We start from the raw sequence: 71,762 nt of genomic DNA on the forward strand, positions 1-71,762 counted from the left end.
AAGAAAAAGCAGGGTGATAATCCCAAACTGTGTTTTCTAATGCAGCGTATCTCCCGTACCTCTCAGTACTTTGCTGTACTGATGCCTGCAAGTGGAGAGTCATGAGTGACCAAAGAACGATGGTTTCTTCTCCCAGCAGGGTCTGGGTTTGGATTTGTCTTTGGGTTACACCTGATGTGGGGCAACCACAGGTGGGCTGCCAAAGGAGGTCCGGCGGTGCGCTCCCACCACCTTTGCTGTTAGCATCATGTAGCTGCCATCTAATTTTTATGGAAATAGTTATTTTTCTTTTGTGGTTTTGTTTTCGATCAGATCAGCTTGTTGATCCAAATTCTCTCCATGGGGGTGCACGAGGAAGCATGTGGAGCAGGTTGGTTGAGGATGCCCTTTTCAATAGGCAACCCCCAGTTCGAGCAGAGCGGGTCAAAGGTGGGACCACAAGTGCAGTAAATTCAGCTCTCAAACTGCCGCATTGTTGCAAAAGAGATAAATCCTGGGAACCACATCTAATGTGCGGCTAGCTGAAGTGCTGTAAATAACACACATAGCTAACTCCAGCTATTTAACACTTCGGGGGGGGGGAGGGAGGGATAAAAAAGACAAAGAAGAAAAAACCACAACCCAAACCAGCTTTGGTTTGAGGTTGCCTGTAGAAGCCTTACAGGGTGATTTAAAGGATAGTTGCATTGGATCTGACCTGTTTGCTACACTAAGAAGGTAAGGTAAACAAAACCAGTTAATTCAACCTATGGCCATCAAACACACTTTGATGCTCTTCAGGCCCGTAGTTCCTTAGGCTGTGCTTTGGCTTGGGCCGGCAGAGCTTTTAAATACCGCCGTGTTGCTGGGGCTGTGATTAAGCAGTGATTGAGTGCGGCTGTTGGAAAGCAAAAATCATGTTCTGACTTCTAATCTGAAAATAACTGTCGCTCAGAAAGTGATTTCGGATTCCTGACACATTCCTGCTTTTCTCTTTTAAGCTTCAGCCACGCATAGCTAAGCTGATGGGTTACTTCCCCCTGCAACACCTATTTTTTAGCGCGTTTTAATTATTTACTTCTCATTTTTATTTAGATTTCATGCAGGTGATGTGCTTTGTCCATGCACAGCCCATTGTCTGTCTCAGGTGTAGGACAGAGCTCTTTCCATTCTGAGTGAGACATCCTAATTTTCTGGGGGTATTTATCCACCTAGTGTCATTCCCAAGGCAGTGGCCCTTTTTATCATTCAAATTGCAGCTGAATAGCTATCTGGCAGAAATTATGATAAAAAGGGCTATTTACTGAAATGAAATACAGTAATAGTAAAACCATTACTTAATGTCTTGGTGTTAAGTAGAGGCTGCATGAATATGCAAAGCCTCTGGAGTTCTGCAGGTAATAATGGACGCTGGAACAGCTCAAATACAATTATCGGGGACCCAGACTCACTTAGGCAGCAGGAAATGATCAAACATAAACGTTTTTTCGTAATCTTTGGATCTTATTAAAGTAATAATAGCCTGGTGCTGTCTGCTGACATTAATATTCTGTCTAGGCTGGTAGACATCCTTCCCCTTTTCAAACGTTTTCCCTCTCAGTTGTTAATATACAGCGTGCTGCCTACCAGCTCCACACCCACAAGGCAAACTGACCTGCAGTCCGCACGCAGAAGGAAAAGCTGACTTACATCTTTGCATATCTCAGAGGAGCATCATATACGGCTGTTCCCCTGCCAAGAAATCTTTTGAAAGTTACATTCAGTTAGTTAAATAATATCTGAGTGTAATGAGGTAGAGTTGAAAAGGTAAATTTAATCACAGGACTCATGAGGAATTCTCTAATATGCCTGAACTCTTTTAAGTGGGGAAACAAGGTTTAGCCCTTCTTTCCATGGACAAGTGAGGGAAAAGAAATGCTGCATTGGGTCCGTCAGGCTGTTCCCCTGCAGCCCATGGAGGTCCACAGTGGAGCAGGTGGATGTGCTCCAAAGGAGGCTGTGACCCCGTGGGAAGCCTGCGCTGGAGCAGGCTCCTGGCAGGATCTGTGGAGAGCCCGTACTGGAGCAGTCAGTTCCTGAAGGACTGCACCCCATGGAAGGGACCCACACTGGGGCAGTTCATGAAAAACTGAAGACCATGGGAAGGACCCACGCTGGAGAAGTTTGTGGAGGACTGTCTCTCATGGGTGGGATGCCATGCTGGAGCAGGGGAAGAGTGTGAGGAGGAAGGATCGGTGGAGACAACATGTGATGAACTGACCAAAACCACCATTCCCCGTCTCCCTGAGCCACTTGCGGGGAGGACATAGAGAAATCAGGAGTGAAGCTGAGCCTGAGGTAGAGGGAGGGATGGGGAGGAAGGTGTTTTAAGATTCGTTCTTATTTCTCATTACCCTACTGTGATGTTAATTGGCAATAAACTAAATTATTTTTCCCCAAGTCAAGTCTGCTTTGCCTGTGACAGTAATTGGTGAGTGATCTCCCTGTCCCTATCTCAACGCATGAGCCTTTCATCATACTTTCTCCCCCTGCCCTGTTGAGGGGGTGAGTGACAGAATGGCTTGGTGGGCACCTGGCAGCCAGCCCAGGTCAACCCACCACAGACACATAGTTGCACCCTTTAACAGCATCTGTTTGGCTGCATGAATTTTTAGAAAGCTTTTACGGTATGATTTTTCAGTCCCTTTAGGTATGGCTGAGTTTTAAAGGTGTAGAAAATGTATTTCATGCATCTTGTATTAGCTTTTGTCCAATTTGCTTAACTATTGGTTTGCCATCCAGACAGCTACAGCTGCAGGAAGATCTTGCTCAGTTAAAATCACTCACTGATTCCTATTTCCCAGGTCTCCTGAATGTCTCTCTGGGCCTGCAGGGAGAAGGTACACACTGCATTAATAAGCCAGTAGTCTCAGCTCGGCTATTTCCAAATCCTCACAGCTGCGCTACAGCAGTCTAAGCAGGCTGTCCCATGTTGGGGCAGGCAAAAGCCATGCAACAGCTCATCAGGAACCCTGCTGTAGCCATTAGACTTTGAGACAGGCTCGATGGCGGTGAGGAGCATGCAACAAATCGCTCTACGGAGAACTGGTTGTAGAACCACTGCAAAAGGGCTCTTGGCTCAGGTGCTGGCTGAAAGAGCTGTGTTTAAAGAAACTGCCTCCGGCTGTTTGATTTATACTGTGCTCAAAGAAGCAGGGCTGTATGTTTTTGTAAATAAACCAAACTGCATCAAAGATGCTTTATTCCTAACTGGAGTAACCTATCGGACTCTGAGCTGGCCAACTGCCCAGAAAGATCTCTTCCTGCAGAAGGGAAATTGGCCAATGGAGCGGAATTAGGAATTTTGACCGTTTTTTGATTTTTGTCAGCTGTGCTGAAGTGACATAGTAGAAAAGACTACTTTGAAGTAGTTTTATCTATCTATGTATTTTCAAATTTCAAAACAATTTCTGTGCTATGGTATCTTTCCAATATGTTCTTGCTAATGGAAAGTGGTAAAAATGGCATCCTCTTTCTCAAACAGTTTTGGTCCTCCTGTATATTCCATCCCATATTTCCTCATGCTAATGGCAAAATTAAGTCCCTGCTACTGTCTGCTTGGAGTACACCTTCATAAAGATTATTTGCTTAAGTTTTCAGTTCTGTTGCAGCAGTATAGCTAAGAGCAGTGCAGCCTTGTGAAATAGTTCCTGTCAGAAAACAGGATCTTAGAAACACTTAGCACCTTGTATTAAGCTTATATTAACAATGGCTAGCAAACATGCATTCAAACATGACATTCATATCTGAGGCCAATTTACAGTCCTGGGGCCCTGCAGATGTAAGTAGCGCTTTGGTTTTGACTACAGGATGTTTATGACGGATGGTGAAGTGCCAAGTTGGTTCTCCAGTTGAGTTTGCAGCTAGGAAAACAGAGCCCATTTGATTTAAAGAAGAGGGAAAGGCCTAAATTTGTTTTTTACAGAGCTGTGTTTCAGAGTGGGACCATGCTTCCAGGACAGGGAGTGCTTTCTTTGCTTTGGCGTAGTGCCTGGTCCTGCTCTCCTACTGTAAGCAGTGAGAGATCACCTTACTGGATTTCAGCCACAGGTGTGTTTTCACGCTTGAGTAAAAATGAGACTAGTTTAAGTTTTGGGGGTTTTTTTAAGGATTTTGTTTTGTTTTGTTTTTTTTTTAATATTCTCTCTGAAGGACTTAACCATGTAGTAACTAGCTGTTAAATCAAATCATTGGTTTATCCTTTGGCAAAGAGAATTAAGCTGGTGCCTCAGTAAACATTAGGAAAAACATTTAGTGAGAAAAGACCATACATACCAAAGTAGGACACCTTGATACAGAGGGCTGACTCATCAGTGTGACATATTCTGTGCTAAATATGGAAAGCTCAGATGTAATTTGTTGTATCTCAGCAAGAGCGGAAAGATATTTATTTTTTCTTCCAAAGATGACTTATAAACCAGACGCGGAGATCTTGACTAACTACTTACACGTGTGAAAATACTGATATGCTCTGCAGCTTCTCTCATTCACCGCTGCAGCCAAGGGCCTCCCGTGCAGATGGATCAGTGTCGTTTGGGGGTTCCTGGACCCCCTTAGGGCCACCTTCTCAGGCTGTGGGAGGTATTTCTGTTACCAGTCATCACCTGGGTTTCTTCACTATCTTAATTTGTGACTGGTGATAATTTTAGCTGCTAATCCTTTTTTTCTCTCCTCCCTGGGGAAGTCATTGGAGTCCTGATGGTCTAATCCTGGCTTCAGAGACACAGCTTATGGCTCTGAGCAGAAGACCGTCTCCGGTAGCTGTGGGAGGCAGGTTTTTGGGAGGCCCAAAAGGTAGGCTATGTTTTGTAGCTAGTCCTGCATCAGCATGGGAAAGCGATCTGACGGTCACTTGCCACACATTGCCGTTACTCTAAGCGTGAGGCTTTGAGGCAGATGGGTACCCATGTCCTGGCTTGAAGTTACGGCTTAATGGTAGATGGATTGAAGAGAAAAGGAAAGCTGCTTCTGCCCTGTTCAAAGCTAACTTTTTCAACAACTTAGTATCTTTAAAAAAAATAAGATGACAATGCAAAAGTGGCCGTCAGCAAGACAGCAGTTCACATAACTGAATAACTGATGCAAGCATTTTTTTACACTTTGTTTAATTTTCCTCCCACGTATAGAAAAGTATTTGGGGGAACCTTCCTCACGCCAAGTTTTTGACGCTATTTTTGTCAGGCTCACTGTCTCTCTCCTAGTGCTGCTGCATGTCTGGGCGTGCAGAGAAATGTACTCAGCTGCTGGTTCACCCTGGAGTCAGTGAGGCACTTCTCTATTAAGTCCCCCTTCCCCATTCCACAATCCCTACAAGAAAGTCAAATAACCTTTCCAGCTACACCACATATTTCTGGTGCTTTTTTAGCTCTTTTGGCTTCAACAGCGAAACCCCAAAAACCCCTCTCTTCCTCCTCAATCTAGTTTTCAGGGTGAAAAAAAATCCACTAAAAGGCAGAAACATGAGCATGCCATAGGTGTACAAGGCTGACTGTAAATTTACTGTCTTACCATGAGTCTTCTGATAGTTCCTGATTACTAGTCAGGTTTCTGCTCTGTTTGAGTCCACTGTGATTGCTACAAATACTAGTATTAAAAAAATGGAGAAACTCTGGAATCACACCCCTCTGTGTCTCATCATTAGTTATTGTACATCATCTTTACTTGGTCATGTGCAGGTAGTCTTGTGTTTGGTGCTACGTAAGTATGTAGTGGGAGTTCTTTTATATTTATAGATCATTAATGAACTTCTCCATGCAATCAGTACTTATGAAAATGTACTTATTCCACTGGACAGAAAAAAGTTTTTAAATAACTGGCTAACCTCAGAGACAATGTTGTGTTTAATGCTCGAATGCTCATCCATCTATACTATGCAGGTAACGTACTAAATGGCCTTTGTCCAAACCATTCAAATTATTACTTTACTTTGAACTAAGAATGTGGTCTGCAGTGTATATTTAAATCAAAAATTCCTTGAAGAGATTTCTGTTTGAATAACAGCTCTTTTACATCAAATGTGTTGAAAAACCTTTGCATGGACTGTAAAGTGTTGGTCAGTGAAATCTCCTTAAATGCCACCACATAGAAATGATCTAGCAATAATATTTTATGATACACTGTTAAAATCCAATGCAGAACTAATCCAAAGAAAATCAATCCACATTTGCCTTGTTTTAACCCTATGAGAAAATGTTCACAGGACAATATTCTCAAGCTTTCTGCCTTGCAGCCAACCGAGGCACCTGGAATACTAGTCAAAACTGAAGAATGGCGGTGCTGGTACAGTGCTCTGCTGCTGAACGAGCAGTGTCACTTCTGAACTCCCCCAGTTGAGAGCAAGTGCGTCCCCTTCAAAAAAACATCTTTTGGAATTTTCTCCCTCTGTCATCATCAAATCCATGTTTGGTGTCTAGCAGGTCGTGATGGCAACAACTGTGCAAAGAAGTTCACAGCGAGATGGTGAGACACAGTGGTCTCTAAGACTTGACTTGCACAGGATTTTATTCTGCGTTTTCAAAGCCAACTTTAAATGTAACAAACTAATTAGACTTGCATGCATCCTGGTTTGACTCTTGAATGAACTGGGGAGAAGCGTTACCCAGAGATGTCTGCATGTTTAATCCACAAATGTTTATCAGTGTTTTTTGCTCCCTGAATAGAAGGTGTTATGGAAGGTATTATCACCTGTGCCAAACTTTAAAATTTTCTGGCCTTCCCTGTGATCACAACCTCCTGGCTGCCACGAGAAGTACAAACTACCCGGCACAAGCAGGATATGCAACTTCTGCCAGGAGTAGAACAGACATTGCAGTGCCCTTGGCTGATTTCTCAGGAACAAGGTAACTTAAAATGCAGCTTTATCTCCATTACAGCAGTCTTTATAGAGGCTCAGAGATGGCTGCTGCCAAATATTTCTAGATCTGTCTTCAGTTTCTCCTGTCCCAGCTGCTCACACACCCTTTGCTAAGTTGACACAACCACTAATTCTGGAATCCTTATTGTTCTCCCTTACTGACCCCATGGCTCTGTTTGCCTCACATTTACTGTTCTAAAATTACCACTCATTATTTGATTCTGTTTGCCTGGGTCTTTGGTCATAACGAGAGGGTGTAAACCTACCAAAAATAATCAAGACTTGTTCTACACACACTTCTGAATGAACACAAGTACTCTCTAATTAGACAACAAGCATACTGTTCTAATCATTATTTATCTTGTAAATTACAGCCCCATGGAAACATTTTCTTTGCGCCATCTGGCTTTATGTATTTTTTAATGAGTTGATGAGTATTTATATACTTTACAAGGAATAGATAGTAAAGCATTTGTTACATTAGGAAGTGAAATAAAGATTTTTCAAAACTGAATTTATATAAATTCATTGCATTAAACATTTTACATTTTGCCAAAATACCAATGACAGTTTTCGGTGGGGGCTGCATGGGACTCATTTTACTCAATGAATGTCTGTTGAGCTGCACATTCTTCCTGGTAAGGCTGGTTGAACTGGACCCCTGCGTAGAAATGGAAGCACATCTTCATTACAAACAGCACCTTGACTGATACTTTTGCCCTTATGATTTCAGTACTATAATTGTAATATTAAAATAACCAGTACAGATTCTCGCTACCAAACAATATCATTTAGATACAAGGAGGAAGATGCTATTACAATATAAAGATTTCAAGAACTAGCAATCATTTGAACTCCGCAGGAGAAGAGAAAATGAGAGGATCTGTAAATACTTGAAATAAAGAAAATCTTTTTGAAATGAGCAAATGTGAGTAACACCTTTGCATGTCTGCCTTTGGTCTTCTAAAATGCCTGTCACTCTGTCTCTAACAAAACACAATTTATTGGTTTTGTATATACACAAATTAAAAGCAGTGCTAAATTTTTAACTCAGAGTTAAATCTTATTACTAACTTAGTGGCTGCATCTGACTTTATATAAGCTAGGTGTTAATAGTTGGCGCTATGCCACTGAAAGCAGTAATTCTTTGTATTTCTGAAAAGCCTAAAACACCAACCTTAAATCATCCCAAGGGAGAAGCTTAAAAAGAGGCTTATTGGAAAAGACATGTTGGCAAATTTTGACTTTGTAAACTCATAATTTAAACAATGTCTAACTATTGGGCATTAAAAACTGTCAAAGCAAGGGTTTGTTGTATGGACTGGAAGAGCCATATCAGTAAGTGTTTTTTACTTAGAAAAATTTGCTGCTAGTGTTGGAAAGTTCATTCCTAAAACCAACAAGAAAATCCCAGTTGGTCTGCAATGGCTAGTGAAGGATTTCTTTAGTAACCGGAACATCAGTACAAGCAAACTAGGTGCAGCTGAAACGGAAAGAGACAATATTACATGACCACTGTGTATTAGATATGATTTCTACGGTCAGTGGATCATTGACTCTAGTCTCTTCCCACTTACAGTCTCACACATTAGTCCACTCAGTTCTCTTGTCCCGTACCTCTGAGCTCCTCCTTCTCTCGCCACTCTGTACATTTCAGCATCTGGAGTCTTACTGGAAGTGAAAATCCTGTTCTTGGAGGTCACTCTGATTATGTTGGATCGAAAAAATCTCAAGATAGTTTGTTTCTTCCAGTTGCTTTCTGGCATTACTGTCTACTCTAGCACTCAAGCAGCATGTTTGTAATCAGCATGGTTTTGAAGTTGGTTTGGCCTTAAGAAATTCCTGTCTCCTTTTGCTCCTGGCCATTGGGTTTCCATATTTTGTACTCCAGCTCAGCGCTTGTTCAGTAATGACACGGTACCTATTAGTGAAGCTGCCCTGTCAATAGATTCCTGATAGGATAAACATGACCTTTTTTTTGAGACTTGTTTTTAAGTTAGATCCTTACAGGGATTCAGGCCACAGCTCCACCTAACACTTGTTTTTAGTCGCATAATTGGGAGTGGCAAACTTTCACTGGGAGGGAATGGAAGACACAGGCAGGAATGTAAACAAGCTTGACTGGTGAAACCACTGGACGGTGAAGCCATACCAGAGTCAGCAGCCTTCTTCCAGAAAAAACTCCTGTATTCTTGCTGTCAACTTCAAAACATGCACATGCTAATAATCTAATCCTCCTTCAAGAAAAAGTCTGCCCAGCAGTACCTTGTTATGATGCTGTAACAGTAACACTAGGATTCGTCCACTACATCTTTAATTTTCAGAGCCTGGCACATCTGTTAGGTTGAGATTTCTACAACTTCTTGCTTTAACCAGCTGTATTGTTAAATGTACTTATGTCATGCTCGTGACGTTCATTTGTCAATAGCATGCGATCTCCTGCTTCAGGTGTTAAATAAATTTACTCTTTGCTTGGCCTGTGGTCCCAACAGACATTTGCACTCGGTTTGTCATTCACTTTTCCTGCTGACAACACTGAGGTAAGCCCCGCTTCACAGTGAAGTAAATCATGGCAACTGCAACTAGCAAAACACAAAATAGAATCATAGAACCATAGAATCATTTAGGTTGGAAATGACCCTTGGGATCATCGAGTCCAACCATCAACTCCACTCTACAAAGTTCTCCCTTACACCATATCCCTTAACACCACATCTAAACCAGTCTTAAACACATCCACGGATGGTGACTCCACCACCTCCCTGGGCAGCCTATTCCAGTGTCTGACCACTCTTTCTGTGAAGAATTTTTTCCTAATGTCCAGCCTAAACCTACCCTGCTGCAGCTTGAACCCATTCCCTCTTGTTCTATCACTAATTACCTGTGAGAAGAGACCAGCACCAACCTCTCTACAATGGCCTTTCAAGTAGTTGTAGAGAGTGATGAGGTCTCCCCTCAGCCTCCTCTTCCTCAAACTAAACAGTCCCAGCTCCTTCAGTCGCTCCTCATCAGATTTATTCTCCAGGCCCTTCACCAGCTTCGTTGCCCTCCTCTGCACTCGCTCCAGCACCTCGATATCTCTCTCTTATGGAGGTGCCCAGAACTGGACACAATACTCAAGGTGTGGCCTCACCAGTGCTGAGTACAGGGGGACAATCACCTCCCTCCTTCTGCTGGTCACACTATCTCTAATACAAGCCAGGATGCCATTGTCTTTCTTGGCCACCTGGGCACACTGCTGGCTCATGTTCAGCCACTTGTCAATTAGAACCCCCAGGTCCTTTTCTGCCAGGCAGCTCTCCAGCCACTCTTCCCCAAGCCTGTAGCGATGCATGGGGTTGTTGTGGCCCAAGTGCAGGACCCGGAACTTGTCCTTGTTGAAGCTCATTCCATTAGTGCTGGCCCATTGATCCAATCTATCCAAGTCTCTCTGTAGAGCCTCCCTATCCTCATGTAGATCAACACTCCCGCTTAGCTTCGTGTCATCTGCAAACTTGCTGATGATACACTCTATGTCCTTATCAAGGTTGCCAATAAAGATGTTAAACAGAAATGGTCCCAACACTGAGCCCTGAGGGACACCACTTGTGACCAGCCACCAGCTGGATTTAACTCCATTGACCACCACTCTTTGGGACCGCCCATCCAGCCAGTGCTTGATCCAGCAGATCGTATGCTCATCCAGGCCATGAGCCGCCAGTTTTACCATGTTCCCCATTCTATGGGGAACAGTGTCAAATGCTTTTCAAAAGTCTAGGTAGACAACGTCCACAGCCTTTCCCTCATCCAATAATCAGGTCATCTTGTCACAGAAGATCAGGTTCGTCTGCCTTTCACAAACCCATGCTGACTAGGCCTGATCCCTTGCTTGTCCGTTATATGACTTGTAATGGCACTCAAGATGATCTGCTCCATGACCTTCCCTGCTACCGAGGTCAGACTGACATAAATAAGTCTAAGATTCATGGCTTTGCTATTTTCCTTTTTATTTCAACTTCCCAGTGAGCTAGCAGCAGTTCAAAAAACCTATCTACTTTTGAAGTCTACTGCATTTAGTAAAGATAACTTGGACTCATCAGCAACTGTTAACAGAAATTGTGACAGATATGGGCTTAACAATAAACAAGGATGCGTTACAAGGTCAATTTACTGCAAGCCAAACAACATTATTTATAGACTACAGCCCATGCTTTTGCATTATTACTTCTTAACAGAATGTTTCAAAGATTCAGGTCCTCAGCTCTCAGGCTCGATGCCACTGACATTGGGATGGGGGGAAGAAGAGGAGTGTGTACCCAGTGAGGTGCCCAGTGACAACCCAAATGACATGAACCACACGTTGTACCAGCGAGTGCCAAACACAGTGTCAGTCATTATGGCCTTCTGAACTCCTGTTAAAGCCATATAAGACTCAGAAATATTTTTCAAATACAGCTTGGTACTGTAAAATAAACTGCAGGAAAGAAGGTCGTGACAGGGTACATTAGGATCTCCTAGGTGGAGGTCCAACAAGACGAGTGGTCCCTGCTGACACACCAGCTCTCAATTGCGTAGAAGAGATCAACACCAATGAAAGCATGTGCTGAAATGTGTCCTGTTTGCTGTCCTTTTAATTCAAATCTTGGTTTTGTCTATCAGCCCTGTGCCGGTGTAAAAAAAAAGTAATTTAATTGGCTCAAAATTCGGTTATACGCATTCTTCATTTGATTCACACTATTAGTTTAGGTTTACTTTTAAGTAGTTTTATATTTAAATTACTACTTTAAAAAGATTTTTGCAGAAAACAGATCTTGTAATGCTATTGTGGTATCTCTTCATTATGCAAATGCTTACTTGATAAAATTGACAGTGGTGTTACATCCTTAAGCTTTGTTTTGGCATCTCACCTGGTACATCAAAACATCTTATTGAAAAAAACTAGAAAGATACAGTAGGCGGACAGTGAATAATTCGCAAGCCTCAAAACACAGAAGAGAAAAAATCAACAAACGCTTGGCGTGAGTGATTCAGACCCTCTGGGGATCAGTTTTGTCCATCTCTTCTTTCTTATCAGTGATCTTGAAGAAGCTATACCGACTTATCAAAGCTATACCGACTTATCACCAAGTCACAACAGCAGATGATGCAAGAATTGGGGGTGTGGGGAACAACGGAGGCTAAAGTCACCTACAAAGTGACTCGGAGCTCTTGGTAAACAGGGTGCACCTGAAAAGCTGCTAAGAAATTGTTCTATGTTTATATACATACTTTATTTATATCTTAGATATATGTTTTATATGTGTTTATATCTGTGTATCTCAATATGGCCAAACACAATAACCTAATTGTGGACTAAAAACTACAGGCCATCCTCGCATCATAAGCACTTTTACTCTGCAATAAAATACCCAGAAACACACACGGGGTTTAGCCATGACAAGTAGTTTTTTGAGTCTTTGGTGCGCCACGTTTGAAAGGCCTCGAGGTTTGACAAAGCCGCTCATTGAGGGGCTCCATCTCCTTGAAGTCAGGACTTCTGGGAGCTCACCTGTGTGCTCATAACTGATGAGTATACGTATCTAGATAGATACAGATATACACACATATATATCTATACAGAGAGGGGGAGAGAGAGAGAAATATAAAGAGAGGGAGAGAGAGAAAGATTCCTGGGGAGCTGCACTAGCAATGGGACAGGGCCTTGTGCCTAAAAATGAAATCAAGCGGATTTAAGGTTGGAAATAAGGCACTTTTTAAACAAAAAAGAACTATCAATTCCGCAGAGTGCAGCACCGGCCGGCCCCTCGCCCGGGGCCTTGCACAAACGGTTCTCCACAGCACCGGCAAACGGTCGCTAACGGTCAGGAACGGCCGCCGGGGCTCGCGCGCGTCGGCCACGCCCCTACCGCCCGCGGCCCCTTCCGGCGCCCCCCCCCCGCTCGGCGCTGCCACATCCTCCGCTGACATCAGCCCGCGCCGCCATATTGGAGGAGAAGCCGCCTCCGCCAGCTCGGCCGTCGCAGGGGGGGACGCTGGCCCCCGCCGCCTCCGCCTCCCCCGCTGCGGTCGAGCCCCGCTCCCCATGACTCCCTCCGGCCGGACGCTTGCTCGGTGCCGATAGGGCGGAGGCGGCTGCCGTTCCCTTCTCCTTGCCTCCTCCCGAGCTGTTGCCAAGCCCCTCTCCCCGCGGCGGGCCTCTGCCCTCCCGCCGCCTCCAGCCATGACTTCCCTGACCCAGCGCAGCTCCGGCCTGGTGCAGCGCCGGACCGAGGCCTCTCGCAGCGCCGCCGCCGACAAGGAGCGGGGAGCGGGGGGAGGCCCGGAGGATGAAAACCGCCGGGACGAGTCCGGCGACGACGAGAAGGGCGACTCCAAGGAAACGCGGCTGACCCTCATGGAGGAGGTGCTGCTGCTGGGCCTCAAGGACCGTGAGGTGCGGCCCGAGCCGGGCAGGGGGAGGTTAAGGGGGCATGGTGGTGCTGGGGGGTGTCTGAGGGGACAGCGGTTATTCGGGGGCTTATGGAACGGGGAGCATTAAGTGTCGGTAGGGTGCAGGTGGGATGGGGACAAGGGCGCTGCTGGGTGAGTGTTTCTGCGGGCTGGGGGCAGAGGCGTTGCTGGCGACGGTGGAGTTGCCGGGGGTAGGGGCACATGCTGGAACAGGCTCGGCTCTTTGGAGGACGTAGGGAAAGTGCTTGGATTTTGGGGAGGGGGAGCCTGGCAGAGTGTTTGGATCGGTCGTTGGGTGTGGGGGTCACAGAGGGGCTGTCATATTTGTGGCATCTCAAGGAAGGTGGTGTACGGCTTGGAACAAGACAGGGACTTGGAGATGAGGGCCACGGCATCTGGTCAGCGTTGATGGTTGATTTGGAGGCCTGGGTAGATCTGTGATATTTATACTCCTTCTTCTACAACTTACCCATGGCTTTAATGTGGAAGACTTGTCTACTCCAGTGTATTTTGTCAGATACAACTCTATGGTACTTAGTGGGGTTCTCAGGTGCTTTAGGATGCTTAGCACTTTCTACTAAGACTTTCCAGACTAATGCATGTGAAAAAGGTTTTAAAATCAGGGGAGATACATATGACAGAAATGGGCCTTCAGTAAGGAGAAGTCTGTGAAAATGAGGAAGTAGCGTTATTGTATAGTTCTGTGTTTTTACTGAATTTATAGCTTAATTGTTTGTCAGGATATAGTGAATAACAGTCATTGAGGAAGGTGTACTTCTGCCAGTGTGTCAGATTTTTGTTTCATTTGAAAGAGATAATCAATATAAAAAGCATGCACGCTGCAGAAAGTCAGTTCTTTTAGGGACACAGTTTAGTTTGATGTGGTGTGTGGTGAAGGATGGTATGCCTTTATTTTAGGTAAGAGTTACAATATGAATTTAGTTAAGCAACCTCCTTTTTTTTTTTAGTGGTAAATGAATTAATGAAGCCAGGTTATTGATTTGGGTGGAAGTCTTTTAAAACCGTGTGTGTTCGTGAGCACAGAATAATAGGGGAGGGATGTTCTCTGACAGTGAGTTGCATCTAAAATAAATTCACTGGTTGATAATGAATAGATTGAAGAGTAGTTTTCCTGGTTAACACTTGTTTTTTAATGTGTGTGGGTATATCTGTATATATGCCTGCTACAATAACGTATTTTATTTATCTTTCCAATTGTGTTATTTTAGGCCATATTCTTGTAATCCCGTTTTTTCAGGTGGACCTTGCCATGGCATCCTGATAAACTCAGTAGTTATTCACAGTGATGTGCTTCCACCTGTTGAATTGAAGACTTGTGCATATGCGCATTTCTCGTTTCTACAACCTGAACAGTTTTGAGAAAGTAAGTTAGGTGTGACAAGACGGATACCTGGCAGGATTGCCTAGGAGGTGTCGCCTTGAGGAAGGTGGGATAAACTGGGTGATCTTTCAGCTCTTTTTTTTTTTCCACAATCGTGTGCTAAATCTGCTGAATTTGTGGGCCTCAGGCTATAAAGATTTCAAGGGAGGGAGCATTCTGTCTGCCTAAAAAGAATATATAGTCCAAGTCTTCCTAGTAATCAAAAGTTAATAGTTAACATTGGGCATGAAAATCCAGCTTTGCACTGGTGTGCATCAAAATTATAAATTGTTTAACTTTGCGAGGTGCAGTAGTGACACACACTGCAGATGATCTAATATTCCTTTGTATGGAAAAAGGAACTGAATGATTACAGTGGCACGAATATTCGTAACTCCCTTGGGATTTTGCAGTTGAGATGTCAGACAAAAAGAATTATAATGTCATCTCTAGGGTAGGGGGCTTATGTGCAGAAGCTGTAGCGTACGCCATTTCTGAGCTTTCTTAGACATGAATCACTAGGGTTTGTATTTTTGTTTTGAGTCTGCATGTAGCCCTCTTTCTTACACTATGTAAACCACTTTGTCTTCACTTTTTTTTCCTTTTAAAACTGGGACTAAAACTATAGATGTATTTTCAAAGATGAATTTTTTTTTGTTCTCTATTGTTCCAGGAATAAGTGAGCAAAACTTATGTATGCATCTGGAAATGTTTTTTACAATATTTTTATTTCCAATAAAATTGATTTCCCATGATGTTTGTGTGAGACTTTCTCATGAAAGCAAGCAGAGAAAAGCAATATAGAGTCCGTAAAGTATAGTTGTGAAACTACACAAAGCCTAAGGGAAAGGCAAAGACAGGTGTGTGAGCTACGAGGTCAATTGAAAGCCAGTAAATTTAATGCTGGTAACATCCTTCCTGTTTATTCCAACAGGATAAAATAATGTAATGTTGAGTTTCAAATAAGTAAAAAATATTAAAAAAGGAGTCTGGATTGGTCAAAGAACATGTTTCCCTGAAGATAGCTTTTCACTCAGAAAAGTCATCGATAAATTAGCTTTCAGGTTTTTGGTTAATGTTTTTTCTAAAGTTAAACACCGTTGAATATGGCTTAACACCATGTAAATAGTGTGCAAAATACCTTGCATGTATGGAGCTACCATTTATAATTTTTAAGTGTAGGTGGCTGAGCCTTTACTCTTAGGAGAGAGTTTTTCAGGAAGATCCAGGCAGTGATGGATTGATGAGTGCAGTGTTTCTAGGAGATTGTTGGCTATTTAGGTGAATCCTACTTTCAGGACAGGGCAGTGATTGTAACAACCACAGCAAAATTTTTGAGTTGTTGCCTGGTTGTCGCTGCAGTATGGGTTCAGTGATGGGAATGTCTGGCTACCTTAAAACAAACACAGCATGCCTCAATCCCATTATTAATGCTCGAACACAATTAAGTGCATTTGCACATGCTTCCTGGACAGGGCCTTTTTTTTTTTTCTTTTTTTGTCATGTTTGGCCCAATTAGATTGTACATGCTGCATGTGTACTGGTTGCCACCACTCTTTTCCACCAATGGTTCCTATTCCATTGTATCTTCTGTGTATACATAATATTCCAAGGTCAAGACAGGTTATAAGCTATATGTGTTGAAATATGTGCTTGCTTAACGTGACAGATATGGTGTCCTTGGAGGAGCAGGTAATATAGTGGTTCAAAATATATTACTCTAATTCTTCAGGGGGGATCACAAGAACACCTGTACTTATTTGGAAACCCTTCAGAAACATAGCTGGGAAATGGAGGTGTGTTCATCCATTTAGAGTAGAGCACTAGCCTGTTGCTATAGGAATAAAAAATACTCACTGAAATAAAATACTTTGCTGTATTAGGTTAAAAATAGTATTGCAGTTAGATAGGTCAAAGCCACAGCAGAAAGGAGGTTATTCTGTAGAACTACTGAAGCGTCTGAGGTCATCGTTCCCAAAAGAAGGGAGTGATAAATATTAAAAGTTAGCTTATTTAAAAACAACAGCTAAGAGATGAGTACAGGCCAGTTTGTTCATTACAGCTTTTCCAGACATCTCGTAACTCAGTCCCATAGAAAACTGAGAGTTTGCTATGTGGCTGTGCTCTACAACTGTTGCACTTAAGTATTTTGTACATGTAGAGTGTTCTTTTGTCTTTTCTTTTTTTTCTTTTCCTTTTTGGAGTTCTCCCTCAGTACATGTTGGGATTCTATTCAAATACAGCAATGCACACAGCTGCTCCTGTCCTCTATACAATGTGCCACAACTAAACAAACTCAAACAGCTATAGAGACATGGCAACTACTAAGATAAAATTTTTATTTGATCTGTAACTAATTCCTAATTTGCTGAAAGAAATCTCATGTAAATATACCGAAATAAGTGTCATGTACTGCATTCTACTGTAATAGTAAATATTTCTGGTTTTATTTACCCTTTCTGTGATGAAGACTAAAATGTCATTTGTGAGAATGAAGTAATGTTAAATCACTTCGTTAGGTACAGAAATTATCTTAGATCTTTGCTACTCGTGTTTGGCCTTCAGAAAGGTCATTTATTGCCGAAGATTTAGTATTGCAGCACAGCTTTTTGTCCAGATAGTTCACGTGAAAGTCTCCAGCTTATGATATTTTTCGTTGTATTGAAATGAGTTATGGGGGAGCTAGTTTGCTTGCTTCAGATGTGCTGGTTTGTGTTGTCTGTATCTTCTTAGTATTTTTTTTTTTTTGTTTTAACTCATTAAAAAAGTTTCAGCAATAGCCAGTATGTCAACTTGAAAGCTCCTGAGTTTTGCTGGAAAATTTCTGAGACAAATGAGTGAAACATGAAGAGGCGTGCGTCTACTGGGAATTCACATTTCAGTTGAAGAGTGATGTATGAATGTGTTGAAACCTTGACAAAGACGTGCTTTTTCTCAAAGTGTTCAGGGCCTAATAACAACAAAGTGTGTAATGTCTATGATGAAAAAGTCTTCCTTCATAGTTGCCTACCTTTTTTGTCCTTTTTCTATTTCATGTCCATACAGAAATTGCAGGCTAGGAGAAGATAGGTGTGGGACGAGGAGTACCCAAATTCTGTGTGCTACAAGATGCAGTAAAGTGCCTCTTTACTGTGCTCCTGAGTAAATCCTGCTTTTGGGCTCTTTGGAGGACACGCTGGTTTGAAAGCAGCATTTTGGATACTAGTTGACTTTGTGTGGCAGTGGTGTTTATATTTCATGATTCTGCATGCAACTAGTTATCCCTGCTCTTATAGCATGGCTATAGTCTGTAATTTGTATTATTTATTCATGAACAGCTTCGAGTGTAGTGTAGTCCCTTCTTTCATGTCAAGCTGTCTAGTGTAGGAGAAAGACAAAAACATTGTCAAAGCCTTTCTAGTGAGGTTTGTCAGTTTTTTGAAGTGTTCTTAAAGAACTAAAGCAATTTTTATTAAAAAATTTGCATGAAATATATATAAGAAAGTATTGCTGCTAATTGCTAGAAGGGAAGTAATCATAGAACTGAAAACTAACATTTTGTATTGAAGAAAAAGTAGTATTATTTCAGGTTTTCTTTGATCCTAAAGTAGTTCAAGTACTGCATCATTTATCTCAATTAGTTAAGCTATATGTAATAGGCCTTCTTTGCAAGGCTAAATTGACCAGGCTGAGTGGTGCCGACAGTATATTCAAGAATTACCTTCTTACTCACAGAGCAATTAATTACTGCAACACATGCTCACTTCTGTGTTGCATTGCTCAGGGAAAGGGAAGGTAGTCTGGAGTAAATGTGTGGCTTGCTTTCCTCCGCATAGACAACATTCTCAGTCTGTTTTCTCATAACCTCTACTAAAGAAAGAAAAAAATAATAGCTTAGCATGTGTCAGTTTAAACTGGGTTTTCCCTGATAATTTATTTACTTTCAGAAATACTTACAAAACTTTACTGAAGAATGATTTCACATACAGTTTTCAGACTTAAAAATTACAAAGTTAGTATAAAATAGTGCACAACTGTTCTCTTCCTCTAAGTGCACTGTATGTAAACCTGGATGAGTATGAGCACACAGGTGTGTGGTACTATGCCTATGCTGTTAATCTGGGTGCAAATCAGTACTATGCATGTCAAGTCTTTCCCACCTCCTCCAGTATATTTTACACGAAACTACTGCGTTGCAACCCCTGTTTTTATTTCTTTTCCCTGTTTGTGATGGACTATTAAGATAATGAAATGTATGCCTTCTAAGATAGATCTTTGTAATTGGAGAAATATTGCATTCATAGCTCTCTTATTATTTGTGGATGTTACAGGATTTATTCATCACACCAGGAAATTAGTGTGTTGGGCTTTTTGCATATCTTTCTGCCACTGATACTCTTTTAAGCACTTATAAGCTGCTTATTGCTATACGCTTCCTAGTCATCTGTCTTTATGGTCTTACTTGATAGCATTATGGTTGTATTACTTAGAGTCCTTAGCTGCCAGGCGAGGTGTGTTTTGTATGTGGGCTGTACCATGAGGTTTCTATTTAGCCCGTCATTCTTGTACACCACAGCACATTGCACTTCCATTTTTTGACTTCAGTAGACACTTGATTTTACTTTGGCACCTCTGCATTCCACAGTTTCTACCAATGTAAGCATTCCTTACATATTACTTTGCCATTTCAGTATGTCTTCTGCATTGCACAGTGGAGAAGGCAGGTATAACATTTATTGGCTACATTGAGATAAATGCCAGATGGATGTTTGATCTATACTAATCACTTAGGAAGCTCTAATTGCAACTGCTTTGCTTGTGCTGGATATTTAAATGGAACTTCTGCTTCAGCAGGATCTGCAGTGTGTGGCTGAGACTTTCAGTTTACAGTTAGTATGTACAGTATAGTACAATTTCCAGTTAGTAAATGGAAGAAGTTGTGCCTTCTAATGTGAGAACAGTCCAATGAGTGGAATTCTGAAAAAGTTGACATGGCATTATTATGAGATATTCTGTTTCTTGAAAATTGTTTCACTTAAAGGTGCAAAAAAGTGAGAGAACAAACTGAAAGGAAACTAGCGTAAGTTTAGACAAAGAGGAGAGGAATTCCTATCCCTTATGCATAGTTGTTTTGTTTTTTTTTTTATTAAACACCCAAAACATGACTCTGGAAATCCATCCACATTAATGACCTAATGCAAATCCCTCAAAATGAAATGTTGTACAGCTCCACAATATGAAATAACGCAGTGCTTTACATAGTGTTTTAAACTGTGGACACTGCAGAGGGAAAGGTAGAAGGGAGGGATAGCTCTTATATTTGGGGGCAGATACAGTATAAGCCTGGAGGAGGGAATTGTAGTTTTAATGGTTGCCTAGCTAGTCAATGTTAATGAAACTTCCACCTGTTATTTAGTCAGCCAATGTTAGACCTCTTTGTCTGTATTAAAAAGTTTTTCTTACTGTTTTTAAGAGAAGTGTTTGGGACCTGTCTGGGATAGAGTTAATTTTCTTCATAGCAGCCAATATGGTGCATTGTTTTTGATTTTTGACCAAATCAGTGTTGATAACACAGAACAGTGTTGATAACACACCCATGTTTATCTGTTGCTGAACAGTGTTTGCCCAGGGTCAAGGCCTCCCCTGTTTCTTGCTCTGCCCACCTCCCAGTGACTAGGTTGGGGTGCTCAAGAGGCTGGGAGCGGGGACAGCCAGGACAGCTGACCCTACTGAAGGGGGGTTGTACCATGCTGTGTAGTGTCACAGTCAGCAATGAAAAGGGAGGGGAGGGCGTGGGTGAGTGGGTATGTGGTCATTGCTCAAGGACTGGCTGGGCAGCAGTCTGCTTGTGGGAGGTGATGACGGAGTGTTTTGCGTCACTCAGTTTTGTTTTTTTCAGTTTTGCTCTTCCTGTTCTCTCTCCCCATCCTGGTGAGCTGAGGTGGGGGGGGGGCGGTTGGGGGAGTGGTTATGTGGGATTTAGGTGCCAGCCAGGGTCAACCCACCACTAGGAGACACTAAATGTGTTTGTGTTGTAAGCTTCTGGTTGTTACATCTAGGCAGGATACAAGCTGTTTTTCTGGTCTTTGCTATATTTGCTTACTGCCGTGGGAAGACTTGTTTTTTTAGTGAAATATCTGATGTGGAGGATTTAACCAACAGTTCTAGTTAAACATTTCTTTCAAATAAATGTCAGATTTTATGCTTGGTGGCAATAGCTGGTAGTGTAGAAATGAATTTGCAGGTTATGGAACAAATTAGTTACATCTTTACTTTGCACAAACTATTGAGAATAGAGATTGGACCCTGATGGACGGTGGCTTTACAAGGGCCGTGCAAATATTTGAAGTCATTATCTGCATGTGTATACACTTAATCACGCTGAAAGTTAGGCTTCTACGTTTGTCTTTTCATTCCTAAATGAACAGTCAGATTGTTAAATGTTGATTTGTTCAGGGGTCCCTTAAGGGTTCAGCAGTGTGCATGTGTTAGTTGTCTCCTCTTCGGCAAAGTTACATTTTTTAATTACTTTCATTTTAGTGAAGAGATGTGTCTATGTAATGTATGCATGTGTAAGTGGTCAATAGCATTTGGCATTAGTGCTTTCAGTAGTCAACAGCAGTTGCTATGTCTTGTTTATTCCTAAATGCGGTGGCAGGTTAATCAAATACCTGACAAGTTTTTTGTCAATGACACAGTGCTTTGTAGAATATGTATGCTGCTTTCCTGAAGTATTTCTAGTGTTGGCTGTCAGAACACTTCAGAGATATTCCTCGCTAACTTATCTTCTATTTATAACTAGGCTACAATTTATGTTCCAGTAAAATGGCTAATGATTTCATTTGCATCAAAAGAGGAAATCAAGAGGGACCGCAGTCAGACATCAGAGTCCTCACATTGTAGTATTCCAGTAATAAACAGTTCTGTGCTCTGGCTTGCGTTTCTTTCTTAAACAGATAATAATTTTCAAAAGTTCTGTAGGTCAGGATGTATCATGAGATGTTCCTGCAACCTTCTGGGTTGAGAAGGTGACGGCTAACTTGAAAAGTACGGTTTGCAGCAAAGAGCTTGCTAGGTATAGGTTGGCATAGACCCTTAATCTAGTGTGAAGAGGATGAAGAGGAATCCAGTTCATTTTAATTGCAAATGACTTGCAGCTGGGAGAAAATCCAGAGTATTCCTTTAGCAGGTGTCTTACTTGAATATTTTGAATATTCACAAGTTCCGGGCATGTTGGTTTTACCTTTTAATTATTGTTTTTGAAGGATGACTGGTAAAAGGAATTAATATCTCCTAAAATTATTTTATCTTCAGGAATGCATTTTTTTTCCAATTACATAGATAGATAAAACTGTATTTATTTTTTTAACTGAGTCTGAAATTCCTTTGTACCTGTTTAAGAGCTACCTGAAAAATTAATCTCTCAGTTTTGGTTATTACATATATTATATGTCTATATAGTATGTACAAAGTAGCCTTCTCTGAATGCATTCCTGTCAGGAGAAGCTGGGTAATGTCTTTAACCACATATGTTTTAAAACAGTTTGTCTAGAGAAGCAGTGACAAAATCCAGCAGACAGTAGATGTGAAAACAATTCTAAAAGAAAAATAGAGGGTTTGTCTTTTCATAATTTTCTAGATAATTATAAATTTTATTGAATCTTATTGCTGTCAAAACCAAAAGTCAGTTTTGCGTTTCAGGGTTGTTTGTTGTCTTAGAACCTAAACACGACAAAAAAATTTTGAACGTCTTCTCAGTTTACTGTCATTCTTCTGTTCCAGAATTGTGGAGACTTTTGTTCTCTCCTGTCTTACAGGCCCGTAGAAGAGGGAAGAGATTGAAACTATTATTGAAGAGTTATTTAAGCAAGACCTTAACCCTGAACAATATATTTTCAGCTGAGTATCAGTAGCCTGGATAAAACCACACGTAGTTCCTGGCCAGAGGAAATTGATATGGGTATTGCCAGTGAATGCTGCCACAGAAGCTGAATTTGGTTTTGTGTTGTAATGTCTGGCGTTATGTAGTACTGCAGTGTCATGGAGTATTAGATTTTCTTAGAGGTAATAATAAATCGACAGCTATTAGATTAAATAAATTAATATATGTGTATTGCATAGATATTAGAAAATAACAGAGAATCTCTAGGTCATTAAAGCATGTTCATAATTTGACCACATCATCTTTTCTTGTTTGAGACTTAGTCAGCTGCAGCTTCTTTGCTGTGATTACACTCATCTTCAGGTAGATTAGATTACAATAACCTGCATTGGAAAGAAAAGAACAGATCTTTTTGATCCGCTGAAGGTGAAAATGGATCAGTTAATGTAATGAGTTACCTGTGGTGAGAGCAGCTTATTTTTGCCTTGAGGGCTGAAATAATTTTTGACATTCCAAGCTGTCTTCGATGAATGTTGCAATGAAGCTTTTCCTTTTTCTCCTCTCCCATCATTGTTTTCTATTGTTTGTTTCCTCCAGCTTCTTACAGGTATGTTTAGTTATGCTGGTAAAAAGACTTTTAATTGGCTCTCGCCTGAGTTTAGGATCCTTTATATGTTTATAGCCTGTCTAAGGTTACTTGAATAGCTGAATCCGAGATTTATAAAAATTCGTATAAGGACCTGGTTGAGAAGGAACAAATCCTGGCTGGCTGGCTGCATGAGGGGATCTAAGGGCTTCTAATTAATAGAATAAATATACAATTAGTTCTCCTAGTATTGACCAGCATTTCTATTTGTCATTGAGAACTTGGAAAAGTTTGTGTGTTTTTCTAATTTTGTGTTAACTTTTACAAGACCTGTTTGCTTATTTTTACGTTGAGAAGGTTCTTGCAACAGTATGCTGGAAAAAACCCACTTAGATAAACTATTTTAAAGCTTACCCTATTTCTAATGTAAGGTATATTATATACCTTATTTTCTAATATTTCCTGCTCTGCAAAAGGATGTGGTTGAAGTTTTTAGGTTTTACTGAAAAAGGCAGTTATCAGATATGTTGGACAAATACTTTTATGCTCAGTATTAAATTCAGCATATGTAGCATCAGTCTTGCTGACTTCCACCTGCTTCAAGAGATTCAGAAATTGTATTAGTTATTCCTTACAGAATAACGAAGTTCCTAAGTAAAATACTAACTTTATGGATTCTTTAGATATAAAAAAGTCTTAAAACATATAACAGTAACTCAGTTATCTCAGTTCTTGATTTTGATCTTCTTATGATTTCTGCTTATAGTTACATAATCACAAAGAAGAGATGTACTTACCTGCAACAACAGCAAGCAATTTTTCTTTCTAATCAGCAATTTTACTTGCAGGTAAAAGGACAGGAACCACAGAATTGTGTAAAGATGTCAGAATCTGGCGTTCACTTATTCTTCTTTGTCCTCTACTGCTGATGTCTCCTGATATCTCTATTTAATTGTATGACTTTACATAAACATCCAAGAGGATGTAGTGTTTCTGTTGTAGAAGAATACTGATGATAAATGCATTTGGAATTCATAAAATGAAGCTTTTGGGTCACCAGAAAGGATTGAAATTCTGTACTAAAACATAATTTATAATAAACCAGGTACTTTCATTATTACTGAACACATACTGCTTATATTTTTGTTTGGATTTGGGAACAGCTTTAAGGAGATGTCTTGTAGGTGTTCTTCAGGTGATTCCAACTGCTTTCAAAAGTAGTATTAGTAACTGTAGAGAGACTAAGTAAAAGAAACAGTGTATTGATGCTTCTCTTCTTTTGGTGGTATATGATAGCCCTGTGCTTTTCAGTGTGCTGGTTCTCTTCATTAAAATCAAAATACTTAAAAACAGTGTTTGTCATCCACAGTCATAGCTGTGAAGCACATTAAAGTTGTAAAGTTGCTTGCAGTAGATTCCTGTGCTGGAGATGGAATGAAAGGGGAAGGGAACAGCCATCCTTGACATGAAAACTATGGCAAATCAGAATTCCTCTTAACTTCTAACCTGCTGCAGTGCACCTGGACAGTATATGCTGTTGCTTCTTTTCCCTCTGCCCTCCCCATCTGTCTTTCTGTAGATTCCAAAATTACTACTTCAGAGAGCAGCCCCTTGACTAAAAAAGTGACAGTTCTGTTGCAGCTGTGATCAAGTCCATTATGAAATACAACTCGCCATAGCCCATATTTTGAGATAAATTGTCTCTGCCTGTCTTTTGCAGTAGGATTCATGTGGGTGACAGAAGATGATTTTGGATTACTACGTCCTGTCTGTGCTTTGTGCTGGTTAATAGTAGGCTAGTAGGCACGTCTGAAAACTTGCTATTGCTTTAGAGAATCAGAAAGGGATGCTATTGCCATCCTGTCAGATTTAAATAATCTTACTTCAAATTCATGATGATCAGGGTTCAAATCAGGAAGCTGAAGGTAGTGGTGAGTATAGTGCATGATACCTTAAGCCTTTTATATTTTCTGAGCAGGTTGTGCTCATGAATGGCTTCAGTATAGGTAGCCCAATAATGTATGGGGTGTTTTTATTTGGGGTTTTGGTTTGGTTTTTTTTTAAGCTCTTTATCCCAACAACTAAGTGAATAGTTCTAGCTGTAATTCTTCAGGTTGCAAAAACTATTCAGGTTTTGAAAGCAGTTTGTCCATTGAAATGTGAATTGTCACTGAAGGGGATGCTCTTGCCTTGTGTTGTCTGTCCCAGCTGTGTTCCTTCTCTGTCTCTGAAATTTGTTCAGCTCCGTGAATTGGATGAGGAGACTGACCATTAGCTTTCAGACAGACTACTTTCTCATCTAGCTGACTACACAAGTGCTACTGTGGTCTCAAGAGAGAACAGTGATGTCCTTCGATGGGGTGAAAAAACAGATACTTTTGTCTTCAACAGCAGTTCGGGCTTTGTTGGACTGCATTCTTGGGTTTAGCCCTCAAATGGCTAAAAATGAAGGCATGGGGGAGGACATACCTTCTCAAGTTACATTGTTTTGTGAAAGGTTGAAATGAGATGCTGTGACATTGATTTGAAAGGCCAGTAAAACTAGAACGACTCTCTCAAAGGAAAAATAATTGAAGTGGTGTGCAGAAAATAGGGGTTTGAAAGAGATGCTTATGCTGGGAAAGTAATTAAACACTGGTATGTCATATTATCCTCAGTTTATTTTCCCACTTTTTTCCTCTGGTGTTTCCCACTGCCACTTTAAGTACCTCTAAGAAAAGATACCTGCATTTATGTAAATACAAAACATGAGTCTCTTTCTCAGAATTGAGATAACTATTCAAAGTGAGCCTGCAGGTATTCTTGCTTCGTGACACATTCTGTGTAAATGTTAGAAGTAGGCTCTTTGCTAATTATGCTACGCAAAGTGAAAATCAGCCTCACACATAAAATTTATACCAGCAGGCTACTCAATTTGCTTTGCCCAATCCTACAAATGACCTGAACTGACTTTCAAAGTTTCTTTTTCCAAGTTCTATATTCTCTTTAATTAGTCCATCTCAGGCTATACATCCGTTGACAACTCTTTCTTCCTGTTCTCATCTGAAAAGTAGAACTGAACCTTGTATGTTTTACAGGTTTCCAAACTGTATTTTTATTATGTTGGCATGTAAATGCGGTGGAGAGACTAATTGGACCTGGAGATTATTACCCTCAGTAACTTCCCATGATGCCAGCAGGCACAGAACGTTTTCCATTATGTTTGTCATCTGTGATTTCTGAGAACATACCATAAAAATAGTCTGCCACATATCGGAAAGAATAGATGGCAAGGAAGAAACCCTTGCTCGGGAAAGCTAGATGCTTGTTTGTGTATAAACAAAACAATAGTTTTATGTCTCCGGGCTTTTATATTGCAAGCACCAAGACAGTATTTGAATGCCATCCATGCAGAAGTAATAAAAGAACAGCAAACTCCAGCAGAGTTTGGGAAGTCTAATTTTTCTATCTTTCAGCATCCAAGTAGAACTGGTTGAAATTTTTCCTCTGAAATATTCTTATAATAGAAAACATGCTACCTGTAAATTCTGAATTTACTGTTTGCTAAAGTGTAAAGCTTGCTTTAACCTAGATTGAGCCTCCTAGCTGAGAAACCCTGAAGTTAGAGGTTTCATGTCTTCTTGACAGACTGCCCGATTTATTGCTTCGGAGTTAGGCCTTCCAAACACCTCAGAAGCTGTAATCGTTGTTTATCTTGTCCTTCTGTTACTTACCCAGTTGGCCAGCTCCCCTTCTGATGGGGCTACCATGGGTAGAAAGGGTTAAAACAAGATTGGATCTCTGCTGTCTCTACATGTAGTTTCAGAAATTGCATTCTTTACTAAATCTTGAAGTCTTTTTGTTTGTGTCTTTCATAAAAGAAGAATTTGGAATTTTCTGAGAACAGAAATTCAGGGTTTGGGTAGTTCTGGTGATGTTTCTACTTCATAAGTTTCCCCTTTAATCGTTTGGTGTATTTCAGTTTGGTTATGATTGCTTTTAAGTAGAGAGTGCTAGGTGAGGACTTAAGGACTACTGTTAAGTGTGAATATGAAATGAAAAGGCTTTTAGTAAGATAAATATAGACTGGGCAGTGTTACATGAATTATCCCAGGACAAGAAGCTCTGCTGTTGGGTTCTTCATAAATTGAGGCCAAAATTTTGGCCTAATATCAACCTCTAATGCTGAATGTGAATCTGTGTGGATCTGAGGATGGTCTTGAGGGGCCCATTGTTGCTAAAATAAAGAAATATTTAATTTTTTGATGTGCAGGCTGTTTTAACCCCCAGTTATCGTCACAGATTATTCCATGGCTTTGTGATGCTTTTTTAAAAGTCTTATAAAGCTGATTTGTATTTGCCATGGCTCTGTGCTCTGCAAAGTAATCTTGAGGCTCACTGGGTTAGTTCAGGGGATGCATTGGCACTTACAGTCTGCATTGCACTGTACGACATTCTGTAAACAGGTGGCTTAACCAAGTAAGTTAAACACAATTTTTTTTTTTTACTGCCATATGTGTATCCTGAAGCCTCAGAGTTGGAACTCTGCCAGCACTTCATTTCTTTTGAATTGGAGAGATCTTTGTGGATTTTTCACTCTTCACCACTCTTTTGTGGTCTGTACCAGATATAGTGGAACTTCTGCTCTTGTGTTCTGAGTTAGCTGAAGAATTCAAAGAGAATAAATGTTTCTGTAGTGGGAAGAGATTTTTAGTAACTGTTATGCATAAAGCAAATACCTGATCTTATGTAAGGTTTTTGTACTCAATTTTATGAAAAAAGTATTTTTTTAAAAACTTCACTTCGTAATCCATTAATTTCTCCATCAATATTTTAAGGTAATGTCTATAAATGTAAAATAGCATCTGCAATTTAATTGTACTTTTTGCACTGCTACTGCCAAGTGACCTTAATTTGCACTTGGGAAACAGAAAATACCGAGGTTTGTTTGGGTGGGGTCTTTTTGTTTGGCTTTTTGTTGTGGTTTTTGTTTGTTTTGGTTTTTTAATAGAAAATTGCCTAGAGGCTGAGTAGAGCAATGTAAGAGGTAACTGAATGACTAATCCATGAAGGTTGGCTGTTTTGCACTTCAGTTAAATGTTTTTGGAGTTTCATGCAAGTTCTTAAAGCAGCATAGATTGTTTAGAAATCGCTAACTTAATTGGCACTGATCTTTGCCAAATACCTTCAGGCAGTCTGGTCACTTTAGAATCTCCTTGTTCTGTTTTTTTACATACTTAGTAAATTATAGTGGTCATTACTGCAGTGCCTTTTTGGATGGGAGATGGAGAATGTGTTGTCTTATCTGTCTTCCTTTAAAAAACATTTTTATTAATAATCTTTGAATTATAAAATCACTCCAGTAATTTATGGATTTTAAATATCCAGAAATTTAAATTTTGATTGTTTTGAAAAATTGGAAATCAATATGTTCTGTGGAAGTGTACTTTAATACTTCTGCACCAGCTCTATAATATTTAGTAGTGAGAGCTTCAATTAAATATTTGAATAGCCATGAAATTCAGAATGCTGTGATGTTGCCAGAGATAATATACAAGTGTTTCCTCTCCCTGTATAGTTTGCCCATCTAGCTGTGGCTTTGTTATACCATAAACAGATGAGCCTGCTAGGTTTCTCACAGCTGGCGTGATAACGTGTGAACTGCTAAACAACATTATTTCTTTGTCTATGCAGGAGTTCTCATAATTTCTAGCAATACATAGAAATACGTTTTTGCAAGTCCTAGGACCCTATTGCATTTGAAGTATAACTTTGTGAAGTTTGAGAGTCTGGGAAGTGAAAAGTAAGCGTGTTACGTGTTACAGGAAGATGAGGTGGAGAAGGGGGCTGCTGTAGGAGAGAGGGTGTCACAGTTTGATAGTGAGAAAGTGCGGCTAAAGAGGCAAAGTAAAAGCAGGGAGTGAAAGATAAGGTAGGCTGGGTAACACCAAGGCACAGGGCCATCGTTAGGAGATGGGCTGTTTAATAAGGGAGAGTTTCAAGTGGTTAATGGCTAACTAAACAGGAAGACCTGTGTGAGCTGGAAGTTGGTCAAGGGGCATGGGAAGAGGAGAAAGCGAAAAAGTGCTGCAGGAGATGGTGGGAGAGAAATGTCCTAATGAACGTGGATTTTGGATAACTTACTCTTTAAGCAGAAAGAGGATCTTAGTCTTAGCTCTGTGCTTTGCCATACCTGACTGGAAAATCTGAGCTTTCAAAGTTAATATGGTAACAAGTTTCTGTTATAAACTTTATTCTTATTTCCCTTTACGTTTGTCTAGCAAAACTAGTTTTTACCTGAACATTTCTAGGTCAGCTGTGACAATAAATGCTTTTGTGTTGTGTTTGTGTAAGTAAACATGACAGTTGTAAACATTCTTTTGATCTTTGAATCAATGTAGATTTGAAATTTTCTCTTGCAAGCTATTCATAGCTTAAAGTGCTATTTTAGTGTAATTGCTGTCAGATAATAATAATTCCTTGCCTTGTAAGACCTTTTTTTCCCCCCTGCTGGTTAGCAGCTTTAATGAAAAAAGTATTTCTTTGAGTTAGGATGTTTATAAAACTGTAAAAAAACTTGTAGGAAGATAAAGTAGAAACATTTGGTGTTGTATTTGTGAGAAACCTAGTGCTGTTTAAGAGCATTAAATAGCGGAATGACTTGCATCTATAAATGGTGACTTTTGATCTTCAGTCTAAGTGTTTTGAGACTGTTAGGTATTTGGAATAACAGTGAGAACAGTGTTAAAGGTCAAACCAAATCCCAGTCTTATTCCATAACCATAACAAGCAACAGCCAGGCCATGTTCAGGGAACAGGAGTGCACAGAATGGTAACTCCTCTCCAGTGTGTGCTGACTTCGGTGTGTACAAGCTCCTGGGTGGGAGCTTCCCAGGCCATGCATGGCTTACAGATCCATTGCTGGCTGTCAAATTTCATTATCGATCTCCTATGAATTTAACTCACCTTTTTTTTTTAAAGGATTCTTTTTAAACCTTTGCCTTCCTCTAAAAACAGTTGAATATAATCATAGAAAACGAGTTGCCTTTTGAGTTTTCAGACCTGTGAGTGAGCTTCGTTTACCATCTTTTAGTCCTTGTCTGTGGAAAAAGAAAAAAAAAAATTGTTTCCTGTGCGAAGGGTACATTATTCTATGTTGCTATTCTCTCCATATACTATTATTTTCGCTACCATTTTCACTCCTTTTTTCTTCACTGTCCGTCTCTAGCCTCTTTAATAGGCAGTAGTTCTGTAATGGTGAGCATTATTGTTTCTCTTTTGTGCACCTTTTTCTAGTTATGTTGTATGCTATTTAAAGTAGATGTCAACATTGCTGTTTGCGATGTTGAAGGTAACTGTCTGCTTCTACTCATTTTTTGGTTATATGAGGAAGTTTGAGTTAATTTAGTTACTGTTGTGTGCTAAACTGACCTTCTGTGAAGGTTTCGACAGTTGTCTAAGGTCTTCGCAGTAAATGCCAAAACCAGTCAGTCCATCTGCCTGGACTATCTTGAAAGATTAGTTTAATGGATCGAAAAATATTCAGGATGACACAGAATGCTCTAAAATGTCTCCTTCCTCACTGTGTTAATAACAGTATAATCTCTGTGTATTGAAATAGGACATTCCTTCTCTAGTGGATCACCTGCAAACTCTGACCCTGGAGGGAGGAGGGAAGAGAAAGAAAAAAAAAAAATAGGTGGCAAGGCACTATATATTCTCATGACTTCAGTGTCATCTAACCCACTAGGGCAAGCAGTGCCATTTATGAAGACCATAATCTTTTTGAGCTGCCTGTCAGAATGACTTGATTAACAACTGTTGAATGGTTGTGCAGTCTCTATCCTTGGAGGTTTTCAAGGTGTGCCTGAATAGAAGAACCCTGAGCAACTTGATCTAACTTTATAGCTGAACCTGCTTTCAGCAGGAGGTTGGACTAGAGATCTGCTGTGGTCCCTTCTAAGCTGAATTACCCTATGATGCTGTATTTCTCTGCAACCGACAGCCTGTGTCCATATATGTTGAATAACCACTGGAGCAGAGGAGTTTACATCTGGTAATTGCTGCCAGGATCAATGTAGTTAATGTCACTTCATTGAAAAATACTCACTTCAAAAATAAATTCAATTTTCATTATTAAACAAAGGGGAAAAAATTAGCACTTTAATTGTTTGCATAAGAATATAACACCTTGTGTGAATAGAAAAAAGTGTATATTTATCGCACACAACTGTAAGTTTAAACACTAGATTTTTGGTTTGCATATGTGTTTGATTTCAAAAATTATTATGTAAAGAGGCCATTTGATTGGAAAATAGTAGAATATAGAGGTCAGCTCTTTTTTCCTTTCTTTTTTTTTTTTGTCTGGTGCCAACCAAAATCTTAATGTACAGAATGGCTGACTTCTGAGAGTAGCTGATATTCACAAAGTTGACGGCTGATTAGGTAACTTCTCAAGTCCCTTTCCAACATTTATATTTATGGCCTTTTAAATAAATATCTGTGACATTCTTCAGTAGTTAATTGCTGGAGATTCAGAGCTTTTGTAGACTTTTCAGAAGTATTGGTCCTCTATATAATACAGCTCTTGAAAATAGTTAAGTGCTAAATGGAAACAAATATTATGTTCCTGGAAATCTATATTTAATGGCATGCATTAGTTAGGAATTGGTTTGTAAGTTTAGTGGACTTCAGATATATGCATCTTGTTATCTCTATACAGTGGCAGCTTTTATTTGTGAATAGAATAATATTGAATTGCTTCCGATTAAAGCTAGTTTTTGTTATTGGTTAAGATAAATCTTGTGAAAGGGAGTGGCCTTTTTTTTTCTTTTTCTTTCTTTTGTTTCCAGCACTCTTTTCTAAAGTATCCCAAAGTGTGTATCACTGGAGGAGTTTTGCAAGGTCTTTCTGGGTCATCCCAAATGTTTCTGCAGTCATTTCTCAAAAGACAAGACATTTCTCAGAATTATTATGTTTTGTCTTAGATACTTAAATATTAAAAAAAATATGCAAGAACTTTGTTAGCTACTATGTAGGTAAAATAACATCCTTTTTATAAGATTTTTTTTTTTGTCATAATTGTTGAGCAATAGAGTACAAAAGTCAGTACAGGTATTTCTAGATACTGAGTTCAGTCTGTTGTGTCAAATACTCTGTTCTGCCATTTAAGCAGACAGCTATCAATGCAGAAATATAGATGAAAAAGTATGGTAGATGTGATGTGGTTCATAGAATAAATTTGGCTTCCAGTTTTGCAGTCCATATAAGAGCAGTATACATCAAGCTTTAAAAATACATGGTTTCAAAGGATTTTAATGACAAAATAGTTGCTATTCCAAGTATTTACTTAAAAAAAATTATCCTTTGGTTTGCTACATGGAAGCTGAAAAATCTGTTCTGTGATTTGTGCTGATTGCCACATTTGTGTTTCCAGTATACTCCATATTTTACTTAATATTGATTTTCAGGTGGTTATTACTTCATCAGTGCCATGTTGTTTATGGATGTAAAATCACGTTAATGTTTCTCAGAAACTCAGATAAGCCTGTGTGATGTTGGTAATGCCAAATGCTTCGTGTCTTAAAAATGTAGTAAGTTTATTTTGACTACGCATAAACTACACTTTGTATCTCACAGTTCTTGATATCTTGCTGTTTCATTGTGTGTGACTTTCCTGAGGTTTCCCTGTTTATCAAAGAGCAGAGACTAAGTGTCAAAACCAATAGGAGATGAGTCTGTTTCTTTAATGTTTTCAATACAGGAGTGGTAGTTGACCAGTGATGCTACTTCAAAAGTGTATGAAGGCAGGAGAACTACATAGAGAAGGCAGTAAACCTCTCTTTCTGTTTGGTTTCAGGTGAAGATGTAGGTATCTTATTCCCTTTCATTCTTTACAGGGTTACACATCATTCTGGAATGATTGCATCTCCTCAGGATTGCGCGGCTGTATGTTAATTGAATTGGCATTGCGAGGTCGTCTTCAGCTAGAGGCTTGTGGAATGAGGCGCAAAAGCCTATTAACAAGAAAGGTAAGTGGAGGAAAATGGTCACATTTACATTTATGTCATGCTCCAGGCAATACAGTAGGTGTAAATTACAATTGGTAAGCTACTTTTACCAGTAAAAGTAAACTACTTTTTTTTTTCTTTACGTGGTAATAGGGATTCTGAGTAGTGACCTAAGTTAGATATGTAGAGTTAAACATGTTTAAATGGTGAGCTGAAGTGCCTTGGAAAATCTTCTGTACTTGGTCTCTGCTCCTGTTTGTTCTCTTGCCTGTTCCTGCTGCTGTTTGGATCCTTGCACAGACAGTTGGCAGTGGCTCTGGCCAGGGTGCAGTGGCAGCAGCTACTGTTGAGAGCCAGCAGCAGCAGTTACAATCTGCTGAAGGATCTGGCTTTTGCCAGTTCATCTGGGGCTGAAAGGAATGGTTAACTGACAGCTTGCCAGATATATCCTGCAAAGCCACTGGTTTAATTCTGGTGTACACAGCATTGTGGTTTGTATGGGAAGGAAGACCCGTGTACCTTGGGCCCCTGGGAATACAAAACTGTACCTAGTTTAAGCATGTGACTGTTTTAATTTTGTTCTAGTCGCTGACCTTTAAGATGGGCAAACTTTTAAGGTCCTTTATTGAATTAGGCTGGATATTTGAGGCCTTAATTTATTACTTTTGCCACTGGATTTTTTCCTTGGTATAAAATGTGCAGTGTCGCACTGTTTGAAGGTTTTTTTACTTCATCAGCATTAGAGGATACTTATAAGCTTATTGAACGCATGGTCAAATGTTGTCTATCCACCACAAATAAATTCTCTTTTATGGCACATTTCCCTGTCAATATTATCTTTTGCTAAATTCTTTAAAGGAAAGCTCACAAATTCCCCAACCTTCTCCCAGCTTCCTTCTCTTCTGAAAAATTGAACCTCTGTTCAGACAAACAGCACCTACTTCTTTTAGCTTCATTTAAACATATTCAGCATTGATTAGTTTGCACTTTTTTTTTTATTCCTCCAAAGCTTTTGGCTTCTTAGGCATTCAGGAATGTTCCCTAGCAGTTACTTTCATTCTATGCAAACCTTGTCAGCTCTATCTCCCTGAAATTTTAATTATGGGGTTTTTTTTAGGAAAATGGAAAAATAACCTGTGGATATCTTCAGTAAAGAGTAAAACCAAAATTATCTTGTTTTGTTTTATTAAATTTTAACATGTGATGTTGTGGGTGGGTTGGTGTGTTTATTTCTTCTTTCTCCCCCCTTTGTTTAAGGTGATCTAAAAGCTACCAGTATTAAAGGTTTTGTTCTTTCTGCTGTTGGAAAGCAATCAAGAGATTTCTTTTTGCAGGCAGGAGGGTTCTATGAAGGTAACTTTAATTTAAAACTCAAATGGTTGGTTTCCGCTTAAGTAATTTTGTGCAAATAAAATCCCTAACTGTTGATATATGTCAGGTTTCTTCTTCCCTGCATCACCTCTCTCAATTTAGAAATCATTCTTGTGAATGACTTATGTTGTTTCATACCTTATTTGAAGTTTTGCATTAATACTAAATTTCACTCTTGTTTCTGTATTAGCTAAGTTTAAGTGTCTCAACTCTACCAAGCATCTTCCTTGTCCCCGCTTTGCAGGCATTGCTCCCCTTGCCCTCAGCTTTCGCTGTGAGTTAAATACTGTGTTTAGTGAGTGGAATGAACTGTCTAGTTGCATCCAAGGTTGTGATTCGGTCGCAATACCATTTTCTGTAGCTTCTGCTTCTCGGGCTAGCTCTTCTTCCTCTTCTCCCCAAGTCTGTCCTCATTTTTTTGTGGGAAGGTAAAACCTTCTTAGAACTCAAAGCTTTGATTTGTGAATCAAAACCCTATTTCTTCAAGCCATGGTTTAGGCTTCAGTCACTTCAGCCTGTGTTGCCACTGAGAAGGGTAGGCCCGTCTTTGTGAAGAGGCTTGTTGGAGTCCCTCTTGGGTTGTTGCTGGCATTTATGCAGCCATGTCAGGTATCACCTCTGGCTGAAAACAAATTTACTTCTCTGATCAGTATAGTTTTTACTTAATCACTTTCTTGATGTTGTCATCAGGTGGGGCACAAGTGAGGCTGCTGGCACAAGTAGTAAGGTGATAACAAGAAGAGGGTAGAACTAGTTGTTTGGGCAGAGGTATTGATTTATAACCAGCTGACTGTGGCCTTGGTTGTACAGCTGACTTAAAAGATTGCTAGTTACAATGATTTCCACTTTAGGCCTTAAAGCAGGTGGATCTTTGCTGATAACTTTTTTTGCAGTTTCTAAGATAGAACTTCAGAATGCATCAAGATGCATTAGATCCGTGCTTGAATGGCATAGAGAGACAGATGAAACTGAGAAACTAGCAGACAAGGACTTGACGGACAGTAACAAAACTTTGAAAAGTCAATGTGACATGTTTTATGTTGCAACATCCTTGTAAATTTGGCTTGAGAGTATGTAATTATTGCATCATTTTGGAGTTCTATCTACTGGCATCAATTTAGAAACAAATAAATGAATGTTGAGGTTTATATATAAATAAAATAATTTCTAAGACTAGTGGTTATTGAAAATAGAAAACGGCACTCTGCTGCCTTACAGCCTCAGAAAGGAAACCAAATCATCAGAGTTCTTAAAAGAAATCCCAACAAATCCTTGGCAGATTGACTTCAGTATTTTATAACTGACAATTCTGAGTGATTCATGCATGAGTGAATTTTTTGTATTAAAACTAAATAATGAAGTTTACTTCAAAATCAACACAAGAGGTGCTTAATCTTTAGCATTGCTTAATTGCAGAGCTGTATTGTTAAGTATTCTGTATAATTGAAATTTCCTCAGCAGTTTGATACAAAGCAAATCTAGTACCTGGTAAATCGCTGAAAAATTGGAATAAAGAAAGATTTTTTGCAATAAGGTTAAGGACCTTCATCTCTGAAGAAACGGGATCTTAGCTTCTTTCTCTACCTTAGCTTATCTATTAAAGAGAGAAAAAAAATAATTGCCCCTTGTGGATGCTTAGTTTTCTGTGATGATGCATTTCCCAAGATCCCCAACCCACTCGATTTCCCACTCTTCTTGTGCTGTTGTAATTCTGAAGAGAGTTAACCAGGAAGCATTCATTGATAAATCCTTCTTCGAGAAAGGGTGGATCCGTGAAGATAGGAGAGAGGTGACTGGGCTTCCACTGTTGCCTGACTCCATGTACTGGGAAGGGGAGAGGAAGAGAAATACCATGGATGTGTGAACCAAACTGCTTTTGCTTGAGGGGAAGGATAGTCCGAAGAATCTGTGAAGTGAATATTCAGTGTAGCAGAGAAGTGAGAAGAAACGATGCTGTATGCTTGGCAGCAGAGAACAGTAAACTTGGAAACAAAATTGCTGTGCATTGTGGCTTCACCAGAGCTTGTGGAGTCCTGACTGAGTTGAATGGGGAAGTCTATACTCCTTATAGCTCTTTTCTCTAAATGCCTGTATGTTTAGGCTTGTACTGTCATGGTGCATTATATTCAGGCTAGCTTCTTAAAGTTCTTTGTTGTGGTAGAAAAAAGTACCTTAATGCCAAATAAGCAAGGAAAGTTGTTTTCTAAACTATAAAAAAAAATAAAATACTTCCTAGACTTAAAAGTATTTTTTATCTCTTCAGTGAGGTTTGGGGTTTTTTTGTTGTTTTGCGGGGTTTTTGTTTGTGTGTGTTATAAAACAGGTCAAAAAGATGACTTCACATCTTACCTGTTAAAGTGAGATGGTGAGTAGTAGGTTACCAGCTGCAGCAGGCTGGAGTGATCCAGTGTAACTACAGTTACTGTGAAACTAATCATATGGGACACTTCAAAGAAACTAAAAAACTACTGTAATGTCAGTTTTAAAAAGAAGTAAACATAAATAAGTTGGGTGTTTTTAGGCTAATTATTAAAGGAATATCTGAAAGGTGGCTTTAATAGCTGCAATCTGGCAGCTTGAAAACCCAACTGGAAGTGTGCTCCTGTATAATTAAAGAACAGAAACTTCCAAAAATTCAAAATCTTGATGTAAAACTGGAAAGTATGTAATATCATTGTATGTGTTTAACAGAGGTATTGGGTGATGCTGTGGTGCAAGCTTGTAAATCAGAAAGATAAATACACATTATTGTCTGTTTAGTTTCAAATAACAACTGTCTGGATTAAAATGTAGTTGGGTTCTTAAAACCAAATATCTGAAACTTATCGTTGGAGTGATCTCCAGATCCCAAAAAAGGAGACCTGGACAGTATCTCAGGAGACCATTTTGAACAGTCTTGATGCAGTAACAGATAATGAGGTTTCTCTGGTCCCTCCCTGGCAGATGTTTAGTCTTAAAATTCTCCACTGACTACAGTTCAGCAGCTCCCTGAGTGTTTAATTTGCCTATTGAAGTTTTTGACAATACATCATGCATCTTCCATTGCCAGAATAAGCTGGTATCTCTTATTTTCCCAAAGTAGGCACCCTAAACTATTATTTGATACCCTGTTTGTAAAAATATCTTACATGCTTTCTTTTTAGATGTGAACAAACTTTGTTCTTTTTAGCCTGGCATTGTGGACTGGTTCATTCTTGCTGATTTTATTAAAAATCTTGGTTTCTGTTCTTTATTTATACGTTCGAAATTGGAAATAGTATTCCAGCCATGACCTGTTAGGTATTCACAAAGATCTCTCCAGCAATTTTGCATTTTGTTTCATCTCACTGACTTTTACACATCTCCAGTTTGGGATCATCTTGCTAGTACGGAAGGTGTCTTACCATTGCAGCTTATTTCAGTGTCATCTAAAGATGCTGCGAAAATGCATTGTACTCCTCTATTGTTTGTAGTAAGGATTATTAGAACTACAGAACAGAACTAAACTTGGCATGTGTTTCAACATGACACTTAAAGCTTTTCCAGGACCCCATTCCGACTACTGTGAAGCTTTATGAAACATGAGCTTTCACTTCCTTCTTCTCATGTATATGTGGAATTATATTGTTGTGTTAGTTTTTCTGTCAATTGCCTGTTATCTTTTAACCTGATAAAGTTTAAATTGTGACATTTAATTGTTATTTTCATAACTAGATTTGAAACTGTAGTAATTCTTCTTTTCCTAAGGAAAGATAGATTTTATTATTTTTACATTGTTTTTATTCAAACATATTGACTTGGCCTAGTTTAATCTATATGTTTTCATTTGGTGCTCTTGTTTTTCTAGTCAGAAAAATGCTATTTTTACATGGTTTTACATGGACAGGCTGGATCGATGGGCCGAGGACAATTATCCGAGATTCAACAAGGCCAAGTGCCGGGTCCTGCGCTTGGGTCACAACAACCCCATACAACACTACAGGCTCGGGAAAGAGTGACTGGAGAGCTGCCCAGCAGAAAAGGACCTGGGGGTGTTGGTCGATAGCTGGCTGAACGTGAGCCAGCAGCGTGCCCAGGTGGCCAAGAAGGCCAACAGCATCCTGGCCTGTATCAGAAATAGTGTGGCCAGCAGGACTAGGGAGGTGATTATCCCCCTGTACTGGGCACTGGTGAGGCGGCACCTTGAGTACTGTGTTCAGGTTTGGGCCCCTCACTACAAGAAAGACAATGAGGTGCTGGAGCGTGTTCAGAGAAGGGCAACGGACCTTGTGAGGAGTCTGGAGCACAAGTCTTATTAGGAGTGGCTGAGGGGGAGACCTTCTTGCTCTCTACAACTTCCTGAAAGGAGGGCGTAGCAGGGAGGTGGGTTGGTCTCTTCTTGGGGTCTTCTCCCAAGTAACAAGTGATAGAACAAGAGGAAGTGGCCTCAAGTTGTGCCAGGGGAGATTTAGATTGGATATTAGGACAAATGTCTTCACTTGAAAGGGTTATTAGGCATTGGAACAGGCTGCTCAGGGAAGTGGTGGAGTCGCCATCCCTGCATCACTGGAAGCATTTAAAAGATGTGTAGATGTAGTGCTGAGGGAGATTGTTTAGTAGTAACTTGGCACTGTTAGGTTAACAGTTGGACTTGATGATCTTAAAGGTCTCTTCCAACCATAACAATACCATGATTCTATATAACTACTTGTAAACAGGCAGTTAAGTTTTATGTTACTGTGAATAACTTTTTTGTTGTTCTCCTGTGCTCTCTTGAGGGAAGACACAAATAATTTTAGAAGTTATTAAATAAAAACCTTAAATTATATTGCATTTATTATTGCATGTTAAGGGGTTTATTAGTATATACATATTTCACCAATACATCTGTTTTAAGTGGTAGTGAATGGAATGTAGTGGTGCTGGTCAATGTGTTCTTCAGAGCTGTAAAAGTTACAGATGTTGTCTTGAAACTATTTTTATCCATCAATATATGGAAAAAGAAAACCAGTTTTCCTGCTTTTTCAGTTTATAATTTATTTTGCAGTTTCACATGGCCTGATTGTTTAACTGCAGTATTTTAAATAAATTGACTTGAAGCAGCAAAATAGACTGCAATCAGAGAGTAATTTAACACCGTAGTGTACTTTGTTTTGGGGAGGAAGCAAAGGACCTTGTGGGGTTAATGGATTATCTTCCCTAAAAAATTAGGTATTAAGCATGTTATTAATACTATTGTTTTAGTTAATTTAAGTTATAGATAACATAATATTTAACATAGCTTTGTAATTAAAATCATAATCAATCTTTTTTTTTACAATTAGGTATTTTTTTAAACTTGCATATTTCTAGAGATGTTCATTTTTTTTTTTTAAATGTCCTTGGTTTTGATAAGAGATTTTTTCCAGTTTTTATCAGTGGATGTTTGTGGTGCATGAAGTAAGTCAAAATACTGACTGCGTTTTATTCTGTCTTAGGTGATTTGCAAGTCAGATGCTCCTACAGGGGATGTTCTGCTTGATGAAGCTCTGAAACACATAAAAGAGACCCAGCCTCCTGAAACAGTACAAAATTGGATTGAACTGCTTAGTGGTAAGCCTTGGACATAATGTATTTGCTTTTTTTTCCCCAATAAAGCTAATTATCTGTCATCACAAGAGATTATACTATAAGGTTTTTGGGGAGAAAGTATGCAAAAAAGTTAATTAGTCTGTCCTCTAGGGTAGTCTCTTGTTGATTGTAGCCTTTAATCAAATACAAGTAACCGTGGCTTTTGACTTAACTTCGTACAGAAAGCATCTAGATGGAAGTGTCAGAGAACATCTCAACTCTGTGGAAGAAGTGCCTTCCGCTGTCTCTGAAGTAGATCGGGACTGCACCCTGGAGATTTGACTGCCTTTCTCTGTAATTGGAACTGAGGGTTAGTGGAAGTTTGGAGCGTAGGTGTATGGATTCAGTACTGGGATCCTTTGATAAAGAAAGGAGATAAGGAGCTCATCGCTCAGATGTACGAATTGAGGATGATTTGGCCATTAATGATAAGGAAACAATAAACAGTCAGGAGTTCTATTTTTCTATTAAGTGGAGAAATGTCATAAATATTTTCAAATATTACATATTTCTTGTTGTTGAAAACAAAGTTTTCAAGATGAGCACTTTGCACATAGCTCTTCCTGTAAAGTGAGTGAGTCATTGCTAAAAAAAAATGAAGCGTCAATTAGATTTCATCTTTACAGTTGCTGTTAACATTTTTCATATACCTTGCCACCAGTTGTATTCTCAGGATGCATAAGTTAAACTGAAATTGTAATGACCATCCTTTAACAGGTCGTGCTCTTATTGTTTTGTTGTTTTTTTTTTTTCTGTAGACAGAATTCATCACCAGGGTTTGTCTGTTTTTACAAAACACATAAAATGCAGCTTGCTTGGAGTAGATCAGAGCAGTTCTTCAGTTGTGCAAACAGTGCAGGAAAAACCCCTGCTGTTTTGGCAATAACATGTCTCTGGGGGGTGGAGGGTAATGAGACTTGAAGTTGTCTTTCTAAATGTACTTGTTACTTGTAACAACCGATGAGTAAGAGTGTCAAAAATGAGCAAAATCTCTCCACCTTTCTCCTTGAAAGAAAGGATCTTCCTTTCTCCTTGATCTCACTATGTTCCTCCCCCTTGTCCTGCACCACCTTCAGCAGTCTTCCTTGCACATCAGTTCATACTCCTGTCCTTGCCATCCCTCCCCTCTTGCTCCTTGACTGTCAGGCAGAGGGGGAACAAAGCAGCCCTTGTCAGTGGGGGGCACCACTGCTGTGTAGCCTTGCAGTTCAGTTCTTGCTCAGCTCGCCTTTGCTTTTACAGCCTGCAAAAACAATTCATTTTTCTTGTCCCAAATCCATAACTTGTGCTGACATTTCACCTTCTCTCCCAGTGCAGTGCACATCAAGTTGGTACTGATTCAAAAAAGGTCAACTAATGAATGAACAATGTTATAGGTTTTCTTTGAGCTAAGCTAAGGTTTTCCTGACAGTGCTGAGCTTTGGCTCTGGGAAGATAGTTATCGTCAGCACTGTGGCTAACACTTGGGTCAATCATTTTTGCTTACATATGGTTATTAATTACTAGTTGTTGGATGGCTTTAGGGTTCTTTGGATTTTTCACAGTTTAGAGGACTGCCCTTTGAAGAAAAATACTTTGGGTTTTTTTTTTTATAAACTCTTAGAATTTTGCATCAGGGCCTGATCCTGGAAAAATAGCTACTCAGTCTGTAATTACCAGTGACACGAAGAATGGTGCTTGAAGTTACAGTATACATGAGTTCAAAGCCATCATGGAAATATTTATGTGTACCTGTAAGGTGATGATTGCCAGGCTGATGTCGTTTATAAGATAGCCTCTAAGGGAAGCAAGTGTAAGGAATACAGAAGTTTGGATCAAAATGGCAGGTCTTCCTGTGGATGTAACAAACATCTGTGTTTGGACAAGCAAGTGTCTGTGTAATTGAGGAGACTGGTCACAAGGTGTCACCACAGTACTGGTTTTTGTTACTGTATAGCCACATCCACCTAACAAATGTAGAAAAATCTAGGAAATAGCCTTTGCTCTGCAAAATGCTGTAAGGAAACTACTTTTTTGTGTGTTTGTGGTAGTTTCATTCGTGGTCAATCTGGGGAATCGCATTCAGTGAGGTATGGGATCTATAGGGATTTGTGTAGTTCAGGCCTGGGTTAGTTCTCTGCCTTTTGTGATGCAGTTGGTGTCACCTTATTTGTTTACTTAACTTGGCTGTTACTTGGATACCGTGTATGTCACACACTATCACAGTGGGAGAAAACTTAAAGTCGTCTGTGGTGTTTATCATCATCATTATTATTTATTATTATTATTATTATTGTTATTAGTTAACCAAAGCTTTCTGATGTAGAAAAATAATTGTTACAGAAATTCTTCTATCATTTATAGAGAAACCCCATCCGTATAAGAAATACTTAATGTTGTTTCTTCCCTCACGTGTTAAAATACATAGACTCTTATATAAGGAGGGGATTTTAATACTTATGATGAATACTTAGGTAGGCTGGACCTAAAACTTTTATTTTAGCTAAACTCTTAAGCAAAGTGGATTTAGCAGTGCTTAACAATTTTAACTTTATTGGTAGCTGTTGATGCTGATTTTTGTGCTTTTTAAAGTCATTCCTCTATGCACACAGAGTCATGCACTCTGAAGGGCCAGATTTTCCTGCCTTAACACAAAGCATTAGAAATAATTTTTGTAGAAACATTAGAGCTTCTACCGAACATGTGCTCATGTGTACACACATGCCCCCACACTCAGACAGTGCGCGGTCACTGTTTCACCTGGTGGGGGCAGGAAAGGAGAGAAGAATGGAAACCTGAAGTAGAGAAATGCACAGGGCAGGTTTGCTTCTCTGTGGCAGAAAGAAAAGCAATGACATTTCTTCCAGTCTCTGAAATGGTAAAAGGCTGGAAGCAGACAAATGCACAAGACTGGAGGAGATGCTTGTTTTTATTTTTATTATTAAAAGTAAACTTTTTTTTCATGGCTGGCTTGGGGTTTGTTGTTTTTTTTTTTGTTCTTTTTTTTTCCTTCAGTACAAGACTGCTTATTTGTCATATCCTTAATCAAGACATGGCTTAGCTAGCGTTTTGTCCAAACTTTAAATGTACTCTGAAGCTCCTCCAAGGAGATTTTCAGTCTCTGTCTCTGCCTGTATCTGGGTAGGTCAGAGATCAGAAAAAGCTGACATTAAAACAATACGTTAGCGTAACAGTCAGCTATATGAATTTGACAGCTCATTCTGCACCACAGGAGGGGAAAAAAAATCACTCTAATACTACAACTTAAACTGTGCCTGACTGTTGGGTTTTTTGCTTGCTTTTTTAGGTGAAACATGGAACCCATTGAAGTTGCACTACCAACTACGAAATGTCCGTGAACGGTTAGCTAAAAATCTAGTGGAAAAAGGTGTACTGACAACAGAGAAACAGAACTTCCTTCTTTTTGACATGACTACGCACCCTCTCACCAACAACAATATCAAACAGCGCCTCATCAAGAAAGTTCAAGAAGCAGTTCTTGACAAATGGGTGAACGACCCTCACCGCATGGACAAGCGCTTACTGGCACTTGTTTATTTAGCCCATGCTTCAGATGTTCTGGAGAACGCTTTTGCCCCCCTTTTGGATGAGCAGTATGATTTAGCCACAAAGAGAGTGCGGCAGCTTCTGGATTTAGACCCTGAGGTTGAATGTATGAAAGCCAACACGAGTGAGGTCCTGTGGGCTGTTGTAGCAGCTTTCACAAAATAACTGCATTCAGACTGAAGTGTTCTCTCTTCTTTCATGTAAACCAGTTGTTTCTCTTCTATTGACTATTCATGTTTTCTGTAATTTGTACCTTCTCACATGATGAGTCGGCTCTTGTTTAATGGGAATTATAAGTGCTGTATTCCCTCCTTCTCTGTGTATCTGTATACAGGATTCTGCTGGTACAAGAGACCTTCCTGTTTAAAAACAACAGAAAAAGGTTTTACTGCCATATTGGCATTCCATTTCCTATTCAGTTTGAGTTATCTGAAATACTTTGTTTAATCTATTTTTCATCTTATTGTTATTGAAGTGGTTTAACGTGGAAAGCACCTCAAGGAGGAAGTGTGCATGCAGTTGGACCACTAGTCTCAGCTGACACAGATGTGTGCATGCATCAATACGTCTGCAGTACAATTCATAACAGATTAAAAAGGGCCTTTTTAAATCACCAAAGCTCCATGTTGAAGTGTCTATCAGGACATTTTATATACAGATGTTATTTCAATTATATCTAACAAAATTACTTTGAAAGTAAAAATGCCATTAAGCAGCTTTGTCAATAGTTCCTGTAAAATGCCCCATAAATTTTACTTTTCATGCAAGTCTCTTGCATTCTTATATTTTCATTAGAACGATAGCTGAGTCATAAGGCTAGCATAGAAAGGTCCAGTTGTTTCATAAACCAGTTTTGGGATGGGATACATTCCATTATATTGTGTATATATAGTTCAAATTGTATATTAACAACTGCCCCATCTGAGTATTTTGCAAGATCTACCTAGTTGTACACCTGGTGCCCCTTATTTGCTGTCAGCCATTGCCATTCGATGGAAAGAAGGGCCTCCTGTAAAGAGCATGTATGTGAAAGCTGTTTGTTTCTGGTGTCTACAGAGTTTGCCATCTGGGTATTCTCAGTCTATGCATCGCCTTTAAGAATTAGTGTATGGACAGAGACCGCTTCCTAGCGTTGTTTGTACTTCTGCCCCCCGTACGGAAGAGGCTCGTGACCAGTACAATTCTTGAGTGCGGTTTTTAATTTTGTACACACATTGATGTTTGTCTCTTAAACCTCGTAATCTATTTTACACTTCAAAAACAAAAAGTCAGTCCTAGCAGGTGTTGCATGTAAATGGTTAACAAGTAATGACTGCAATTCAGATGATTAAGATTTCTGTAATGGGACGCTCTGCTATATTGTATTTTTTATATACAATTATGCTGATTAGCACACTATTGTAAAAAAAAAAAAAATAGAAAACGTTGGCTTTTTAAAATTTATTGCCTCTTTGCCACTGCTTATTATCTCCCATTCGTTTCACAGTGTAAATATTATGCATTGAAAAAATTAAGCATTGATTTAATTTTTTTTTTCTCCATAACAATGCTGATTTATAGTGGGGCTTACAGGTGTTTAGAAACTTTCTTGGTTAATATTCAGAGCAAGAATACTAGATGGTGTATAACTGTAGAGTTGAAATTTAAGGGATCCCTTAATCTGTATACTAGCTTTTTACCTACAGTAAATAAACTATGATCTTGAAAGTGCCTGAAACAGAGCAAGCATGTCATTTTTATTTTTTGTTGCTAATTAGAAAGGTTTTAGTGCTTGACTGAAAGCTTTAGTTAATATCCTTCTTATTAGAAAGGGAGAGTTTATATTAAGTAGATCAAACTGACCTGATCAGTGGTGTCGCTCAGATCTGCAGGATTCATGGCTGAGACTGAGTTAGCCTGTGAGCGTGCAGCTGCGCCTGCCACGGGCAGACCTCCTGTGCCTGGAGCACGACTATACAGCCTCATCTGTGACTGGAATTACAATTTTGCACTTCATTTTCAATCATTCAGATGCTTAAGTAGTTGACTTTAAAATACAACTTAAATTCATCATACCTATATAACCTTTTTTAATAAAGGTTTTTAAAATATGGTCCTTAACATTTAATGGCACACTGTTCGTTCAGTTCTTAAACGCTGTTTCTTTAGAAAAATGAAATGAAAAGTGTATTGTAAGATATTTCAAACTCTGGTTTACAAATAAAAAGACAAACAGTGTTCTCTCAGTTGTAAGATGCTGTGTTTAAAATCTTTGAGGAGCTTGGGCATGAACTGCGGACGTTTTCTTTCAAACGTTTCAAAACGTGATTGCTTTAAGTGGAGGAAAAGTGAAAGTTGCCGTGTTGCTCTTACATTTGGCAGCTTATAGAATACTTTCTTACTTGATAGTTTGTGCTAACTCTCTGCTTTCATTGTCTCTCAGTCCCGTGATCTGTTTTCTCATTTTTTTTATTGCTCTTTGGGAGGAGAGAAAAGTAATTAGGTGGAAGGGCCAGAAAAATAGTGGAGTACTCAGGAGCAAGTTAAGTGCACAAAACTTTTAAAATCGCTTTAAAAATCTAAGCTATGTGAAACATGCTTCAGACTGGAAGTAACTTTCATAGCCCCTTTTCTGTCCTCTTGTCTTCATTCTGTGAGTATTTTCCATGTTCCTGCGGGTTTCATGTTAGGTTGTGGAGGATATTGGGTTTTTTTTACCATTATGGCCAACATGGTTTAAAAGAAGGCACTGTTTAATCCCCTCCAGAAAGAGGGTGGGGTTTTAACTTTCCTTCCCCGCCCCCCCCAGAAGATAATGGCCTACAGTATTTATCAGCTTTATTTTGCTTAAAGGTAGAAGCTCTGTCTGTTATAGGGAGAGTTCGTACTGGGTGTATCAAAAAAACCGTGGTGTAAGTAGTGATGGTGTTGTGAAGAGGGACAGTGTCTTCTGCTAGCCCAGCTGGCGTAAGCCTGGATGTGCAGGGGAAATAGATGAGCTTTTGGAGTCCTGAGTCCTGTGTTGTGCTTTAAAAAACCCAAAGCCCCACAAGTACTGCCAGACCTTGCGTCTAATGAGGAAGGTAAGTTTGGTAGGGACTGATTTAGCAAACTTCGTTGCTATTTCAGGTTCTAACAAAATGGTTAAACGTGGGAGACTGCTTTGTTCCGTTGAGATTCAGGTACCTTTCTTCCTATTAGCTGCTACTGCAGCTCTCGGAGATCTGGGTTTAAGACACTTGGCTGCTCCAAGTCCTCAGCGTGCAATGGCTGCTTCAAGGGAAAACTGCCAGCCATAGCCTAACTTGAACGTGTACCTCAAGAAGGAACATACATTACTGAGGGATGCATTCTTGTAAAACAAAATTTCAAGTTGGTGTCAAAACCAGAATTTTGAAAGTTAAATCCCCGAGCAGTATATATAGTTTTACAGTCCTTGAGATTTACATCCTCCTCTCCTGTGTTCATAGAGATGATGTTATGGTGCTCCTGTGTGGGATGCTGATGAAACCTGTGTGCCATACGTGATGCTTTCGAGGCGAAAGTTGCATAAATTGGCTGTAAAAGGCTGGTGACTGAGTGCTCACGTGTTCATGCCCATTTCTCCTACAAAGTGAAGATATGTATTAACTAATGTGTTCTCTGTGAACTGGACTGAATCTGTACTGAAACAAAATAAAGCACCCTTTCAAGCTAAAAGCTGCAAATTGTTACTGCGTATCACATGTGTGCAATACCTAAAGGAATTGTTTTTTTTTTTTTTCATTTGCTAAGTAATTTCCAGTTTTTTCCTGAGGCTCTGGTCTTCACCAGTTGGGGAAGTGGAACTTTAAGATTTCCATCAAAGCCTTGGTTCTGCCTCAGCTGGGCTTCGCGCACTTCATGTGGTCAAAGCCTGTTAGGTCCCAGTTTTCCCTATTGTCCATCTGTCTTTCTATGTGGAAGGGGGTTTCCAGCTTCAGAGAAGTACAAGTTTCTTGAAAAAGCAACTCAGTTGTTCTGCGGTAATGCTTAACGTATACAACTGTTTAATTACGCAGGAAACGAGATGCTGTCAAGTGCTTTGCAAGTGCCCAACACAAAGTGGGATTTCAGGTGTGTGTAGGAGGTGGCCTTCTCGGTTAGGGGAGGAGGATCTTTGGATGGGGAAGAAGCATGGTCAGACCTGCTGCCCATGTTAATCTCCGAGTGAGATCTGTGGTTTCCTCCCATTGGGTCTTGTTTTCTCCTGCCTTACAAAGCAGCAGCACGAAGCCCGTGAAAAGCTGACGGTAGGAAATGCCTTCTGACTCAGGAGGAGAAAGTTTCTGTAGACACAGTGAGAAGAAGAGCTGGTTCCTAAGACAACAGAAGAGAATAGGGGAAGAAATGCTGATGAGTTTGTACTTTGGCTTTCCACCCCACACCTCTCTGTACTTCCCAACAACTCACTGTTTCAGCTTTCTTCTCTCTTGACTTTGGCCCCTGGTCTTCTCTTTCTTCCGTTTTGCCTGTTGCTTGGTGACTTCCTCTTTCATGCTCATGAAGGAGTTGCACTGATTTCCAAGAGTGTTTCCACTCCTGCCTTTTTACTACTAACCTTTTTTTTGCTTTCAGTTTTATGGTCGGCTCAAGCGAGACTCTCCTTTACCCAGTCCTCCGAGTCGCTTTCCCCTCTGCCTTGATCCCCTGACGATGCCTCAAGGAACCTCCCCTTCTTCAGCAAACACCTTGGTCAATGCCAGCTGCCTCAGTGGCTCAACTGAAGCAGCTGTCTGCCTTCTGCAGCTTGTAACACGTGGTTTGTTAAGGTGGACACATCTGATGCTAACTTACCTTGAAACTGCTCTTTGCCTGCATCAAAAGCAAGCTGTTGTCCGTGCAGCAGGGAGCACTTGCAGCTGAGGATCGTGATTTTTGCCAGTTCTCTCATGTAAGTGGGTCTTCATCCTAAACCAGTCCTCTAAGGACTTGCTGTCTCTTACTCCAGCTTTTCCTACAGCGAGAGCGTTATATACAAGAGCAGTTTTCCCTTTTGGGGTCTCTGCTTGTTAAAAAAGAGTTGAGTTTGTGTTGCAGCTCAAAAAAGCATCTTCTTTATTTGGCTATTTATTTTTTGTGGAAGTTGTAGACATTCAAACTATTTGGAAGATTTCTTCTATTTAATTTGATTAAAAGGGTCAAGTGGGAGAAGAAAGAGACACAGATATAATGTGATCATGTAAGCTGTTTTCCTGGCAAAATAGAGGAAAATATTTCAGTGTTTCATTTTTGCTTTCTTGACTCCCAGTACACCATTCAGTTCTTTCCCATCTAGTGCATCTGACGTCTGCTCAGAAAGGATTTGCCGTTACCTAATGCACTAGTCCTTCAGGATTTATCATCTGTTGCCCCTTCCTTTTGTACGTCTATTCAAATCTTTGATTTTTTTTTTCTCCCTTTGCCCTGGGATTGATCTTGAAGGGTGGGTGTTAGGAGAAAACTTTGGTGGTTGTAAAGTGAAATGACAGGCAGTTCATAAGCTTTCTTTGCCACTGCCAGGGCGTCTTTGTAGGTACTTCTTTGTTTCCCGTCTGTTCAAATGAAGCCAGATCATGTCTCAACCAGCTTTTAAAATCCTGCTCTGACTCCCTAAGCTCCTGAAGACCTTCAGTCGCTTCTGAAAATACGATTTAGCTAAGTCATGTATAAGTTTTGCAATGCTAAGCAGAACAACACCTACACACCATTAAAAATCTCAGGCCTTGTATTCAGAGGACTTGCAGAAGGAATTTAGCAAAACCAGATCGTTTCTCTAAGCAGCAATCTCGCAGGAGCGCCCCCCGCCCCCAGCTGTGACAGTAAGCAGAGCCCTTGATGGAGAAGTCATGCTGGTGCCTGAAAAAGAATTGGTCCAAGGGAGCTTCCTCCCCTGGAAAGGCCTGAGATTCCTGGGGCCATTAATCTTATGCAATGCTCTTAATGACATTTTGAAAATATCTTGTATGGATACATGCTTCATTACCGTTTCCCCCCCTGGTGAAACTGAAATTGGTCACGGGCCAAAGTCTAGGAAGACTCGGTGCCTCTCGGGTGGTGTGGGAGCCGCTCTCCACCCAGGCGGGACATGAACTCTCCTAGCCGTGACAGACCTGAGCATCTTCCCCTGGAGGTTGCTCTCCTAGAGATCCCACCCCCTGCGTGCCAAGGAGACCTTTGGGGTTGGAGAGTTTCTCTGAGCACGGCAGAGGAGAGCGGAGAGCTGAGCGTGGAGGGGCCTGGCCCGTGCCCACCTGCCAATAGGCTGCAGATGTGCCCGTGCCTGCGTGGGAGAGGAACAGCCGGCTGCTCACAAAGGCTTCAGTCATCCGGGAAAACACCACGTTGTGCGGGTGAGCGGTTGTGCTTGAAACAAGGGAGTGCGTGCGACCTTCCCTGAGCTGGAATATGTACAAATAAAACAGAATCGAAATAAAATGCAATTATAAACACATTTGGAATAACAACTGAGGTCTGTTTGTTGGATACGTTGCAAACAGGAAATGGAGCTAAATTCAGTGCATTAATAAATGCCTTGCTGCAAATATGTTGCCTGATGTTAGGCCCTAGCTAATGAGAGCTTCCTTCTGAGATCCAGCTGAAGATTTACACGCATTTTAATAGACCCAAATCTGAGACACTCGGCCAAAGGCATACAGAATCCCTTCTGCGCAAGCAGCCCTGACACGCAGGGGAATTTGTACACAGCATTTATAGACATTTAAACTAACTTCTTATATTTTCCATTAAGAGGAAGCAAAACAGTCTTTTGATTGTACTATAGTAGCCTCTTTTTTTTTTAATTCTTTCTTCTGTAGGGAATGGGCAGGACCTGCTGCCAAGATCACATATGGCTGACAGTCAGCACAAGGGTTAAGGATTTGTGAGCCATGAACAGCAGAAATGTCTGGCACATTTTCATTTACTCTGCACAGCGATGGAGAGGAGCGACCATTACTGCAGCCTTAATTGAAGCGTATCTTCAGAAGGTAATGGCTTAGAAGATAGCTAGAGGTACGAGCAAGTTGGTGACTATCCTGCTCTTAGCGTGTCTTGCAGGTTGTGCTCGCCAGAGGCACAGAAAGGAGTTCAGAAAGCTGAAGAGTTCAGCCCCTGGGGTTACAGTAACGAGTGGGGTTTGAGTCTGCTTGGTCCTCAGCTCTTCGGTTGTACAGTCAAATGAGTCCCAGCTCTCCCACATCGGTGTCTCTGAGCTGCTCAGGGCTTTGCAGATTTGCCGCTTGCCGGTTTCAGATGTGCAGCCAACTGTCAAGGCTGCCCGGGAAGCTCCTCTGTTCCCAGGCTCGTCTCCTCTCCAGAGGTTAGGAGCCCCATGCCCGTAGGCTTCCCACACTCAGCACTGAAGATCTAGAGGATTCACAAGGAAGCTGCACGTATGCTGTTTCCAGATGAGGCAGCCCGTAGTGAACACCATGGGTCTACCAGCAAGCGTGGGAGACAACTCAGTGACATGAAATACAGGAAAACACTAATGTACTCTTCTTTGCCTGCACCAGAGCTCGGTGTGTCCCCCAGCAGCTTTGGATGGAGGAGGGCAGCCAGCAGCAGGGACTGCTCAGAGAGCCTGGATGTACACAAATCTATAAGGCTGGAGGGGATTCACCCCAAGGGGCCGAGAGTGACAGTGAGCTTCAGTAAGGAAAAATCACGGTGACTTGGGGAAGTCCTGGGGGTCTGGGCCAGTGTTGTGCCCATTTTTGAAATGGAGAACATGGTACAGTCAGCCTTGTCTAAGTCCCAGGCAAGTGCAGGACGCACAACCTCTTGGGTCCACTTCCAAACATATAACAGGGCAGGAAGGTAGCAGGGAATGGTCAAAGATTGATGAAGTGCAAATTGGGCCTGACCAACAAAACTGCCTTCTGTGATGAAATGTCTGGCTATGGGGAAGGTGCGGGGGGCAGTGCATATAAGCCTACTTGGCTTCAGGAAAGCTTTCAACACCGTCTCTACAGCATTCTTGGAAAGAAGCTGTGGAAGTATGGGATGGAAGATTGGACTGTTATGTGATGTGAAAATTGGCTGGACCACTGGGTTCCAGTAGTAGACTGGGGCTAATATTGTTCAGTAGCATCATCAGCCACCTGCATGGAAAGACAAGATGCATCCTCACTGTGAATGGTAAGTTAGGGGAGGGTGGTTGACATGCTAAACGGAAGAGCTTCAGTTCAGAGCGACTCAGAGACACTGGGACAAGAGACACTTGAGGAAATTCAGCAAGGAGAAGTGTGGAGTCCTGTGTCTGGGGTAGAAAAAAACCCCAATGTACTGGTGCAGGCTGGGAGCCAAGTGGGAGTGTCACTGCTGGAAAGAACATGGACCGTGTTGAATGTGAGCCACCAGGACACTGACATCACAATATGAAGGTGGCGAGCAGCACTTTGAGGCAAGTTGTTAGTCCCCTCATCTGCACACTGGAGATCTCATCCACACCAGCAATACCATGTCCAGCTTCAGGTCCCGTGGATGCTGAGGAAACAGGGTCCCAGCAAAGGGCTATCAGGATGGTCATGGGCCTGGGGGACATGGCCTACAAGAAGAGGTTGAGGGAGCTAGGATTATTTAATCTAGGGAAGGGAAGGCCTAGGGGTCCACAATTACTTGGGGGGGCGAGGTGTGGAGTTACAAAAATAATAGGGACCAACCAATCTCAGTAACAACCAATAATACACAAGTTGGTGATAGCATCAAACTGCACCTTTGGAGTTTCAATTTGGACTTTAGGAAAATTTCTTCACTGGGAGGGTGGTGCAGCCCTGGGACAGACTAATCAGAGGCGTTGTGGTATCTCCATCCTTGGAGGTCTTACACTCTTGTCTAGACAAAGCCACAGCTGACCGGATCCAGTGCTGGCAAAAACCCCGCACCAAGTGGGAGGTTGTGCTGGATGACCTCCAAAGGTCCTTCTCAGCTAGTATTTCTGTAATCCTGTGATCAGCTTCATCGCTTTGACTGTGACTGCTAAGTCAGATACTCCCAAGCTTCCCGCTCAACACTCAAATAGCAGAGGGAGAGACTGGGAAATAGAAGGTGGTCTGCTCTTGTTTCCCTTGAGCAGAAGAAAAGCAGTCCTCACAATATTATTCAGCTTTGTGCTGAATGACCCAAAATTGTACCTGTGCTAGAAACATTATTCAGTTTTTTTCATGGAACTAGATTTAGATACAAATTTTGCATGTCTTATTTGACTGGTAGACTAGAGATATTGCCAGCCAAACTGCCAGAATGAACATTTCTTTTGCAAGATGATGTCGACATCAGGTGGATAATGCAACACAGTGGTCTCGTCCAGGCAGCAAACCCCAAGCAAGGCACCGGACCTGCCTCTGGTGCAGCATGGGGGATGTGGGGAGGGGGAGAAGCTCTGCACCTCTGTCCACTGCTGTCAGAATAGCGTGGGCTGAGAAGTTTTTTGAGCTTGTGCAAAATCATGCAAGTCCAAGGCTGTTATTTATAAAGTTGTTTCAGTACTTCAGGCATTAAGGAAAAGACCCTTATTGTGGGTACTTCTGTTAAACTAAAGGAGGTAAGAAAATATTTTGCAAAACCATGAATTTTCAGCAAATGCGTAGACCTGCCACTTCAAGGACAGGATTACATTTCCGCCCCTGCCTTTCCTAATTAATACCGGCCCATACTTATGAATGAATATCAAGGAACTTAGTGGTGCGGCATGCACTCGTGCTCCCTGCAGGGATCTCTCCTACTGTACCAGTCTGCACAGTAAGAGACTCTCTCATTTACACCATGGTATTCAGCGTAGGTTCTTGTCATCTCTCATTTTTCAACTCAATCTCATTTAAGTCCAATAAACAAATTGCCACCTCCATTCAACCTTCCTTAGGAAGAGAAAAAGGCTAATGTCCCTCCAGAAATGAACAGCCAGAGCACCTACTGAAAACGGCCTTTTGTTAATCCACTGTAAAGAGAAACATCAGCAGCCAGGATCATTTACAGAAAATCAACTAAAAAAAAGGAGTCAAAAAGCAAAACTCAGCTGCAATCCCAGTTTGCTAAAGAGTTGGACTCATATCATAAATTGTGGTAATTGTTTTTTAATTTAATTAAGTGTGCACATAGCAATGTAATCTAAAAGCATGTAGGCGTTTTAGTTTTCTTTAGAAACTACCCACCACTTTCAGTCTTGCCGTCTGTCTGCTTTGAGTCACAGGAGATGTGAAGCCAACCTTTTCTGAAGAGCATCGAGATCTTTTGAAAAAGAAAGGGGAAGTTTTAAAGCAGGTGTGCCATGTTAACATAAAGAATAATTTACAGCTGCTCCTAGAGACTGGGTCTTGGGGCACACAGTGGGATGCACCAGAGGCAGGAGGGAGTGGAAAGAAAGGGATGGAGCTGCGAGCTGAGCCCACCGAAAGCACAGGCCGACCCCAGTGAGCAGGAAACCAACGGCTCTGCAAGCGCTTGTTGCCTTTGGAAGTCAGTTTGTTCTTTTACTGCCTTTCTTTATGTGGATGCGAGGTCTCTTATCACCGACCAGCTTTTATCACAGGACAGACCATGTGTGTGTATCAGTAAGCACTGAACATTCTTCAGTAAGTATCTAACGTTCATGTTGCTGAATTCTCTAATGTGTGAGCTGGGCTTCTTAAGTTTTTACATAGAATACACCTTACTTTGGTGCCTCGTAGTTCTAGGACAGAAGGGACAATTCTTGGTCTCTAGGACTGAAGGGACAATTCTTGGTCTCCTGTCTGTGCTTTCTCTAAATAAATGACTTACTTTGCTTTCTTGTTAGCTTTCCTTCATGACTTGCATTCTACAGTTCTTAAAACAAACAAACAAACAAACAAGCACAACACCAAACAACCCCCCAAAACCCCTAACATGCATAGTCTAGTCTAACATGTTTGACTACCATGCAAGTCAAACATTCCGAGTTGTGAAGAGTCACTGTGATATTTCTACTGGTCCACGGCTTATCATTTGCCTTGCTCTGAAATGGCTAAGTTTCTCCTTGAAGCTCCATGATCTCGTGAAGTGGCTGTTAATGAAGGTGACTTTGAAGGTGAGGAGCGACTGCTAGCAAACCTAGTCCGGTCTCCTGACCAAAAGCTGTAGCAGTTTCCCACTGTGCATCATGGGTTCTGGCTAAATCAGAATTTCTGGTGAGACATCCAGCCTTGATGTGAGGATAACAAGAGACGGGAAGCCTTATGCTTCTTTTTCATGCTTCGCTAGCTTTATTTGGGTGAGGTTAACCTGGTGCTGATACTGTGCAAGTGTCCTACATTTCTAAGGCTGGTGTCCTGACTGTAACTCCCAGCTGTTATATTGTGATATTTTCCCTCTGAAGATGCATTTACACCATAACTAAGTCACCTCACAACGTCTTCAAAGACTGACTGAACCACTTAAACTCCTTACGGGCATATCAGTACAGAAGAGCACAGACATTCTCTTGGCACAATTATACCAGTAAAATAAAGTGCCAGGCACCAATAGAGCTCCCCACAAGGGCACTGTTGTTTTGGGACAGAAGTAGGTTTTCTTTTCCTTTTCCTTTAAACTCCTTCCAAAAGGATCTTGGAAGGTCTCCCAGTGTTCTCTGCTGCCCAGGGGAGGATTTGGAGGTGGGCGAGGAGCACCTGAGCCTTTGCAGCAGCTTCACCCTAACCACCACGTGTAAATCAGGAGATGCCCTAGGTCCGTGACCCTCTTGGCTGTGGGACATGAGCTTTCACGAGGGCTAATGAAGGCTCATGACAGTCCCCGGCACTCCTTATCCTTTTAGGCAAGCCCAGCAGCCCAAGCCCTGCTGAGACCCAACTTGGCTCTCGTAGCCCATGAGACTCATGAATTGAATGGATATAACATTTTTAAAAAATCATTTATACAGAATAGCAGTTTCAGATTTAAAACTCAAGGATAGAGTTGCCTAAGAGGTTTGGGTTTTGGTTTTTTTTTAAGTGGAGAGCAGCCTGAATACAAAGGCATGAAAGTTCACTGGAGCCTGTTTCAGCCTGTAAGTGGGTCACAAGATGCCGAAGCGTTGAGCAAAATAACACCCACACAAATCAAATAAAAGGGGAGCTAACCTGTATTTAAAAAGAACAAACTTTCTGGATGCCTTAGTCATAGAAACCTTAGCCATGAAAAATTCAAAACACCGAGCACTTAGTGGAGAAATGGCCGCAGAGGATGCCTCCAAACCTAGGCACAAAATTATCAGACTGACATTAGTAGTTAAATCACCTCCCCTCAATGCTCCAGGGACCTGGGATGCATGCAGTTTCCATCAAAAATAATGAAATTCATGAGTATGAACCCTGGAAGCAGTGTCTAGTGAGGGCTTTAGGGGAGAAAATCTTACCAAAATATCTCATACAGAAGTTGGCCTTAAAAAAATCCAAACAAAACCAAACCAGCCCAAACAAACTCTCAAAAAAAAAACTTGACGAGTGGGGGAGCAGGTAGAACTGTGTGAAACCCTGTGCGGTGACCAACCAGCTGACGCTGCTGAAAGACGGATGCTGCTGCGGAGAGCGTTGCTAAGCTGAGCGGAGTCGTAATCTAAATAGCTTGAGAGCCTGCTCGGAGGTTTTATCTTTGCTGCTGGTAATTACAGCACAGCCCCAACCAGCACCGCGGTTTGTCTGTAATTACCGTGGGCCTACAGGGTTCCTATAGGAAGTTTTACATATTCCGGTGACTGGGTCTGACTGCTGAGAGGCTGTAGGCAGGCAGACAGCTGTGGGTGTGCGGGGCTGAGCGGCGTGGAAGGACAGGGATTGGTCTCCGGAACTTGTCTGCTTGCCAGGAGTAAGGCACGAATGAGGATGCTGGACGGGAAGGAAGAGATGATGGGAGGTGGAGAGCCCCATCCCAAATACCTGGAGGGGTTAGTTAATAAGATAACGGACCCTTCAGCCTTCTCCTTACCGGGGACGGCCGTGGGTAAACCCTTGGCAAGCCTGTCCCGGCCTTGCACCCTTTGCTTGTGCTGCCCGTCTTGTGCAGATGCCTGTGGTCTCCCCATCGGTATTTTCCCCATCCGCGCTGCCCGGGGCGAGGGGGACCGGCTGCCTCCAGCTGTTGTGTGGCAGGACAGCTGTTGGGCTGGGTCTTTCCTCTGTTAGTGCTCTTTGTCTTACCGACGGAGAAGGGATTGTGCCACAGCGGTCGATCTGGGCTCTGCCTGACGTCTCGTCCCTGGAGTGAGCTCCCCTACTTGAGCCGAGCTTGGCTTTCTCTGAACAGACCTGCTGAGCCCCTCTTTACCCATGTGGCAGCGGGAGGTGAACGAGAGCAGTGAGTCGCTCAGCTTTAACTTACCTCTGCTTCTCTGCTGGGAAATGGAGGTAACTGGCGATAATGCAGTTACTCTTCTGCTCCAGGCTTGGCCTGTCATCGTCCTGCAGTTTCCTGGTGAAAGACAAGAGACGTGTGATCTCTCCTCCTGTACAAATGCACTGTACCTGGGCACATTTATGGACTTCTGGGAAAACTGTCCTCCCATCAGCACTACCTCTGATTTTTTTTAATTTTATTTTTTTTTCTTAATTGACAGTAAAAACCAGAATGGAATAATTTCACAGTGAATATGGTAACAACTCTACATATGAGGCAGCAGGAATGTAAGGTTATTTGCACCTATTGTAATGTTCTGCATGCAATGTCCTGGCAACAAAAGTGTCCCTTCCTCGGAGAGAGGGTTTCCCCTCATCTGTTTGAGCCTGAGTTTCAATGTGCCCTGATGCAGCAGCCCATGAGCGAACTGAGGACGACGGCCCCCCACCTGCACCATCCAAATCCCTGCACACTGACCAGGGTACAGACTGGCTAAAGAGGAGGATGTTTTGTATCCAAAACTTGGGACACCAAAAGGAAAACCAACAACACATTATAGAAATGTTTTCTGCGTTTGTCAAAATAGCCTCGTGTTTGGCATCAGTTTACGGTCAATGCTTTCATGGTCCCACAATGAAGGAAGGATGGGTGACCACGAAAGTGCAATTAGTGGGGCTTTTCTCATCAAGCTGCAGTTCAGGTCTGCTTTTGGATGCTGATGAGAGCACAAAATACCTTTATTGCCTATAAATACAGAGCCTGAAATCTGTAGGAAGCCCACTTTACCAGCTGAAAACCCACTTTAGGAAGAAAACTAAAACTCTTGACCTTGAAATAGCTTCCAAATTCTAAAAGCAGCACATCTAGCTAGCTAGCTGCCTTAGTTACAGACATTAATCACTGCTGTATTTTACACAGCATGTAAAATTTAAGTAATAGAATCACTGTCCCCTTCGCCTTATTTGCAACTAAAAGCTGATAAATAGAAGCACTGACCTCAGCTGGTCGATTTAACCCAATGAGTCATGGTCTTGGGGCCACATATGCTTCCTCTGCTAATATTCTTGTTCCTATTTATTTTTTTAAAGTGTGCTAGCATGCTGTGTACCACAGAATAGCTTCTCTAATGGGCAATTCCAGAAATAGAAATATCCCATTAGTTCCCTCTCCTTTGTCAGGGTTTCACAGTCACCGCTTATTCTATAGAGAGCTGCAGCATCTCAAAGGGACGAGGGCAGGAGTGCTGCTGGGAGAGACGGAGGATGGGCAGATTTAGGCTGCCAAGCAGTGAATTCCTCTTGAAGTTCTCCATCTGAGAAGCGCCCTGGTATCCACTTGCTTCTTTCTTTACAGGCAGCTAAGCTGTAGAGAAAATGCAGCAAATGTGGGTTCCTCCACTTCAGCTGCTCTGGGTAGCTAAGGACATGCTGCAACAGAGGGATCTGCCCACAGCAATAGCTTTGGTACTGCTCTTGGTGAGATTTTCTCTGCAAAAGGCTGGCGTTTTTGCCACAGCTGGACCATAGAGATAACTGAATCACAGTCAGTACAATCTTTCAGTTGGGGTGTTGGACCCCAGCAGACCACTTGCCTTGGACTGGGGTCCCTCAGGGCTGGACACTGTGCAGAAATACAGAGTGGAAGGCCAAGAAGGAGGTGGCCAAGAAGGCCAATAGCATCCTGGCCTGTATCAGAAATAGTGTGGCCAGCAGGACTAGGGAGGTGATTATCCCCCTGTACTGGGCACTGGTGAGGCCCCACCTTGAGTACTGTGTTCAGGTTTGGGCCCCTCACTACAAGACAGAGATTGAGGTGCTGGAGAGTGTCCAGAGAAGGGCAATGGAGCTGGTGAGGGGTCTGGAGCACAAGTCTTATGAGGAGCAGCTGAGGGAGCTGGGGTTGTGTAATCTGGAGAAAAGGAGGGTGAGGGGAGACCTTATCGCTCTCTACAACTGCCTGAAAGGAGGGTGTAGCGAGGTGGGGGTTGATCTCTTTACCCCCTTAGCAAGTGATAGGACAAGAGGAGATGGCCTCAAGTGGCACTGGGGAGGTCTGGATTGGATATTAGGAAAAATTTCTTCACCAAAAGGGTTGTCAAGCATTGGAACAGGCTGCCCAGGGAGGTGGTGGATTCACCATCCCTGGAGGTATTTAAAAGATGTGTAGACAGGGCACTTAAGGACATGGTTTAGTGGTGGACTTGGCAGTGCTAGGTTAACGGTTGGACTTGATGATCTTAAGGATCTTTTCCAACCTAAACAATTCTACGAATTCTATGAAAAGCCCTCTTACTCTCCCAGCCGGAAGTTGTTTGCAACTCAACTTACTAACTTTGCAAGTTAATATTCACATGTATAATATTTAAATGAATGCCAGTTGACGTCATCACCATATCTGTGTTGATCTAAGCTGGTGAATCATGGTCTTGGGGCCATGTGTGCTTTCTCCAACACCATTCAGATGGATACAGGCAGGAATGACTGCACAGGGAAAGGATGAGACAAGGCTGGGCAGAGATGGGTGGCCATACAGGTGCCCCACAGAAGATGGGATGCCAGGATAAGAAGGGATGCGAAGGAGGACTATGGCACTTTGCAGATCACTCTGTTGAGGAGCATCAAGGAGAGAAATACCAAAGTGACTGATGGAAGGTATCAGATGTGGGTCTACCAGTATGTAATCTGGCACCGTCAGAAATGGCGTTTTGTTCAATGACCTCCCACCAACCCTGTAATTACGACCTCAAAAATACTGCAATCAGTATTGCTATCAAATGTTGTATCCATAACCAGACATGGACCAGTGGCCTCCATGCAGGCAGGAACCTCTCTGCTTTGCAAGACAAAGACTTTGCAGAGCCCAGACTGTCACACAAGGCACTGAAGGCCATGGCTTTCACCAGCCCATGGATGCTCCCATGCAGATCTGGCCCCTTGTAAAAAAGACCTGATGGGGGCTGTTTCTCTGATGGCCTCCAGCTGAGAAACCAACTGAGAGGCAGGTGGCTCCTGTGCCTCTGCTCCATCCCCAGCTCACAAAGTGGGCATGTGGGACATGGCCTGGGAGCTTACATGGCTGCATTGCCTTTTCCTCTCCTGTGGTGCCAGTGGGGAGCGGTGGGTTTGCCCCTGCAACCCTTTGGCCCTGGTACCATTTCAGATTGCAAATTGGCTATGAAGTATTAAAAAAAAAAAAAAAAAGAAAAAATGAAGTAAAAGCCTTTGGCTGCCTGCATAACAGCCCCTTGTATAACACAAGCAACACTTAGACCTCTTTGATACTCATGGTGTTTATGGCACTTGCACTTCTTTCCTTCAAGCAAAGTAACTCAAAATCAGGCTAGGCCTTCCATTAAACCCGACGGATTCATGGTAAGGAGAAGGCTCGTTCATCTACTTCTCTTGGAAAGAAATAGGAGTGTAAACAGATATAGTGCTGACTCACTTCCATGTGCCAATTCACCAGGCTGGAGAGTGTAATGGGCTGCTAATTCTGGCCCTTAGCCGGATCCTCCTCTCTTCAGGCACATCTCCATTGCTCCCCTGCTCGGGTCTCCGGATGGTAATTCTCTGCCTTCTCACTCATTAATGTCACTGAAGTGGGATTTATATGGGGGATATTTAGCAGAATTGCATTAGTATTTGACATTTCAGCTCTTGGAAGTTTTCAATGATGTTATTTGCAAGGACGTTTTTTATCTCTGTAAATTGCAATTCTTCAGGAGCAGTGTAGCAGTTTAATTTTCTAGGTCTGTCTCTTTGTCTCTCCCTCTCTATCAGGATTTCTGATGATTTATTTGGTTCACTGGTCCTTTGGATTTCTTATGCTTGTTACAATGCACCTGTGTCTCAATGACACAGAAGAATGTTCATTTGAAGTAACAGCTCTGGCTCGCAGTGCTTTGGATTTGATACAAAAATAGAACTGTGTAGAAAACTTTTTTATTAGCTTTTTCAGAAATTCTAGACCCCAGGTAGTTCAAGCTGAATAACAGAATGTTTTACTTAAAAAGGAAACGAAATATTAGTTGCTTGAAATGACCACTGAAGGCAGGTTTGGGAGCACTTATGAGAGACTTCTGCTGCTTCACAAGACTTCACATCACATGCTCTGAGGATGACAAAAATTCAAGTGTGCAGCTTTTTCCATTAGCCAATTTGTACTTTGTTAGCTTTGGATATCTCTCTCTCTCTTTTTTTTTTTTTTTTACTACCTAAGTACAAGAAATACAAAAGGAACTATTACAGTGCAAAAACCTAAATGAAAAGATGTTCAGAAAAGGCTGCTGTGTCTGTGCAAGGGGTGTGTGATAAAGAAATACTAACTGCAGCCCAGGCAAGTAGTGGTGGGTTTGCGTTTTTTTTTGCAGAAAATTCTTCTGATGAAGAATTTCCAAGTGTAACAAATACAATTTGCAGAGAAACCCCAACAATTCTAGGAACAAAGAAAAGGATGCTGCACACACAACAGTGGTAAAAACTGACAGATTAAACTAAGAAGTCTCTCCTGAACACCAGATCTCTGTATGCAGTGTCACAGAGACATTCATGATCCACAAAGACACTCTGACAGTGCACTTCATTTTTGCCTTGCCCTCATCTAACAAGATTATTTTGCCTTTCTTTAGCTCTTTACATCTGAGATTCCAAATGTCTTGGAAAGCACCTGCCATATGGACCCTGTCTAGATAAAGATGTATTTTTTGTCCTTATTTGACATGGTAGAATATTAAGACATCGAGTTATAGAAAATTCAAAAACCTGTTGAGTGAGAGCTGCCTTTGAAAACAGTACATCCCTTTCAGAGCTGCTTGAATTTCCAGAGAAATCACTGCCGTTGTGAGCAAAAGGATTAAAATATCTCTTCCTTTCTTTTTTTTTTCCAAGTTTGGAAATACAGTTACTGGCAGATGGGCTGCGGTGCTCAGCGCTCATTCAAACAGTACCGAAATATTAGGAATTTCTGCCCATGTGTGCAGACACACACAGACCCACATGCACACACAGAAACAATTCCAGGCAGAGTTTTAACATAATTTTCAAATCAAAGCATACTTGAAGGCAGACGCCAGACCAGATCCAAGCTAAATTTGTAGGCTGAGCTCATCAGATGAGTGGTACTATCTGACTGCAAAAGATTATAACGATTAACATGTGTGACAAGTGGTTTATTGAACAAAGAGTAGGCTGTTTATGGGCTTTGCCTGCAGCAAGTGCTTCCCGCTCCTGTGAGGAGAGGACATCAGGCTGGTGGGTTGCGCTATGAAACCGGGCTGATCCCTTGGTTCTGGTGGACCATGAAGGTGGCCGTGTTGGGGAAAGCAGGAGCGACGCCAGGACCTGGGAGTAGGGCAGTGCCGGCAGCTGGCCAGCTGTTGGGCAGTGCTTCCACAAGACTTGGCTAGTCTCTTAAAACACTTCTCTTTGCGCAGGCCTTGATTAATGTAATACTGATTAGGCACTGACTCTGCTATTTGTGCATTAAGGTTGTGGACATTCCCCTGGCGACGGATTGCTTTGGCAACGCTCAAGCAGGACTTGGTATCTATTGCACAGTTATTTTATAACTCCCTTGGTGCCAGTTCCATGCAAGAAAGGGTTTCATGAGTGTTTAGTGTTTTTCTTACCATCCCGACAAGACAGCACACACTCAACAACTGCTGTGAATAAAATATTCTCGTTTCTCCAGCAGTTATGCAAAAATAGAGATTTTTTTTTTGCAAAGATGACATTCAAGTTGAAGGAGATGCTTTGAAACATTAAATGACTCTGTCTGTGCCCACATACTAAACAAGGAAATATAACAAATCCTAAAACACACAGAAGCACTGCTGTAGACAAAGGCAGGAATGAAGAGTTGATCGCCTAAAAATAGAAATCAAAGAAATCCAAACTTTATTACTTCAAAGAAAAATAAACACAGCATCAGAGCAGGTGTGATAGCCACTGCACAATCATAAAGAGGAAGATGACTGATTTGCGAAACAAATTGGCAAAAAGTCTTGATGAGAATCTCTCAGATGATCTTTAGGACCTCTTTTTTTTTTTTTCAAATTTAGACTTTTTTGTATCTACCTCTTCGGTTTCTGCAAATATTCTATCTACAGTCAAGTGCATCCAATGGATGAATTTGACCTCTGATATCTCATACCATGAAAATCAAAGCAACTGTTGATCTTGGAATTATATAGAAGAGAGTTTTTAGAGAACTGTATCTTATATATATTGCAAAATAATCTTAGAGAGGCTTTTGCCCTCAGGAGCTTGGAAAACTAATGTTTCTACGAAGATTTGTAGCTGAGTGAATCTGAGACACTTTGACCATTACTATTGACTTTTTTTGGTCCGTTACAGTATTTATATAGAGTACATATCTTAGACTTTTGCAGCAAATGAATAATTTAGTGGGTGGCATCCACAAACAATTTACATTAAGTGTATCTAAGTGTATATTTTCTCACTTTAAAGCATAGATCTTGTTGATAGCATCATTTTTGCTCTCTACCCCCGGTATGTTGGAGGCAGTTGTGCTTCTGTGTTTTGTGCTAATTTAAACTAAGTACTTCTTAAGGGTTACCCACTTTTGTGCTCTGGGGGAAACCCATTGCATCTGCGGAACTTTACATCCTAGTAAATCTTGCAGTCGGTCTACGGAGACACAAGCGGAAAGACGTAAGTGGAGAGAAATCCCTGCTGATGGATTCGCAGCTATTAGCTTGTATTTTCCCCCTTGCTGTGAAGATGTAGTGGGTTTCAAAAGGCAGTAAAAAAGTATTGGATCAGCATCATTTTTGTTGTTGTTCCCATTTGTAGCCGGTAATCCAAATTAAAGCTGGGACAAAGTGGAGTGTCCTTATTACAGACGATATAAGGCTGTGCAGAGCCGAATTGTGACTGTGGCTCTGAGCCTGGCATGACTGTTTGCTTTCTGTGTGCGGCTCCATCCGACTTCCAGGATTTCTCTAATTCAGCCCATTTAGTCTCATATTTACTGCAGCATGTTATGGAGGAGACATATGTAATGTGTTCCCTCTCTTGGGCTTTGCTTAAGCAAAGCAAGTCACAGTCCCTGCTGCTGCAGTGGAGGCCGTACGGACAGGCTCTTCCAGAGTAAGACACCATCCTGGAAAAATTGCTCTGCTTTTGAAATAATTATTTCCAAATAAAACTGGAACAGTGTGCCCACCTGAGGATGAAGATAACTCTAGGTTATTACCATAATCATGCTGGTTAATTTTTTCATGTAGATAAGGAAATCAACAGGATAGTTCATTTTAGTCTCCTCGTGAATAGAAATTGTAATAGCACAGCCAGTGGTGGCTTCTCTTTGGTCTATTTTACACCAGCTATATACACGGGAGGGTGTGTGTGTCTGTATAAAGGGCAGAGATGAGAAGGGAGAGGAGCAATATTACAAATGAAGGGTCCCAGTTTTCTTTCATAAGCACAGGAAAACACAAGTCTTGCTATCGGAGCTCACAACATGTCAGGAGTCAACGCTGTGGTTTTAGATCTCAGCCTGAATCTTGGAAGCTGCTGGGGGAAAGTCACAATTCAGGTCAATCAGCCCCAGATACTTAGCAAATATCGGGGTACTTCGTAGTGTCAGTGATGGCAGCGTTATGTACATCCCACCTGGGTATGCAGATGATGTGCTTTTTCATTTGCGATGTCTGCTCTGCTTGCTGCCAGTTTGTCCCCAAGCCACCGAACTAGACCCAAGCAGCATCAAATCAGCAACCGAAAAACTTCAGAATAATGTGAACCCCCACATCTGGGGATTTCAGGGAGAGCTGAGGGCAGGTGATAGCTCAGCAGATCTGCCTGGGTTGCTGAATGTTGTCCAGCCGCCCCCAGAGCGCAGCAGAAGATGGACACTGCCAGGGTGGCACGGGTCAGAGCAGAGCATCCTGCTTGCGCTCGGAAAATGTGACAAAATTACAGATTGCTGAAGCTGGCATCGGGATAAAACGTTGTTAGGGTGAGTAGAATCTGCTGTGTAGCAACTCTGAAAATATGCCAGGTTTCTGAAAACGCGCTACTGAAATTTGGTCCCGCTGATAACAGCCACATGAGGTTATACGATCTGAGCGGCGTCTGATGCCTGAAAGCTGAATATTATACCATTGGCTTAAACTGATCTTTCTCCCTGCTTTCTGGTTTCCCCCCTTTTCCTTGGGCTTCAGCTCCTCTTCCAGGTTCCTGTGGGGTCCAGAAAACTCTTACTTTCAGCGTCCTTCCTTTATCTAAAGCTAAATAAGACGAGATATTGGGCACTCTCTGGGAGGTGAAGTGTGGAAAACACTAAGGAATATACTTAATCTCTACTCAGCTGGTGTCCGAGAAAACCACAGAATGCCACTGATGCTATTGACATTTGACCAGGTTGCAAAATATGAGTACTGCAAATCCTATATGTCAGTGTTGGGAGATCCATACTCAGGAAACCACATGTAATTAGGATTTTGATGTTCACATTGCAGTAGAGGTGCATAACCTTCAGGAAGAGCAGCAGAAAAATAATATTTCTCAGATGTGTAAGAGGAGAATGTGAAATATTGCTGGCAGCCTCCAGAATTACTGATTCCAGTTGTAGATAAATTTGACCTTTCCATAGAGATCTGCCGAGTAAACCCAACACACATACAGCACAATGTCTTTTCTACCTTTTGGCCTGGTATCAGAAGATATAAGCAATGATTGATTTACACTACAAAATTGAATGCCAACTGCTGCCTATGAAAGTACTTAGCAAAAGGCATTGTTTATGAGCATCAGCTTTCCTTCCGTGGTATAATCCTGCCAGAAGCCAAACGCTCTGCAGCAGGAACACCAAACCTTCAGGGCTTTATATCGTTATTTTACAATGGGTGCAGAAAATGGGGGAAACACGTATGACTGACTTTAAAGAGATTTAAATGATACTGTTATGTGGGGGGCATAAGGAAGATAAAGCAAAGTCCCTTTCCATGCCATTTCTACATTAGTGCAACCGCTGAAATGAACAGAATTGCTCTGATTTGAATGAGAAGGGGTTCAGGCATAATCTGCTCCCTTGTCTTAGCAGTGAGCTGTACAAACAGGCCGGACTGTGGACCTTTGAAAATGAAGATAATGGGTAATCGGACCTTAGTGCATGTACGTTTTGGGGATTCTGATCTATATGCTGCTGCTGCTGCTGCTGAAGTTAATCCTCACATTTGCATGGCTATTGGCTATTATTTCCTGCCAGAATTGATCGCAGGGGACAGCCGTGCTCTGAAATAAGGGCTCAGCGCTCTGGGCTGCTATCCCGAGGTGCTGTGGGACCCCTGGGGATTTTTCATGTCCTACCGGGACATAATCACATTTTTGAACTTGGGAGTCAAAGGGAATGATTCTCAGCGTTTCTCTTGCTTCGCCTCATCATCCATCTTGCTGTCGTGAGCCAGCACCGTTTCCAGAGAACTACCTGGCAGCACGGAGGAATCATTTGCAAGCACGGCTGTTCTCACGCAGATAAATAATGAACAGAGCACTGTTCAAAGGCAGGACCCTGGAAAGAGGGTGAAAAAATCACGGACAGAGGCTGAATCAGTCTGATACTGCAGCAGTGCTTTTGGAGGGGCCTCGATCCGCTGTGACCTGGCACTCTGACAGGGGCATGGGGCAGCATTAGCCATACGGTGTCTTGTGGGGTGGCAGAACTTCATACACCCCCAAAGCTGTTTTCACTGAAGTTTCATGGAATTGTGTGTGGGATTAACGCCATCCATGCAGGGAACCACCTACTGGGATTGCACTTCATCGTGAGGATGCAGGGGACAAAACGTGGTGGGACGTGGTCCTCCTGGGAGAACCTCCTGAGCTATGACCTGGTGTGACGTTGGTGTGTTTGCCGATGGCGCTGGTGGAAAACTTGGTGCGCTGCTTCCCGGGAGCTGCTCTGCCACCAGTTCCAGCAGTTATTACTTGCTCTGTGTGCCTGGGATTTCCTCACTGAAACAAGGTCACCGTCAGGAATCACACACTTTTTTTGTGCTTCATCCCAGAGTTCAGCAGAGTGGAAGGAGTTGGTGGTTTGTTGGGTTTTTTTCCTCATTGCATGCTATGGCCTGGCCAACACCACTGAAAACCTCCCTGCTCTGCACAGAGGGTGGTCGAGAGCGCGCTCTGTGATACTATTTTGTTTTCATGGAAGTATTCTGCATTTACAGAAGAATTCGGCTCAAGTAACGGCATCCTTTGCATGTTGAAGCATCCTAAGGCATCGCCTGGTACCTCGTGCCAAGCCTGTCACTGCAACAAGTGCCTCTAGACAGCCCTCCGCTTTAAACGCTGGGCTTGATTTAGTTATCAGCCCAGACATTGCAGTCATGAGCAATCATCTTCAAAGGAGTGATAGGCAGAGCATCTGGGCCAAATCGTAACGTGATTACCTGACAGAGTCTTTAATAAAGACAATACTTTAGAGACATTTTGGTTGAATTCCTTTTTTTTTTTTTTTTTTAGATTTAATTTTAGAACAGCAGTACTGGAAACGCACTCCCTGAGCCTTGTATGGGGGCATGAGTCAGGAAGGGACTGTGGCTTGAAAGAAAACAGAGAAACAGAGCCGCTGACCATTTCCTTTTGCAGTGCCTAGGAAAAGTGAACCAGAAAAAGCAACCAAACATTTCAGAATGTACTTTCATTTTAGTAATCCTAAGTTTCTAGTAAAAAAGGAACTTTTTTAAATTAAAGAAGGATTCTTCTAGCCTTTTGTTTAAAAAAAAAACCAAAACCAAACCAACGGGTAATTCACTGTTCATTTAAATCCCCGTTGGAACTAGCACTGCCTGCTGAGCGAGAACAGGAGATAAAAGGGATACAAGGGAAACATTTAAAGGACTTAGAAAAATCCCGACGTGCCCGAAAATATTAAAAACCTGCACAGAACAACGCCTGCTGCTCGGGGGACGGAGATTTCGAGCAACTCTTGGAGCCCCAGCCGCCCACCCTCTCCACCCCTCCCCCCCCAGCAGCACGGTTACCGACACCCCCCCTCCCACCGGCCTCCGCCGCCTCCCGAGCTGACACCGGGCGCTGCCGCCGCCGACCAGTGGGTGCCGGGGAGGGTCCCGGGGAGGGGGGGGATCCCCGCCCGAGCACCGCCCCGCCGAGGGCTTCCGCGCCGCCCGCCCCGTCGGGGCCGCCCCTCCCGGGATCCCCGCGCCGCCCGCCCCGCCGGGGCCGCCGCCGCCGCTCCGCTCCCCGGGCCGGGTCGGGTCGGGCCGGGGCGGGCGAGCAGCACGGGCAGGCGGCGAGGGAGCGGCGCCGGGCCGGGGTCCGCCCTGCCCCGGGGACGCCGGGCAGGTGTCGGGGCGGCGGGTCGCCCCGTCCCCCCGCCGAGGTGAGTGGCGAGCGCGGCGGCGGCGCGGGGCGGCGGGCCGGGGCGGGGGGGTGGCGGCGGGAGGCCAGCGCCTGCCCCGCTGGAGGCTCCGCTGCCGCGGGGACGGGGCTGGGCTGGGCTCTGCGCCCCCCGCCCCAGCGATGCCGCAGCGGGACGGGGAGGGGGGGCTGCATCCCCCGGGGGTCGGCGGAAGTCATCCCCCCCCGCCACCGGCGCTAGCGGGGGCTTCATTCCCCGGCGGTCGGTGAAGTGCAGCCCCCACGCCGGCGACAGCGAGGGTCCGCCTCACGGGTCGGTGGGTGCCTGTCCCATTACCCTGGGGGCGCCATCTCCTGGGGTCGGCAGGGTGCGTCCCCCACCCTGTGGCTGGGCGCTTCATCTGCCCCCGCGTGTGAGTGGGGTTCCTCCCCCATAACCCAACCCCAGGAGGCCAGAGGGGTGCAGCCCCGCTGCAGGGGGTCAGTGGGATGCGTAACTCATCATCTTGGGGGCTCCATCCCCAGGGGTGAGAAGGGTGCATCCCCCAGGGACCGGCAGGACTCCATGCCCAGAAGCCAGTGGGGGGCATCCCCTTGCAGGTCCGTGGGGCAGGTGTCAGTAGGGTCCATGCCCTCAGGGTCGGTGGGGTTTCATTCCCCTGGGGGTCAGTGGGGGTGCATCCCCTGGTCTGGGGGTGGTCGCAGGGTCTCTGCCCTGCCCTTGCTCTGCTGACCCAGGTGTGCCTGTCTGGAGGGCAAGCGGCAGCTCCGTCACCTGCTGTGACACTTTGTGCTGTCTCCCTGTGCTGTGGATTAGGTCATGTTGTGACAGCGCGTCTTACTGTCTTGCAGTGCAGCAGGGCCCAGGGGTATGAGCAAAAAAAGGTAGTCACATAAAAACACCGTCCTCCCCCCTCTTCCCTGTATGCAGCAGTCTAATAAAATCAGACAGCATGAAACATCTGGCTGATTTTTTTTCCCCCTAATCATCAGAAAGTAGTTCTCTGTGTCATTAAATACTCTTGTCCGCACAAAGCAGGCTGTGATATATGCCGTGTTGTAAGCCTGGGAGCGCTAGTGGATGAGATGCGTATGAGGAAAACATCAAGAGCTGACCTCAAACTCTGAAGTTAACTGTGCTGCCTCTCCTTCGGGCGGCCTGGGGTACTCTCTTAAACCTGTGTCAGTTTGTAACTATCTGACCATTACACTCGGCTGCAGAAAGCTCTGATGCCCCTTTGAAGGTGCCATAAAGCTATAAATAGGCTTAATATAGCCCATCCCGTTAACCTCGGTGCTTTCCCTCCATCGCCTTTTAATGATCTGCAATGCTCATGAATTTCTCTCAACGGGCTGTCAGATCTTCTCTGCTTCTGTCTGGAAAGAGCACAGCGGGGCCGTGCGAGAGGAGATGTCCCCAAGACGCCTTCGCTCCCTCGTCCCTGGGGACTGTGGGAGGTGAGGGGGCATTGACACGAGGGGTAGATGCCCTCTGGCCAGCGCAGTGGCCGTGGGTCCAAGCACAATCCCCAGCATCTCTGCTTTAGCCCCTCAATTTTGCTGGGGCCATCAGGGCTTGGGCTTCATTTTGCTCCTGGCAAAGGGGCAGCAGGATCAGCTGTGGGCAGATCTTGTCAGAGTGCTCGACTGCTTTCGTCTAAGTTTCTCTGCCTTCATTTTAAGGCAAACTGTACATCCTCTGCAATGCTCACTTTCATGTCCAGGATGCACGTCCTTGCAAATATTGTGCTAATCCCTTGAGATGACTCACAAACTTTGCCATTTGAGAGTGGCTTCTCCCTCTCTTGCAAGGGTCTTGCACTGGACAAATTAGCTTCTGGGTAGCCAAAGCTCACAGTGCAGGTAAGAATAGCCTGCAATATTACTGAGGTAATAATTTTCTGAAAAACAAAATGCCTGAATGCAAATATAGTGTAAAGTGTGTCTTTGAAGTCTTTTTTTCTTTAAAATTATTCAGTGCTTAGCCTGGAGGAAACCTATTTTTTTCACTTTTATAAAACTCATGAACATTTTACAGAAGCGGGATGTGTTTTTTTTTGTTTCCGTTTTATTTAAAAAAAAAAAAAAGACCTGAAAGTCTTTCAATTTTCATGACATGAGGTCTTTTCTTTTGTGTGTGTTCCCTTTACAATGTTGACAGGGGATCGCTAGTCTAAAAAAAAAAAAAAAAAAAAGCCCTGAGGTGTGAGTAGATGTTTAGTCTGGTTTACAGGCTCCTCAGCTGGTGCAGGCAGCCGCCAGCAGCTCTGCCGGGGGCACAGCGGGGCTGATACCAGCCAGGGATGCACAGGAGTCCCGGGGCAGAAATCAAGACTCTGGTTCTCTCAATTGAGATGAAATAGGTGGGGAGAGAAGGTCAAAGTCCAAGTGATGTTGTAAAGGCTTTCCTAGGAGCGCACAGAGCTGCAGCTATCTTGCATCGCAGGGATTTTTTTGCAATGCCGGTGACATCAAACCTCTGTGTCGACAGGGCCAAATTTAAAAGGTGCTGCGGGCCTTCACAATATTGCTGTGGGTGCCTTGCTAGCTTTTCAGTAGCTTTATGGGATAAAGAAACATCTCTGTGCAGCAGTCCATCTGGGTGCAAGAGTGCATGGTGTGTCTGGAGGTAGGAAGAGGCTTTTATGAAAGGTCCGTCTGCCTTAGCTCATCTGCACAAGCCTTGTGAAATGTGTCGTTCAGCTTAAGTACAACTCCTCTCTACTTCCTGCCTTTAAAATCCAAGCCATGACATCAGTGAAAAAAAAAAAAACAACAACAACTTGGTTTTATTTTTTCTTTTGGTTACTGTTCCAACTATAGTTCTTGTACACAGCACACCCTGACTCTCGAAAGGTCAGTTGAGTTGCCCTAAATGAGAAGCTGTGTATTTTTTTTCCGAGTAACATATGAAAAGATCTTATAATGCAGGCACGTTTCTAAATAGTTTCTGAATGTTATTAGTAAAAGTACCTTTCTTTGCTAAATTTGTACACATTCTTATACCAAATAATATTTCTGAATGTTGTTACTGTCTTTGGTGTAGGGCTTGTTAAAGAACAAGCTACTAGATTTCTCACAGGCGTTAATAGGTGCTTGGTGGAGCATTCTTACCTTAAATGGGTTCAAACCACTAATAAGCTCCATTAGACAAATGCAGAATTAAAAAAAAAAAAAAGAAGTTTTAACTGGGCAGCATTAAGTCAGGAAATGCAGAGGCTGAGGCTCCAACAGCAATATTAACTTGGCTGCAATACACATCCTGTAAGCACTTTTATGGCATACATCTCATAATGTAAACAGGAATAAGCACATAGGTTAATGTATGCAGAGAGGGAGTAAAAAAGAATATTTTTCTGAATTTGTCCCCCCTGTGCACGTGACAGCTGGCTCTGAGGTCGGGCCGGGGGAAGCCTGGTGCTGCCTTACGCCGTGCGGGGCAGCACATCCAGCACCGACGGACCCCATCACTGATGGAGTGAAAATAACAGCCGCGAGTGACTAATC

The 71,762-nt window shown here is 42.1% G+C and overlaps 1 protein-coding gene across 3 annotated transcripts; it reads left to right on the forward strand.

Annotated features, from left to right (window-relative positions):
* Positions 1 to 12,810: 12,810 nt before the first annotated feature.
* GOLPH3 (golgi phosphoprotein 3) lies at positions 12,811 to 45,319 on the forward strand. 3 transcript variants are annotated; one of them, XM_054185138.1, is made up of 5 exons: positions 13,146 to 13,283; positions 14,559 to 14,684; positions 33,007 to 33,138; positions 39,924 to 40,038; positions 43,343 to 45,319. In XM_054185138.1, exons 2-5 carry the CDS (start codon positions 14,643 to 14,645, stop codon positions 43,765 to 43,767), a joined length of 714 nt encoding a protein of 237 aa, XP_054041113.1. In that variant the 5' UTR covers positions 13,146 to 13,283; positions 14,559 to 14,642; the 3' UTR covers positions 43,768 to 45,319. The 3 variants fall into 3 exon arrangements, with proteins under 3 accessions (XP_054041112.1, XP_054041113.1, XP_054041114.1); XM_054185139.1 differs by having other exon boundaries at positions 13,168 to 13,283; positions 14,530 to 14,684; XM_054185137.1 differs by lacking the exon at positions 14,559 to 14,684 and having other exon boundaries at positions 12,811 to 13,283.
* The last annotated feature ends 26,443 nt before the right edge of the window (positions 45,320 to 71,762 follow it).

Source organism: Rissa tridactyla, chromosome Z (assembly GCF_028500815.1).
Source record: "Rissa tridactyla isolate bRisTri1 chromosome Z, bRisTri1.patW.cur.20221130, whole genome shotgun sequence".
Taxonomy (NCBI): domain Eukaryota; kingdom Metazoa; phylum Chordata; class Aves; order Charadriiformes; family Laridae; genus Rissa; species Rissa tridactyla.

Bases quoted from the DNA above. Each gene is read 5' to 3' on its own strand.
- GOLPH3 (XM_054185137.1), top strand. From the start codon at position 13,071: ATGACTTCCCTGACCCAGCGCAGCTCCGGCCTGGTGCAGCGCCGGACC. The intron at 13,284-33,006 runs GTGCGGCCCGAG...CATTCTTTACAG, and splicing joins TGGGCCTCAAGGACCGTGAG to GGTTACACATCATTCTGGAA. The intron at 33,139-39,923 runs GTAAGTGGAGGA...ATTCTGTCTTAG, and splicing joins AAAGCCTATTAACAAGAAAG to GTGATTTGCAAGTCAGATGC.